This window comes from Zingiber officinale, chromosome 4A (genome assembly GCF_018446385.1).
Source record: "Zingiber officinale cultivar Zhangliang chromosome 4A, Zo_v1.1, whole genome shotgun sequence".
In the NCBI taxonomy this organism is placed as follows: Eukaryota; Viridiplantae; Streptophyta; class Magnoliopsida; order Zingiberales; family Zingiberaceae; genus Zingiber; species Zingiber officinale.
The window spans coordinates 122619946-122692034 of NC_055992.1; the positions used below are offsets into that span (position 1 = coordinate 122619946).

The 72089-nt window shown below is 40.5% G+C and overlaps 3 protein-coding genes, 1 long non-coding RNA gene and 1 pseudogene across 4 annotated transcripts; all 5 read left to right on the forward strand.

Moving 5' to 3' along the window:
• The first annotated feature begins 18961 nt into the window (after positions 1-18961).
• Positions 18962-19944, forward strand: LOC121973616 (NDR1/HIN1-like protein 13). Its single transcript, XM_042525010.1, has one exon. It carries the CDS (start codon positions 19089-19091, stop codon positions 19794-19796), a length of 708 nt encoding a protein of 235 aa, XP_042380944.1. The 5' UTR covers positions 18962-19088; the 3' UTR covers positions 19797-19944.
• Positions 19945-20071: 127 nt separating this feature from the next.
• LOC121970882 (protein RETICULATA-RELATED 3, chloroplastic-like) lies at positions 20072-21376 on the forward strand. The gene has a single exon (XM_042521884.1). The coding sequence runs from the start codon at positions 20117-20119 to the stop codon at positions 21200-21202; it is 1086 nt and encodes a 361-aa protein (XP_042377818.1). The 5' UTR covers positions 20072-20116; the 3' UTR covers positions 21203-21376.
• Positions 21377-25209: 3833 nt separating this feature from the next.
• Positions 25210-28104, forward strand: LOC121970883 (ethylene-responsive transcription factor WRI1-like). The gene is made up of 8 exons (XM_042521885.1): positions 25210-25778; positions 25870-26375; positions 26450-26532; positions 26688-26696; positions 26763-26851; positions 26936-27060; positions 27407-27483; positions 27563-28104. The coding sequence occupies exons 2-8, from the start codon at positions 26191-26193 to the stop codon at positions 27943-27945; spliced, it is 951 nt and encodes a 316-aa protein (XP_042377819.1). The 5' UTR covers positions 25210-25778; positions 25870-26190; the 3' UTR covers positions 27946-28104.
• Positions 28105-47017: 18913 nt separating this feature from the next.
• Positions 47018-48375, forward strand: LOC121973617. Its single transcript, XR_006109683.1, has 2 exons — positions 47018-47171; positions 48105-48375. It is a non-coding gene; the product is annotated as an uncharacterized LOC121973617 (long non-coding RNA).
• Positions 48376-54839: 6464 nt separating this feature from the next.
• LOC121972722 lies at positions 54840-55939 on the forward strand (annotated as a pseudogene).
• The last annotated feature ends 16150 nt before the right edge of the window (positions 55940-72089 follow it).

Genomic DNA, 72089 nt, shown 5'->3' on the forward strand with positions numbered 1-72089 from the left:
TGCGGCAGGTATAGGTGATCGACAAAGAAAATATAAAATTTTGAAGCAAAAAATGCTCATCCTGTCCGAAAGTCGATGAGATAGAATACTAGGGATGTGGCGCTTCTACTGACCGCCTTTAGACTGTGCTCAAACCTGTAACACAAATTATGTTAGTGTCGAGCCAGGGAAGGGGTCCCCGGTGTTAGCCCTCCGACGCTCAAGTCAGTCACTGATGATGAAGTATAAGGCGGTGCAACAAAAAGACTGTAGTGCAAATAATGAAAATTGCATACCTCCGCCGATGCTTGGACCACGCTTATATAGAGCTCCTGTAGCGCGCGCACACACTCCCCAAGATGAGAATGCGTCCCAAAGTTTTGTTTGAAAAGACTTATCAATAAAGTGCCCCTGACACAGTACCTTAATGGGCCGAGCATATCTCTGAAGTGACAGTGGAAGTCTCTGTCGTACGATCTTCCGGCTGTCCATGCTCGGTGTCGGTGGCACCAACTCCCAAAAGGATGTCGATGGATATCAGAGGAAGTGTACTACTAGGCCGAGCGGGTGGTCGTTCGACTAGAATTTCACCATTTTGGTGCCCCATCCGGTCGGCCAGAACCTCACTACTCCTGCGTGTGTGTGCGCATGACCGAAGTTCCACTTTGCCACTGCCGAGTCCTGCTGCCAAGCTGAGCGGGGTAGCCACTCGGCTGAAGTTAAACTCTGCCCATATCAAACTCTACTGTCTGGCCGAGCGGGGTAACAGTCCGAGCGACATCTCCTCGGTCGGTCGGTGCGGAAAGTTGTGATACTTCTGGTAAGACAAGCAGGTGGCCACCGTCCGAGCGACATCTTCTTAGAGGGTCGGCCAAAAATATCCGGCCAGGAGTATCTTTCGAGCTAATGTACAACCACCCAGATGGCTTCCGTAGGAGCCTTGATGCACTTCCCGTAGAATGTACTAGACATCTTTCGATCTGACGCACTTGAGCACGAGCCTGGAGAAGGCTCTCTTATAAAGCTGGTCCCCAGTCAAGGTGAACTATCTGACCTTCTTCTTTAACAAGCGAGATTCTTCCAGATCGGCAGGTGCGGCTCCCGACCGCAAGAACTCTATCAGGGTCACTCTCTAGTCGTTAGGGAAGGTTATTCCTTCCATTTGGTCGATATGCGCCACGAGCGAGACTTGTTCGATCGGTTGCCCTATGACGATTGATGATAATGAACTGGCTAATTTTTTCCAACTCGTCCACCGCCTGGTTCTTCGATCGGGGGATTTTTTGTATGATGACCTCTTGAAAGTTGGTCATCAGCTTCTCGAAGGCCTCCGCATAGAGCCTGAATCGGACATTGCTTATCTCAAACGCCCCGAATAGCTACTGGGCGGCCAATTGAGAGTCCGAGTGGATGAGAACTTTAGCGGCTCCAACATGCCAAGCTGCCTGAAGGCCAGCTATCAATGCTTCATATTCGGCTTTATTATTGGTGGGTCTGTAGTCCAACCGAACGAAAAGCCGCATCCGGTCTTCCCGTGGTGAGATGAGCAATATGTCGATTCCGCTGCCTTGCTGAGTGGACGACCCGTCAACATATATCTTTCAGGTTGCCTCCGGCTCAACATTCTAGACCTCTATGACGAAATCCGCCAAGGCCTGAGCCTTGATTGTCGTCCGGGGTTGATATTGAATGTCAAATTTACTTAGCTCGGTCGTTCATTTGATTAGCCTTCCTGATGCTTCGAGGTTGAGAGAGACTCGTCCCAGGGCGCTGTTAGTTAGCACAATGATTGTGTGCGCTAGGAAATATGGACAAAGCCTCCGAGCAGCGAGAATCAAAGCATAAGCTAGTTTTTCAAGACCAGTGTAGCGAGGTTTTACATCCTTCAATATATGGCTCAAAAAGTACACAGGCTGCTGCTCTTGACCGTTCTGCCTAACTAGAGCCGATCCAACGACATGTATGTTGGATGATAGATAAATCCAAAGTGGCTCACTAACAATTGGCTTGGCCAATACATGCAAGGAGTTCAGATATTCCTTGAGCTCCTCCAATGTCCGATCGCACTCGGCGTCCCATTAAAATTTTGTAACTCGGCGAAGTACCTTGAAGAACGACAGGCTCCGATCACATGACTTAGATATGAATCTGGACAGCGTCGTGATCCGACCGGTCAGCCATTGAGGTTCCTTCAAGTTTCGAGGTGGTGACATATCTTGCAAAGCTTTGACCTTGCTCGGATTAGCTTCAATGTCCCACTCGATGACAATGTAACCCAGGAAGCAGTCACTCTTCGCGCCGAACAGACACTTACTCAGGTTCAGCTTTATTCCATAGGTCCTCAGTGTTCAGCAGTCTCGTTGATATCTGTGCATAGGCCAGCAGCTCGGAGAAATTTAATTAATATGTTATCGACGTATACCTCCATATTACGACTAATTTGCTGTCGAAACACTATGTTCATCAGCTTCTAGTAAGTGGCACTGGCGTTCTTGAGTTCGAACGACATAACGTTGTAGCAGTACGTTCCGTCAGCTGTAATGAAGCTAACCTTCTCCTGGTCTTCGTGGGCGAGCGACACTTGGTGATACCCTTGGTATACGTCAGCATGTAGACCAGCTCACAGCCCGTTGTTGAGTCCACCATCTGGTCTATCTTGGGCAATGGATAGAAGTCCTTCGAGCATGCCTTGCTCAAATCACATAAGTCGATACAAACCCACCATTTATTGCCCGACTTGGAGACAAACACGGCATTGGCTAGCTAGCTCGGGAATTGAACCTCCCTAATATAGTCAGGCTTTAACAACTTCTCTATCTCCACCCGGATGATTTAATTATACTCCGCGTTGAAGCCCCTCTTTCTTTACTTCACTGGCCGAGCGTCCAGTAGGACATGAAGCTCATGCTGAGCCACGCTCAGGTTGATACCGGGAAGCTCGTGTGTCGACCAGGCGAACACATCGTGATTTTGTCTAAGGCAGGTGATTAACTCTGCCTTCTTCTCCACCTCCAGTAAGGTTGTTCCTTCCGCTCAACTGAGGTGGATTTGAACCTCCTTCTTTTCTTCGTACACCAGTGTAGGAGGCTTTTCAGTGATTGTGTTCACCTCCAAGCGCGGATTCTTCCGAGCGCTTCTCGCTTTGGACTTGACCATCTCGACGTAATATCACCGAGTGGCTAGTTGATCGCCTTTAACCTCGCCCACCCGATTGTCCACCGGGAACTTAATCTTTTGGCAGTAGGTATATACAACCACCCGGAACTCGTTGAGGGCCGGTCGGTCCAAAATGACGTTCTAGGTTGATGGTGCGACCACCACGATGAAGTTCGTGGTTCTTCTTCTCCTCAGTGGTGTTAGAGTGTATACTAAAAGCCTAGCTTTTGGTATAAACATTTATCTAGAAATAAGAATCACATTGGTCAAATGTCTACATTTGTGATAAATGTAGTTGTTCAATTAATTTATATTGTAGATAACATGGTGTGTGGTGTCACACACAGAGGATCATGTTATCAGTACCTTATAAATTATAAACAGTAGCTCACGACCAAAATGGAAAGGAACAAACCATTAGAAGGTCGTAGTGTAATTAGGTATCAGTTTATCTTGACTGTATAATTACACTAGTACACTTAGAGTGTATTGAGTAGGACCATTTGAGGTCGTTTCTTTTATACTGATTTTATAAAGAAACAAAGACCTCGGTTATTATGGAAGTGTGTGCTCTTAATCCTAATATAATAACAAGCACATATATTTGATATTTATTTCTTTAATTTATCAATGGGTGAGATTTAGTTCGATGAATCAATAAGCCCGATAAGTTGGGAAATGGTATCACTTATAGTGTGTGTTGTTGATTATAGAAGGAAACTGTGTCCTAGAGATACTAGGTTGATAATGTCCTCAAGAGGAGCTCATAAGGATTGTCATGTTAAACCCTGCAGGTGGACCTAGTCCGACATGATGATAAGGTTGAGTGGTACTACTCTTGGACTAAGATATTAACTAAGTGAGTTGTCAGTAACTTACTTAATTAGTGGACATTTGTTATCTTAAACACAGGGAGACTAACACACTCATAATAAGAAGGAGCCCAAAATGTAATTTGGGATTGGTGCGGTAGTTCAATAATAGTTCTCTAGTGGAATGAATTATTATTGATAAAATTAAGTTGTGTGTTCGGGGCGAACACGGGATGCTTAATTTTATCGGGAGACCAAAACCAATTCCTCCTCTCGGTCCCTATCGTAGCCTCTAGTATATAGAGATTTATACCCACCGCATACCCACCTTCTTACCCATCCAATGGGGCCGGCCAAGCTAGCTTGGAACCCAAGCTAAGGGCCGGCCAAGACCAAGTGGATGAGCCATGAAGGTGGCCGGCCAAAGCTTGGGTCCCAAGCTTAGGTGGCCGCCACTAGAATATTAAAAAGGATTTTATTAAAATTATTTCTTATGTGGATATCATGTTTTTAAAAGAGAGTTAAAAATTAAAAATTTCCTTTATAACTTTCTACAAAGATTAAGAGAAGAGATTAATCTCTTTCCTTATTTGTAGTTTAAAAGGATGGTTTTAATTTTGGTAAAACTTTCCTTATTTGTAAATCATCTACATGATTAAAGAGAGTTTAAAATTTGAAATCTTTCCTTATTTGTTGATTAAAGGAGGATTTTAAATTTTAAGAAAACTTTCCTTTTTAAACATGTTCATGATTTAAAAGAGAGTTTAAAAATTAAATATTCTCTTTTATAAGTTTCTACAAAAGATTAAGAAAAGATTTGATATCTTTCCTTATTTGTAGATTGAAAGAGATTTTAATTTTTAGAGATAACTTTCTTTTTATCCACATGTTTAAAAGAAAGATTTTAATTTATTAAATTTCCTTTTTATAAACCAATCATGAAGGGATAAAATTATTGGAGAAATTTTATAAATTTCCGGAAACAAATTAGGAAGTTTTAATTCTTGTTTAATTAAAACTCTCCTTGATTTGAGGAAATAAGTGGCCGACCATGTTTTAGTGAGAAGAAAAATTATTTTAATTAAAATAAAATTTTCCTTTTCATGGCAAAAGAATTAAGGAAGTTTTTATTAAAATTTCCTTATTTGCCAAGACCAAGGATTATAAAAGAGGAGGTAGAGGAGCCTTCAAGGGTGAACAACCTCTATTATTTTCTCCCTCTTTTCTTCCTTGGTGTGGCCGGCCTCCTTCCTTTCTCTTCTCTCCATCTTGTGGCCGGACCTCTCTTCCTCCTTGAAGATCAAGTGGTGGCCGGATTTTAGCTTGGAGAAGAAGGAGAGAAAGCTTACATCCCTTGGAGCTTGATTGATGGAAAAGATCTTCATCTCTTGGAAGCATAGTGCTTGGCCGAAACTTGAAGAAAGGAGAAGAAGGTGCTTTGGTGGTTTCTCATCTCGGAAGATCGTTGCCCACACAACGTCCGAGGTTAGAAGAGGAATACGGTAGAAGATCAAGAGGTTTTTCTATAAGGTATAACTAGTAATTTTTCTTTCCGCATCATACTAGTTATTTATGGAAATAATACCAAATACAAGAGGCTTACGATTCTAGTATTTCGAATATGTTTTTCGAAGTAGTGTTCTTTTATTTTTCTTTTCCTTGTGATTTGATTGTTCCTTTTGGTTGACCTAAAGTTATTTTAGGAAATTAAATATTAGCTTTCCATAAAAGGTTTTGTCTAGTCGGTGGTGGTTGTTCCCATATCCAAGAAGGCCATGTGCCTCGCCACGTCAGTACTGGGAACCAATTATGGAAATTAATATTTAATGGAATTAATAACTTAGGTGATTTGGATCAAACGTGTTAAGTTCCGCAGGAGATCCAAGTCTAAACCTTAAAGAACAAATAGATTAAGTTTTGGATCAAACGTGTTAAGTTCCGCAGGCGATCCAAAATTTAATTTAAAAGAACACATGGTAGCTAGGAAAAGGTTCAGACCTTTGTATAAAATTTTTGTACAGTAGAACCTATAGGTTTTCTGAGTAGCAACCAACAATTGGTATCAGAGCTAGGGTTTTGCCTCTGTGTATTTGGTATTAGTTTAATTATGCACATGTCATACATAATTTAGGCAGGATAATAGTAGGATGTGCTAACTTTGTGGATGCAGGATCCAACTATTATGGCTTATAGTTTTATGTGTGTGATTGGACCCTTGGACATGTCAAGGGCATTTATATGTGTGTGCATGATTGTATTATAAAATACAGCAGGAGCTGTATTTAGTTTTATTAGGATTTTATTTTTGATCTAGATACATGTACATTCCTTTTATGGAATATAGGATCAAAATTGTAAAATTCTATTTATGTCACGGATCGAATCTTGCAAAGCGTGGAACCTTCTAAGGACCAGAGGCGCAGAACAAGGAGCAAGATGCGACAGCTAGACCCGGTGGCGGTGGCCAAATATGGCAGCACTTGGGATGACAACACGGAGGACAACTAGAGATAAAAGCCATAATAGTTGAAAATTAGATTTTCTATTTATTGCTTTTATATTGTCTGTGCATGTTAGTTTACAAGTTTAGTAGGCTAGCATAGTTAAAATTCCTCATTAATAAATAACTAAGTGGGAGAGGATTTTAAGTAAATCCCATGGTCTCCATTACTGGTTTGTAAGTGATGCAAACAAGCTTGCGCGTTGGCTCTGAGTGCCTTCCTCCATAACGGATGAGCTTATTTGCGGATCACTAGAACAGACTTCCATTTTTGGATGACTATAGGAAGTTAATTAAGAGCGTGTGATCTTCCGCAACGGAAGGGGCATAATCTTATTAATGGACTTAGTGTCAAGTAATGGTATACACTTAGACACATCTAATAGTATCCTCCCCATCGGAGTCACTGCTATTATTTGTGTGACCAAATGAGACCAACTATTAATTTGTCATAAAACTAGGTTGACAAGATAATAAAATTAAAGGTTAAAACCCCTCTTACAAATGATTGATTTTGTATACGTCCACACTAACGTGGCATACAAAATTAACGGTGTTTGAGATAATTTTATTTGTCATAAAGTTACGTTGACAAGATAGTTAATGGGTAAAACCCTCCTCTTACAAATGTTAATTTTGTATATGTCCACACTAACATGGCATGCAAAATTCACGGTGTTTTGAGGTGTTGGTAAATTTAAATAGTATTGATAGAGGAATCAATATTATTTTAAATTTAGAGTCTTGACCAAATATTTGATTAAAGATAGATCAACTATTAATTTTATTCGTCATAAAGTAAGGATGACGAGATAATAAAATTAAATAATAAAATTTCCTCTTTGAATTTGTATACGTCCACACTAACGTGGCATACAAAATTCATGGGGATTTTTAAGAAGTTGGTCTTAACCAAATATTTTTGTGATTCTTAGGATGATGGTCAATCCCTAGCTGATATACTTTAGTATAGACTTAGTGGTCCCAATTATAATTAATTGGAAATAGGATTTGGACATTAAGGTAGACTGTCCTTTTAGAACTAAGAATAATAAAGGTGTATTTAATTCATTAGTTGATACATGTTTAGTGGAGTTATCTACCGGTACCTGGAGTGTAGATACAAGATGCCATTAATCATGTCTGCAATTCATTGCAGGGTTCCAGGAAACCCGACAACTAAATGAAAGGTAAATCACCGTCCACATGGGCACTACTGTAAAAGTGGTAGCTATTGCAGTGGGAGATGTTTATCCTTTGATAAGAATAAAATATGGATTGTCTTTACGTACCAAGTTTAGAAAGAACCTGATTTCAGTTTCTAAACTATTATAGATATTGTGTCTATTTTGATAACAAAGTTGTTATCAAGAAAAATAGGGAATTTATCTATTCTGGTATGATGGTTGACAATTTATAATCCAATAACTCCCACGATGCAACAAATGGAAATTAGTAACACATCTTCTAATTTTAAGAGAAAGCAACCTTCGGAAATGAACCAATTATATCTTTGGCATCTAAGGCTAGGTTATATTAACTTGAGTATGATTCATTGGTAGCTGATGAACTTTTGGGTTCATTAGTAGTGGAAATCTTTCCAACCTACGAGTCTTACTTGGAAGGAAAAATAACCAAGAAGCTTTCAAGTCTAAGGGGTATGGAGTCAAAGATATGTTGAAATTGGTTCATTCTGATTTGTGTGATCCTATGACTATCCAAGCAAGAGGTTGTTTCAAATATTTCGTCTATTTTATAGACAACTATTTGATATACAGAAACATTTACTTGATGTGCCACAAGTCTAAGTGCTTTGATTAGTTCAAAGAGTATGAAGCTGATATGGAGAAATGTCAAGGTAAAAGTATCAAGACACTACGGTGAGATCGTAGTGGCAAGTACCTCTTGGGAGAATTTAGGAGTCACTTATCAGAAGTAGGGATTCAATCCCAACTAACTACACCTAGGTATATCCCAACAGAATGGTGTAGAAAAAGGAAGGTATAGGACTCTTATGGAAATAAGTAGATTGATGATGAGTTATTTAGAAAATTACCAAATTCATTTTAAGGATATACTCTGGAAACGGAAGTGAACATAGTACCTTCCAAAGTCAGAACTCTCTACTCATATAGAATTGCTGAATAGGTGTAAGCCTATTTTGAAGCATATTCGGATTCGGGTAGTCCAGCATATATGCTGAAGAGAGACAATGATAAGTTGGACAGGAATTCACTTGTTTGTGGGTTATCCTAGAGAAATGAAAGTAGGTTTATAGTCTTAAAAATCAGAAGGTTATTGTTAGCATCAATGACCGATTTTTAGAAAAGGACTATATAATAAACCTCATGCCCATAAGTAAATTTGTTCTTAAGGAAATAATAAAGGACATGTCTAATCTAGTACCAACTATACAAGATGAAATATCACAAGAAACTGCAACACGTATCACAAATAATACACAATTGCAGAAAGTGCCTCATCGTAGTGGGAGGGTTGTTAGGCAACCTAAAAAGATTTATGTTTTGGGAGAGTTTTTGGACTCGATCCCTGGAGGACATGAACCTGATCTCCCGACATATGACGAAGCACTCCAAGATAAAGATGCAATATCTTGGCAAAGAGTAATGAATAACAGAATTAGAATATATGTATTCTAATAAAATCTGGAAGCTTATAGAACCACCAAATAGTATAAAAGCCTTTGGGTGTAAAAAGGTTTATATTAGGAAAAGAGGGATAGACAGGAAGGTAGAAACTTTCAAAGCAAGGAAATGAAACTTTTTCACTGGTAGCCATGCTTAAGTCTATCCGGATTCTTTTATCTATTTGGCAAGTGGATGTCAAGACAGCATTCCTTAATGGAAGTCTTGAAGAAAACATCCATATAAAGCAACCAGAAGGGTTCATTGCAAAGGGCTAAGAGCATCTTGTGTGTAAGCTCAATCAGTCTATGGACTGAGGCAAAACTTCAAGGTCTTGGAACATCCGGTTTATCAAAGTAATCCAGATCTATGGATTTAGTAACCGGATAAGTCTTGTGTATACAAAAGATGTGATGGAAACGTGGTGGTATTTCTTGTACTATACTTAGATAACATTTTTGGTAGTTGGAAACAATATCAAAATGTTGTCAGAAGTAAGGGTATGGTTGTCCAAACAATTCGATATAAAGGACTTGGGAGAATGTATATATTCTTGAGATCAAAGTAATAAGGGATCGCAAGAAAAGAATATTTTACTTATCCCAAGCTTCATACATCGGAAAAATCCTTGCTCGTTTTAAAGCATACAAAACTCCAAGAAAGGTTTCTTACCTTTTAGGATGGAGTAACTTTATCTAAAGATATGTCTCTGTAGACATCAAAGGAGATAAAGGAAATAAAGGCAGTTCTTTATGCTACTACTGTTGGAAGCCTAATGTATGCTATGCACGAGATTAGAAATTGCCAAGGGCATAGTTAGCAGATATCAAAGTAACCCTGGACAAGGACAGTGGACTGCAGTAAAGCATATATTGTAGTACCTTAGAGGCACTAGAGATTATATGCTAGCTTACAAGGCAGTTAATTTAGTCCTTGTGGGTTGCATGGATTTTGACTTCCAATCGGATAGGGACAATAATAAGTCAACCTCGGGGTTTTGTGTTTACTTTAGGAGGTAAAGTCATAACTATGGAAGAGTGATAAGCATAGGTGTTTTTCTGAACTCCACCATAGAAGCTTAGTATATGGCAAGCCTCTGAGGTAGCCATAAAAGCTGAATGACTCAATAACCTCAAGATAGACTTAGATATGATTTCTGGTTTGTCCAAAGATTATTACAATTTATTGTAATAATGTTGGTGCAGTAGTAAACTCAAAGAAACCATAAGTCTATAAGGCAAGTAAACACAATAGAGCGCAAGTACACCCAATACGAGGAATCGTATAAACGAGGAGAAGTTGTTGCCGCCTAGATTGCATCAGGTGATGACCTATAGATCCTTTCACTAAGGTCCTTAAGGCAAGAGCTTTTGATGGGCATGTTGAAGGGATGAGAATCAGATGTATGACAGCAGATATGACAGCTTAGTCTTTTAGTATAAGTGGGAGATTGTTAGAGTGTATACTAAAAGCCTAGCTTTTGGTATAAACATTTATCTAGAAATAAGAATCACATTGGTCAAATGTCTACATTTGTGATAAATGTAGTTGTTCAATTAATTTATATTGTAGATAACATGGTGTGTGGTGTCACACACAGAGGATCATGTTATCAGTACCTTATAAATTATAAACAGTAGCTCACGACCAAAATGGAAAGGAACAAACCATTAGAAGGTCGTAGTGTAATTAGGTATCAGTTTATCTTGACTGTATAATTACACTAGTACACTTAGAGTGTATTGAGTAGGACCATTAGAGGTCGTTTCTTTTATACTGACTTTATAAAGGAACAAAGACCTCGGTTATTATGGAAGTGTGTGCTCTTAATCCTAATATAATAACAAGCACATATATTTGATATTTATTTCTTTAATTTATCAATGGGTGAGATTTAGTTCGATGAATCAATAAGCCCGATAAGTTGGGAAATGGTATCATTTATAATGTGTGTTGTTGATTATAGAAGGAAACTGTGTCCTAGAGATACTAGGTTGATAATGTCCTCAAGAGGAGCTCATAAGGATTGTCATGTTAAACCCTGCAGGTGGACCTAGTCCGACATGATGATAAGGTTGAGTGGTACTACTCTTGGACTAAGATATTAACTAAGTGAGTTATCAGTAACTTACTTAATTAGTGGACATTTGTTATCTTAAACACAGGGAGACTAACACACTCATAATAAGAAGGAGCCCAAAATGTAATTTGGGATTGGTGCGGTAGTTCAATAATAGTTCTCTAGTGGAATGAATTATTATTGATAAAATTAAGTTGTGTGTTCGGGGCGAACACGGGATTAATTTTATCGGAGACAAAACCAATTCCTCCTCTCGGTCCCTATCGTAGCCTCTAGTATATAGAGATTTATACCCACCGCATACCACCTTCTTACCCATCCAATGGGGCCGGCCAAGCTAGCTTGGAACCCAAGCTAGGGCCGCCAAGACCAAGTGGATGAGCAGATGGTGGTCGGCCAAAGCTTGGGTCCCAAGCTTAGGTGGCGACCACTAGAATAAAGGATTTTATTAAAATTATTTCTATGTGGATATCATGTTTTTAAAAGAGAGTTTAAAAATTAAAATTTCCTTTTATAACTTTCTACAAAAGATTAAGAGAAGAGATTAATCTCTTTCCTTATTTGTAGTTTAAAAGGATGGTTTTAATTTTTGGTAAAAACTTTCCTTATTTGTAAATCATCTACATGATTAAAGAGAGTTTAAAATTTGAAATCTTTCCTTATTTGTTGATTAAAGGAGGATTTTAAATTTTAAGAAAACTTTCCTTTTAAACATGTTCATGATTTAAAGAGAGTTTAAAATTAAATATTCTCTTTTATAAGTTTCTACAAAAGATTAAGAAAAGATTTGATATCTTTCCTTATTTGTAGATTGAAAGAGATTTTAATTTTAGAGATAACTTTTTTTTTATCCACATGTTTAAAAGAAAGATTTTAATTTATTAAATTTCCTTTTATAAACCAATCATGAAGGGATAAAATTATTAGAGAAATTTTATAAATTTCCGGAAACAAATTAGGAAGTTTTAATTCTTGTTTAATTAAAACTCTCCTTGATTTGAGGAAATAAGTGGCCGGCCATGTTTTAGTGAGAAGAAAATTATTTTAATTAAAATAAAATTTTCCTTTTCATGGCAAAAGAATTAAGGAAGTTTTTATTAAAATTTCCTTATTTGCCAAACCTGGGGATTATAAAAGAGGAGGTAGAGGAGCCTTCAAGGTGAACAACCTCTATTATTTTCTCCCTCTTTTCTTCCTTGGTGTGGCCGGCCTTCCTTTTCTCTTCTCTCCATCTTGTGGCCGGACCTCTCTTCCTCCTTGAAGATCAAGTGGTGGCCGGATTTTAGCTTGGAGAAGAAGGAGAGAAAGCTTACATCCCTTGGAGCTTGATTGATGGAAAAAGATCTTCATCTCTTGGAAGCATAGTGCTTGGCCGAAACTTGAAGAAAGGAGAAGAAGGTGCTTTGGTGGTTTCTCATCTCGGAAGATCGTTGCCCACACAACGTCCGAGGTTAGAAGAGGAATACGGTAGAAGATCAAGAGGTTTTTCTATAAGGTATAACTAGTAATTTTTCTTTCCGCATCATACTAGTTATTTATGGAAATAATACCAAATACAAGAGGCTTACGATTCTAGTATTTCGAATATGTTTTTCGAAGTTGTGTTCTTTTATTTTTCTTTTCCTTGTGATTTGATTGTTCCTTTTGGTTGACCTAAAGTTATTTTAGGAAATTAAATATTAGCTTTCCATAAAAGGTTTTGTCTAGTCGGTGGTGGTTGTTCCCATATCCAAGAAGGCCATGTGCCTCGCCACGTCAGTACTGGGAACCAATTATGGAAATTAATATTTAATGGAATTAATAACTTAGGTGATTTGGATCAAACGTGTTAAGTTCCGCAGGAGATCCAAGTCTAAACCTTAAAGAACAAATAGATTAAGTTTTGGATCAAACGTGTTAAGTTCCGCAGGCGATCCAAAATTTAATTTAAAAGAACACATGGTAGCTAGGAAAAGGTTCAGACCTTTGTACAAAATTTTTGTACAGTGGAACCTCTAGGTTTTCCGAGTAGCAACCAACAAGTGGCTCTTCCCCAAGCGAGATGGCTAGTCAGGCATGTCCGAGCGACAACACTTCATTGCCCGTGAAGCCGTACAGCAGGGTCGAACAATTTCTTGAAGATGATGTTCATCGAACTCTCTGTATCAACAAAAGTTCGATGAATAGTATAATTAATGATTACCACCCAGATGATCAAAGCGTTGTCGTGAGAGATCTCCACTCCCTCCAAGTCGTTGGGGCTGAAGCTAATCTCGGGCCCTTCAACCTTCTCCTTGCTGCATCCCACCGCATGGATCTCCAACCGTCGAGCGTACGACTTCGTGGCTCTGTTGGAGTCGTCGCCGGTCGACCCCCCGACGATCATGCCTATTTCTCCTCGGGATGCGTTGCTTCTGTTTTCTTCTTCCCGAGCGGAGGGTCTATTTCACTCGGCCGAGACTCGGGAGGGATCATTGTTATCCCTTCGCTGGTGTTGATGGTGCCACTCGGGTGCCCTTCTTTCGTCCTCTCGCCGTCTAGTACATTGTCGCCGACTAGTGGAAGGAATAAAACATCGGCACCCATGCCTTTTGTCGCCTTCTACCGATTGGAAGCCACATGCTGCACAGCATGTGTCTTAATCTCATGGTGCGGCCACGCTCCTTCGGCCCTCGGCCCTTTGGGCAGCTTATTGATGCTTGATGGTTGGCGTTCAGCCAGCGCCGGGGGTTTGGTCGGCGCCTCTTTCTTCTGGCCATTTGGGCTTCTTCTACATTTATATACTCGTTGGCCTTCTTGAGCATGGGGTCGAAGTCCTTGGGCAGCTTTCTGATGAGCGATCGGAAGAAATCTCCCTCGACAAGCCCCTGAGTGAAGGCGTTCATCATCGTCTCGGATGAGACCGAGGGGATGCCCATGACTACTTGATTGAAACACTGTATATACGTTCGGAGCGCTTCCTTGGGCCCTTGCTTTAGGGAAAAGAGGCTGACGCTCGTCTTTTGATAGCGTCGGCTGCTGGTGAAATGATGCTGGAATGCGGCTTGGAAGTCTTTGAAGTTTCGTATTGAGCCATCCGACAATCTTCGGAACTAGCGTTGTGCCGATCCGGATAGGGTAGTGAGGAAGACTCGACACTTTACCCTATTTGTATATTGGTGCAGCGTGGCTTCGTTATCAAACCTATCCAGATGATCATCTGGATCGGTTGATCCGTTGTATTTCCCGATCGCCAGCGGGGTATAGTGTTTGGGTAAAGGGTCTTGTAAGATCTCCTCGGAGAACTATTGATTGATCTATTCGGGCGACATATTGCTTCGGGGTGCCTTGCCTTTTTGTGCATCCCGAACAGGAGCATCATCCGAAGATAATCCCCGCTCTTGATTCACCTGAGCTATTTCCGAGGGGGTTTGGAACAAGGCGCGATAAAAGGGGATCGACGCTGGCAGCGCTTCCCCCTGTGTGCTAGTCGGCCTTCTATTCTGCCCCCATATGGAGATTTTATATGCTCGGTCTTCCTGCTCCGCTCTTCTACCAGCCGTCGATATTGCAAGCTGCGCTGCTTGCCGATCGGCTAACACCTGTTGTTGCTGCTTCTCGATCATCTTTGCCGCTCAAGCTTGAACGAGCATGTTGAGCTCTTCCTGGGTGAGCATTACGGTGGTGAGTCATCCAGCGTCCTCCATCTTCTTGGCTCGGATGCAGGCTATGTTCTCACAAACGTCGCCAAATATGATCCTGTCCGAAAGTTGATGAGATGGAATGCTAGGGATGTGGCACTTCTGCTGACCGTCTGTAGACTCCGCTCGAACCTACAACACAAAGTACGTCAGTGTCGAGCTAGGGAAGGGGTCCCCGGTGTTGGCCCTCCGACGCTCAAGTCAGTCACCGATGATGACGTATAAGGCGGAGCAACAAGAAGATTGTAGCGCAAACAGTGAATATTGATGGTTGCTACTCGGAAAGCCTAATGGTTCCACTGTACAAAAATTTTGTACAAAGGTCTGAACCTTTTCCTAGCTACCATGTGTTCTTTTAAATTAAACTTGGATCGCCTGCGGAACTTAACACGTTTAATCCAAAGTTTAATTTATTTGTTCTTTTAGGTTTAGACTTGGATCTCCTGCGGAACTTTACACTTTCGATCCAAATCACCTAGGCTATTAATTTCATTAAATATTAATTTCCAAAATTGGCTTCCAGTACTGACGTGGCGAGGCACATGACCTTCTTGGATATGGGAGCAACCCTTACCGATTAGACAAAGCCTTTTAAGGAAAGCTAATATTTAATTTCCTTAAATAACTTTAGGTCAACCGAAAAGAACAATCAAATCACAAGGAAAAAGAAAAACAAAAGAACACAACATCGAAAATAAATTCGAAATACTAGAATCGCATGCCTCTTGTATTTGGTATTTTTACAAAGAAATAAAACTAGCATGATGCGGAAAAACATTACTAGTTATACCTTTCTTTTGAAGACAAAGACCTCTTGATCTTCTACCGTATTCCTCTTCTAACCTCGGACGTTGTGTGGGCTACGATCTTCCGAGATGAGAACCACCTTTCTACCTTCCTTCTTTCTTCTAGATTTCGGCCACAATAAATTTCTTCAAGGATGAAGAATTTCGGCCACCACCAATGCTCTAAGGGATGCTAGAGACGAGGCTTGCTTTCTCTTCTTCTTCTCCTTCCTTGATCCGGCCACAAACAAAAGCTCCACCAAGAAGATAGGTTTCAGCCAACAAGAGGAGAAGAGAGAAATAGGGCCGGCCACCAAAACCAAGGAAGAAAGGGAGGAAAAGAATAGAGGTTGTTCACCCATGAAGGCTCCTCCACCTCTTCTTTTATAATCCTTGGTCTTGGCAGATAAGGAAATTTTAATAAAAACTTCCTTAATTCTTTTGCCATGAAAAGGAAAAATTTATTTAATTAAAAATAAATTTTCTTCTCATTATTATAATGGTCGGCCACACCAAATCTCCAAGCAAATAAAAATTTTAAACATAAATTAAAACTTCCTTATTTGCTTCCGAAAATTTTATAAAAAATTTCTCCAATAATTTTATCCCTTCATGATTGGTTAATAAAAAAGAAATTTTATAAATTAAATCTTTCTTTAAACATGTGGATAATTTTCGGAAAATTATCTCTAAAAATTAAAATCTCCTTTCAATCTACAAATAAGGAAAGATATCAAATCTTTTCTTAATCTTTTGTAGACACTAATAAAAGAGAATTATTAATTTTAAACTTTCTTTTAAATCATGAACATGGTTAAAAGGAAAGTTTTTACCAAAATTAAAATCAACCTTTTAATCTACAAATAAGGAAAGAGATTTAGCTCTTCTCTTAATCTTTTGTAGAATCTTATAAAAGGAAAGATTTAAATTTTTAAACTCTCTTTTAAATTATGTTATCCACATAAGAAAATTTTTAAAAATAAAAATCCTTTTATTTTAATTTGGGCCGGCCACATCAAGCTTGAACCCAAGCTAGGGCCGACCACCTTGAAGCACCCATGAACCAAACTTTGGCCGGCCCTAGCTTGGTCTCCAAGCTAGCTTGGCCGGCCCCTATGGGATGGGTAAGAAGGTGGATATAGGTGAGTATAGTACTCTATAATTAAGCGGCTACGATAGGGACCGAGAGGAGGAATTGGTTTTGGTCTCCCGATAAAATTAAGCATCCCATGTTCGCCCCGAACACACAACTTAATTTTATCAATAATAATTCATTCCACTAGAGAACTATTATTGAACTATCGCGCCAATCCCAAATTACATTTTGGGCTCCTTCTTATTATGAGTGTGTTAGTCTCCCTGTGTTTAAGATGTCGAATGTCCACTAATTAAGTGAGTTACTGACAACTCATTTAATTAATTTCTTAGTCCAAGAGTAGTACCACTCAACCTTATCGTCATGTCGGACTAAGTCCACCTGCAGGGTTTAACATGACAATGCTTATGAGCTCCTCTTGGGGACATTATCAACCTAGATCACTAGGACACAGTTTCCTTCTATAATCAACAACACACACTATAAGTGATATCATTTCCCAACTTATCGGGCTTATTGATTTATCGAACTAAATCTCACCCATTGATAAATTAAAGAAATAAATATCAAACATATGTGCTTGTTATTATATCAGGATTAAGAGCACACACTTCCATAATAACTGAGGTCTTTGTCCCTTTATAAAGTCAGTATAAAAGAGACGACCTCTAATGGTCCTACTCAATACACTCTAAGTGTACTAGTGTAATTATATAGGTAAGATAAACTAATACCTAATTACACTACGACCTTCCAATGGTTTGTTCCTTTCCCTCTTGGTCGTGAGCTACTGTTTATAATTTATAAGATACTGATAACATGATCCTCTGTGTGTGACACCATACACCATGTTATCTACAATATAAATTAATTGAACAACTATATTTATCATAAACGTAGACATTTGACCAATGTGATTCTTATTTTTAGATAAATATTTATACCAAAAGCTAGGCTTTTAGTATACATCCTAACAAATATTGCATACCTCCGTCGATGCTTGGATTCCCCTTATATAGAGCTCCTGTAGCGTGCGTGTATGCTCTCCGATACGAGCACGCTTCCCAAAGTTTTCCCTGAAAAGACTTGTCAGTAAAGTGTCCTTGACACAGTACCTTAATGAGCTGAGCATATCTCTGAAGTGATAGTGGAAACTTCCGTCGTACGATCTTTTGGCTGTCCATGCCCGGTATCGGCTGCACCAACTCCCAAAAGGATGTCGATGGATATCAGAGGGAGTGTACTGCTAGGCCTAGTTGGTGGGTAGTCGATCGGAATTTCGCCGTTCTAGTGCCCCGTCTGGTCGGCCATAACTTCGCTACTCCTGCGCGTGTGTCTGCTCGACCGAAGTTCCAATTTGCCATTGCCGAGTCCTGCTGCTAGGCCGAGCGGGGTAGTCGTTCGGCCGAAGTTGAACTCTGCCCATATCAAACTCTGCTGTCTGGCCGAGCGGGGTAGCCGCTCGGACAAAGTTCTACACCTCGTCTTCTCCTCCATTCGGCGCACAATAATCCATTGAGTGTCGTTCGTTTGACTCCTCCCCGTATCGAAGGCGGCAGATCGGGCCTTCTCCTCCAGTCGGAGCATACTTCGTTCGATCGATCGATGCTATCTGCGTGTTGATCGCTTTAACTTTGACCTCCACCATGATAACTATCTGCAGGGTGGGACCCCTCCTCATCACTACATCAGTCACCATCATTTAGGTTAATTAAGCTTAAATTTAAATATCTGGATTAAAAAAATTGAGAAAAATTGATTCCCACCCTCTTCCATCTTTCTTTGAAAAAATGATGAATTAATTAACATTGAATCTTGATGATTGACCTAGTCTTACAAAAATATCTCATAAATAAAAAACGCTCGTAATAGACGGTAAGTCTAACATCAATCATGTCCCATTAAAAAAAAAAAAAAATCTTACACGAAAGGCAGACGCTGAGAGCTGATAATGTCCTAAAAAACCAATTAGCAAGGTGCGCAGAAAATCGTCTATCTGAAATTGTACAGACCAACTGACAGGAATTAAAAATTTAAGCCTTCTCCTGCAAACTAGAATGAATAGGAAAACAAGAGCAACTGCAAACCATCAAGATATTAGTCGAGGTTGTTGATTTCGTTGAAAACCATCAACTTTGAGTTGAATATTTAATTTGTATTTTTCTTATATATTATTTCAAGAAAGAACAAGTAGGGAAAAAAAGTTGTAAAAATGTCAATCGGATCAAACGTCTGCAATGGCGGCCAAGTTTAAGCAGATTGCGCTAACGGGAACCTGCTTCGGATTAAGGACCGCAATCAGATATATCTTTACGCCGTCGCAGTGAGATCGAGAACTTTCCGTTGTGCCTCTGTTTTACTCTGGAGCGGCGATCGATGGCCGAGAGAGTGCACCCGGCTCGGATGCCGGAGAAGGGCATACGTCTGGAGAGTCCTCGCCTCTCAACTTCCTCCGCAGAAGCCGTCCTCCCCGTCCTCAACCCCTCGCCGCCGGTGCCAGCAACCCAGGTTTGTAGCTCCCGCTGTCGCTGTTTGCTCTGCCTCGGCGCGTTCATCCTCTTCCTCGCAGCCACGGCAGGCATCCTGTTCCTCGCCGTACGCCCCCGCGTCCCACGCTACTCCATCGACGGCGTATCGATATCCTCCTTCGTCCTCACTGGTTTCACACTCTCCCCTGTTTTCTCCGTCACCGTCGTCGCCGACAACCGGCGCAACAAGAGGGTCGGCATCTACTACCGCGACGCCAGCGATATAACGGCGGTCTACGACGGCGTGTTGCTGTGCGAGGGGAGGTGGCCAGAGTTCTACCACCCGCCGCGGAACGAGACGAGGTTCACGACGGAGCTGACAGGGTCGGCGATCCGACTGACGGCGGCGATGCAGGAGGCTCTGACGGCTGCGCAGACGCGGAGGAAAGTGCCAATGGAGGTGAACGTGGGGGTGCCGGTGAGGATCAAGTTGGGCGCCGTCACGAGCTGGACGTTCAAGGTGAGAGTGAGGTGCGAGGTGACGGTGGACGGCCTGACGGAGAACACCGTCGTCGTCGACCGGCGTTGCCATGCCAAGGTCAAAATTTTTGGTTGACCTATGCTTCTGTCGCCACTACCGCTCTATTCTTCCTAATTTTCTTCTTTAATAAAAAAAATATTAGTTTAGGTATTAAAAAAAATGCAAGGTGTGTCCTTTGACAGATATGCCCTTGTAATAATAATAATAATAATAATCAAATCCCATTTTCTTTCTTCGCTCCACACTTTATAAGCTGTGTACTTTGACAGATTTGCCCTTAAAACAATAATATGTTTATTAATATTTTTTTTTCGTTCTTTCTCTTTCTTTCAGGCTTTATAAACCGCAACTCTCTCTTTGTTTCGCACACATCTACAGCAGGAATCCGATCTGCCATGGCGGCCCAGCTTCGGTGGTCCGCTCTCAATCACCGCGTCGACGACCACTCCGGCCTTCACCGTCCTCCTTCCATCCCCTCCCTTCCTCGTCGCATCTGTGCCACCACCTACCTTTCTCCTTCCTTATGCTCCCTCCGCTTCACTTCCTCAAGCCCTAACCTTCCCCGTGCTCTCTCCTCTTCCGATCTCCCCTCCTCTGGAGGAGGTTCTGGCGGAACCACCGGCGGAGGCGGTGGTGGCGGATCGGGCCCGGAAGGAACTCCCGGTGACCATTACGATGAGCAGCGCTCTGGCTCTTCTAGCTTGCTCGGCCTCTTCCTCGAAGGTTGGCGGGCTAGGGTTTCGGTGGATCCCCAGTTTCCCTTCAAGGTCCTTATGGAGGAGCTGGTCGGTGTGAGCGCATGCGTCCTCGGCGACATGTCTTCACGGCCCAACTTCGGCCTCAACGAGCTCGACTTCGTCTTCTCCACCCTTGTTGTGGGGTCCATCCTCAACTTCGTTCTGATGTACCTCCTCGCCCCTGCCTCCGCCTCTCCTGCTGCTTCATCTTCCCTCCCCGGAGTGTTTGCTTCCTGCCCCACTGGCCATATGTTCGAGCCGGGGTCTTACTCGCTGTTATCACGTCTCGGCACTTTGGTTTACAAAGGCGCGACCTTTGCGGCTGTAGGTTTTGCCGCTGGGCTCGTAGGAACAGCGATCTCAAACGGATTGATCGCTTTGCGCAAGAGGATGGATCCAAATTTTGAGGTTCCCAACAAACCCCCGCCTACGCTACTGAACGCTGGCACCTGGGCTTTACACATGGGTTTGAGCAGTAATTTCCGTTACCAAACTCTGAACGGTTTAGAGTCTGTAGTGGAAAAAGTATTGCCACCAGTAGGATTTAAGACATCGGTGCTGGTTTTGAGGTGCTTGAATAATGTGTTTGGGGGGATGTCGTTTGTATTGCTTGCGAGGCTGACAGGGTCACAGAAGGTAGAAGCAGAGAAGCAAGAAGACAAGCAAAGGCTGATTGATAACGGTGTCCCTGCAGTTTCTGAGGTTGAAGATACTGATTTGCAGAGGAGTGAGTCAAGTAAGTGATGGGTATAGTGGTTTTCTGTCAAAGAATGGGGAAATGCGCAATATCTTAGGAAGAAATAGAACAGAACTTCGGATGTATTAGTACTGAGCTTAGTAGTTTCACTTTGTTAATCCTCAGAGTAGGTGCTACTTCTTTTCTATATTGAATGAATAACTAGGATTATGGGTTTCTCACGTTCTTTCCCTCATAAACTCTTTTAGCTGTTGTTTGCTAATCTTTCAAAAAGAAGCATCTCATAGTCTCATGATATGTACAGAGATGCAAAATGGCTTCAAAAGTGTAAGATGTTATTGTGTTTTTTTTTCATTCGTTTTCTTCATTCTATTGTGTCATGTTAACCGTGTCATATTTAGGAAGTTGTGTTAATTGTGTTGATTAAGATCATGTAAATAAATATGAACTTACTATAAACCTACTTATATTTCAATAGATAATTCCAAATAATGTAAAATTGGTTAAATTTTTAGAAAGATAATTTCTATATGATAAAAATTTGATTCAATGTGATAAAAGATTAATTAATTTATCTATTCGATAAATGGTTGAAGTTATGTTGTGCTTTCATCATATCCATGTTTTGTTATGAAGCTTTCTTCTTTTGACTCTGAATTCCAGTTTCACTCCAAGTTATGTTCATAACATGTCCAACATGGAATAGTTGAATGGATTTGAAATTAGCATGGCATATTATCTAACAGAAGTTTTAGCCCCTGAAATGCAGCTAATATTGGGTGCAGTTAGATAGTTAGCAGTTATGCTATTGTTTGTAGTATCAATTATTAAGTTTGATATCTTATATTTAAGTTTCTAATTTTTCTTAAGCCTTTTGGGCTTGTTAAAATTTAGAACATTTTCTTGTGAAACTTCCTCCCTCATTCTCGCTCTCAATCATTGCGTTTAATAAATTTAATTGGTTTTTTGTTCCACCTTAACCTGTAATTAATCAGTTACATGGAGAATCGAGTATGTAGTTTCTCATTTGTCTCAGTTTAGCTAGCGTGTTATCTAAAATGCATCTATCATTAAGTGTTGTTATTTAGTAGGTAGAGAAGGAAAACTCCATCTAAAATTTTCTTCTAAGTATTTGCTCATAAGTCATAACTTAGTATATTTGGTTAATTTTTTTCTTTGCTGAATCAAATCGGTTGTACTTTTAATGGCATGCCACATTTATTCTATAATGATCATTAAATCAAGAGCAAACTGGGTTTTGGTATAATATACAATTATTCATTACCTTGTTTACAGATTTGCAAACATCACTTATGAACAGGTCTATAAATTCATCTTGGTTTCACCTCCTACTCAGGTTCAGCTTTTATTTACAACGATCATAAGAATCTCAAACCACTAAGGCTTATAAATTACTGAGTATAGTGGCATATTGCATCTTAAGATTGGAAAATAGCAGAATAAGAGGAAAGATTAAGCGGGGAGGAAAGCTTTTCCTGGAAAACAATAGATCTGTCCATTAGTTACTTGGACAGATGGACTTCCAGGAAGATATGATGCCTTCTTGGTAACTTGCAGGAACTGAACAAGGTTGTAGTCTCAAACCCAGAAAAACATGCATGAACCTTGCAGCAGGACCATTTGCGACATTTTTCTTTGGGTTACGGGTGAGTACATGACAATGGTTTAACAACGTTGGCATGAAAACACAAGGAGGATTATCAATCTTGGAGAAGGATTCGGGATCGATAATGAAATCATTTTCCAATGAGACATGTGTATCTCATTTGGGATCTGACGTTCAGAATTATCCATCGGATATCTTCTCTCTCTTGACAATATCTCCCATTTAAAGCCTGATGTTTTTGCCAAGACCCATAATCTTGTTCGAGTTCCATGGTCCAGATGCACCTCCACTCACATTTGAGGTTCAACCAAGGCTCTGCTGCACATGCAGTTCTTTACCTTTCCAAACACCTCAGAATTAGTAGGGCTATGTATGCTGATGCTAAAATGTTCAACTTCCCAAACGAGCAAACTTATCTTTAAGCTTTTTTTTTTTTTTTTTTTTTTTTTTGTGTTACCTCTGATATAGAACTTGTGATTTATGATATTTATTGTCTGGATGAGGGTTTTGATCCCATATGATGACTCACGCTGTCAAACAAACAATATCTTTTGGCCAATAAAGTCTGAGTGAAAGTGAATCTCTTCTGTTGTGAAACCAAGTATCAGGTTGGAATTTGACTAAATCTCGCTACAAGTTGTGTTACTAACGTGGCATTTTTTTTTTAACCTTTTCTCTCTATTGAAAAGCTTAGTATCATACATTGTTGGTTTGGTTTCTCTAAGCATGTTCCTGAGTAATTCTGTAGGACTTGCATCTTTTGCGGGGGTGCTATTCTGATTGGCTATACATTTTTAATATGCTAGCAACAGTATTCCAAGTAACATTGAATTTTATATTCTTCAAACTTGCACCGAACGGACAGAGGGATGTTTGAGCATCATTCCTGAATTCTCATGTAGGGTAATTATTTCTGTTTATTTTATTAACTTCTACCAGTCGCGTTTGAAAATAGAAGATCAATTACTTAGAGCTTGAATTTGATATTAGTTGAGATTATATCTTATTTGGTAGTGTTTTTCTTAGAATTGATGTTTATTAAACAACATTTTAAAGCTCATAGACTGTAGTTTAGGCAATTAGTGTCAGAAGATCATGCAAATTTGGCAAGTTGTGTTGAATAATTCATATCTGTTTCCAAAATGTAGCTTTATATATCACAAGAATGTATTTATTTATCATTTTGGATACAGAGGACTTTTGTGGTTAAGGTGCAGACTGCAGGATTTCTGTTTCTTCTACAAAAACTAAGCCTAGGGACTCCAACATTATCTCGTTTGGGCAGTAGCGGTCTGAAGGTCGTACCAATTGTGCAATTATTGAATAAGTTTGTATCTGTTTCCAAATTGTGGCTTCATGTGTCATATTATTGTCTGTACGAAAGCTACTACCTTTGTAACAAAATAAATGTTTATGGCATCCTGGATGTCTTGCAGCCGAGCAAAAATGCAAGCGAATGTAGAATGGTGGCAGGAATATATCTGCAGATGACATGCATTTTATGGTATCACTGAGTTTCATCCCAATGATTATCTGCTGCCTATCGTTGTTCTCATCGGTTGATTTATTCTTGCACTGGAACCAGTATATATTGAATTCAGTCACCATCACTTGGGCTTTCCAGATTAGCAGTGCCAGATTTTACATATTGGTCATTGTTAAATTTGTTGCTGGCCTATCTGAGAAATTTAATGGCTTAAATTCATAGATTGATTGATATTTTTATGGCTATATTTTGTTGATTGCAGATATTAGTTGCTACATTGATGGATTGCCGAAGTCACAGATTTAGGTGAATCTTTCATCTGACTGAATACGTCATGGGCAATTGCATTTTCTGCCAATTTGTGATAACTCTCCTAGAATTGTTCTGACTGCAGGAAAATATGAGAGCCCTTCATTTTGGTTAGAAGTTGAGCCATTCAGATTTGACTCTTGCATTACTGCACTTTTTTTTTTTTTTTTTGTCATATGATATCTTGCAAGGAAAAGAAACGGAAAATATGAGTGAGGTTAGATAGGAGGATATTGAAAGGCATGGTACACTCCTGGTCCTACAATTTGGCAACCTACTATCCAAGCAAACCAAGAAACAAGTTTGAGATGAGAGGAAAAAAAGGTAGATAGGAAAGGTAAGATGCTCCCGACTCGTTCAGTGAGTTCAAGCTGCGGTTTTCGGGTTGTTGAATTGGTTGGTTGGTCCGGTTCACAACAACTTTGGTATGCACAATTTTGGGAACAAAAGAATCAGTCTTTAAGCTTGTGACTTGCTAAACATGTTTTTGCGTTCTCTTTATTTATTTATTTTCCTTGAGTTATTGCGATGCGGTTTTGAAACAGTTCAAATTTGCCTTCCTGTTAATGACTTGCTCTTTGGATCTCCAAGCTGATTAACTTGTTTGCATCCACTGATCAACCTCGATTTTTTTTAACTTTCAAAATGATCTCAATTATAAAAATAGGATTTTTCTTTAATTTGTCTTTTCCTCATATGGAGTTAAATGAGTACAATGGCATGAGAAAGGTTCCGCCTCTTCAGAGCATCTAAACTGACACAAAGTGTGCACGGTGGAGTCCAAGTTGTATTGGGAGGCATGCCCACCCTTTGAGCCAAGTGTTCTCTCACCACCTCCATGAGCTCTAACTCAAGCCACTTGGCTCCATCTGACAGCAGCACTCTTTAACCATGGTTAAGAGTTGAACAAATCCATCCATTTATGAGTTGTCACTGTAAATCCATGGTCAAGCTGAAACCACCCCCCTTCCTCTCCTATATATGCACTCACAAACATCCTCCTTCAATTGTTCCAATCTCCGAATCCAGGAAAGGCTCTCCTCCCACCTCCTCCTCAAACGTGTTTCTAGTGACCAAAGCCGAGAAGCCAAGTCTCTCCAAGAAAGCTTCCAACTCAGAGAAGAGGAAGAAGAATTTGGACCTGTACTGTGTCTCCATGCTGGTTGGCAAGCCAGAACTGGGTCTCCAAGCTGATTAACTTGTATGCATCCACTGATCAACCTCGTTTTTACTTCCAAAATGATCTCATTTATAAAAGCAGGATTCTATTCATTTATTTGTCTTCTCCTCAGATGGAGTTAAATGAGAACAATGGCATGAGAAAGGTTCCACCTCTTCTTCAGAGTAGCTAAATTGACACCTAAATGTGCGCTGTGGAGACGAAGTTCTATTGGGAGGCATGCCAGCTCTCGTCTCTCACCACCTCCATGAACTCTAACTCAAGCCACTTGGTTTACCATGGTTAAGAGTTAAGCAAATCCATCCATTGAGTTTTCACTGTAAACCCATGGTCAAGCTTAAACCAACCCCTTCCTCTCCCTATATTTGCACTCCACACTTGCCTCGTTGATCACTGTAAGCAACCTCCTTCAGTTGTTCCAATCTCCAAACCCATGAAAAGCTCTCCTTCCACCTCCACCTCCTCCTCCTCCTCCTCCTCCTCCTCCTCCTCCAATGTGTTTCAAGTGACCAAAGTCAGGAAGCCAAGGCTCTCCAAGAAAGCTTCCAACTCAGAGAAGAAGAAGAATTTGGACAACGGCAATGGCAAGAGAAGCTCTTCTTTTAGAGGCGTCACTAGGTAACAATTAAACTTAAAACAACGAAAAATTTAGTTGTGCATGGTGTTTCGATTTGTGGCTTGTCGATCTATAGGCATAGATGGACTGGGAGGTATGAAGCTCACTTGTGGGACAAGCTTTTCTGGAACCCCCTTCAGAAGAAGAAAGGAAGACAAGGTTAGTAGAAAGGCTTGATTAATGAACATGATCGCTGTCAATTATTTATTTATTCTGCCCTTTGATTTTAATGGCATTTGTTTTCCTTTTTTCTCACTTGGATCTTGTCTCGTGAACTGCACGTGGGTTGGGGGTCTCATGCGGCATCGGTATAGTTTATTTAGGTGAGTCACTGCTTACAAGTGTAATAAAAAAGATCCCTCTTTGAATTGGTGGTGTTCACTGTGAAGGGGCTTATGATGATGAAGAAGCTGCAGCTAGGACGTATGATCTTGCTGCACTCAAATATTGGGGTCCTGAAACAGCTCTGAATTTTCCTGTATGTGCTGATATTTAAATCTGTTTTGTGATAAAATAATAGATAGATAGATAGATAAATAAACAATACATATATTGGATCCAGTTTGATACCTACAGAAAGGACTACGAAGAGATGCAAAGCATGTCGAAGGAGGAGTACTTGGCTTCTCTCAGGCGCAGGAGCAATGGGTTCTCAAGAGGCGTCTCCAAGTACCGTGGGGTGGCCAGGTTAATTAATAAATATGCTCTTTAAAAGGATCATTTTTTTAGCATTATCTTTTGTTAGTGCCTGGATTATTTGGTTTCAAACCTGAATCATTCATTCATTCTTCCCATTTTATATTCATTTTCTGTATCTGGAAGCACGTGTTGATGAGGAGTAATTGATCTTTAGACAAAAATGCTTTTCTTTTTAAAGTCCAAAATGTTGGAGAGTTGTAACTGCCGTTTAGCTAATTAATGGCTGAAATTTAATGTTTTGGCCGAGTCTGAATACGTTTTGTAGCATGCACACGTTTCCCATTTGAGGCCGGTGCTCTGAAAACAAACTGATGACATAGCTGGAATTTGGCAGGCACCACCACAATGGGAGGTGGGAGGCAAGGATTGGAAGAGTTTTTGGCAACAAGTATCTCTATCTGGGAACCTTCAGTGAGTCCTCATATTCCTTTCTTCTTCTTCTTCTTCTTCTTCTTCTTCTTCTTGTCAGTTTCCTAAAATCTCATTTCAGGCACACAGGAGGAGGCAGCCCAAGCTTACGACCTCGCAGCGATTGAGTACAGAGGCCCGAATGCAGTCACCAACTTCGACATCAGCAACTACATGAACTGCCAGAAGGTACCTGCCACATCCACAAGCACTCCGGAAGCTCCTCCTCCGGAGATGAACCAAGATTACTGCAACTCTGAGGAACATCAAGCTGAGGGCCAGAGTGTCGAAGAAGAAAACTTGATGCCTTGGAGTCCTTTCATGGATCAATTCTTCGATGGCAGCTTCTTCTCCAGCGGTGGGTTTGAAGACAATCTGGAAGTCCTCTTTGAGAAAGAAGGAAATGCCGTTGCACAAGATTGCGTCTTTGATGAGTCTGCGATGGTGGTCGGAGAAGTTGGGTGAGGGGGAGTGGCGACTTCAAACACCCACTTCCTGATACTTGTGCTGTTGCTATGACCATTGTGGTGGAAGTTTTTGTGTTTGTTACTGCAAGAACACTTGTGACCTTTTTTACTGTCTTTTGGATTTGAAACTTCCATAAAGCATAATTTGGTTGAGCAAGCAAATAGAATTTCTCTATTTTAGTTGAACGACTAGATTCATAAAACTAAATTTAACTTCTCCATTGTACATCAATTAAAAAAAAAAGAAAAAAGGTGATGAGTTGAATAGGATTCAACAAAAATTGAAATTATGGTATATGTATTCGGGTTTTTGAATGCCAATTATAGGGCCAGTTCGTTGACCTGGTTGAACCAGCTCTCTCTAGTCTAGTTGGACCGGATTTGATCCGGTTTATCTGCCATCTATAAATCGGTCTTCCTCTCATCCCTTTCTTCCAATTTTTCCGATTCTCTTTGCAGTCTCTTCAATTACACATAATTTATCTATTTCAGTTTTACGAGTTACTTAAAAGATGAGCACTTTAGTATTGTAATATCATCCTTGATAAAGAGAAAAAGTTCAGTCCAATTCTTACTTCGACTTTACTATTTATTGGAGGTAGTGTGTCGATATACTTGAGTCAATAGACATCGCTATATCTTATTGGACTGAGCCACCGATTATACAACACACATGCTTATTGTCGGACGAAAATTAGTTAGGTTGACATTGATAAATTCTAACATGTGTTCACCTAAAATGATGAGTTTAACCAGATGAACCAATCATTAGTCGGTTTAGGTTTAAAAACAATTTGTTGATAAACTGGAGGTGACGGTGCTAAGGTTAACCGACAATGTGTATACGTAGGAGGTGGAAGTGTAGTCCCACTTGCACTTACAAAAACACAAAATGATTAATAAAATCAGGTAATATTAAATTTGGGATGGTAGGTCCGATTTTATAAAAAGAAAATTATCTGCTGTCAAGGTAAATTGGGGAAGGCCAATAATTGAATCCTCTATTCATTAAAAAGAAAATTTTCTAATAATATATCATAGTTAAATTTCCAACTCTAGATCTGTTATTTATTATTGGAAAGTTTACCATGACACTGTCCCGGGCTCACCTGCACGTACAAGAGCAAATGTCAGATGACATCAGAAGTGATTTTCGAAAAGATTTCTTCGATGCTTACAAGTCACCAGGTGCAGTGGACAAGAGGAAGTAAAAAAAAAACATAGAGATACATTAGCCCCTCAATGGAACACATTTATAAGTGGAGGAATAGTTGCCGAGATTGTGCTCATTTTCTCTAGAAAATTAGGAATTATTCTTCCATTTCCTCCACTAATTTAGTTTAATAGTCATTTAATTATGGTGATCAGCAGTTTGGTCATTACTGGTCCAAAATAATGATATTGAAGGAACAATTACAAGGACCACTGGCCTCGTAGCGGAGTAACAATTGCAAAGTTGAGGCCGATAATTAGGGTTAGCCAAGCCGATTTAAACTTGGGAGTATTCAATCTTGTTTGATAAAGTAGTCGAGCCAAGTTGAGTCTAAAATCAACCATGCAAGCCATTAAAATGATTGTTCAAACTCAATTTGATTTACTCTTTATGAGCTTAAGTTTGGTTCAAACTTGGCTTGAACTTAGTTCGTTTAGATATTATCGAGCTCTCAATTCAAGCTTGTTTAAAACTTTTACTTATTTGATTGGTTATTGAGTTTGATAATTCATACTTGTATGTTAATTTTAATAATTTTTTATTTATTTAGTATATTGATAAAAGTTTTATTAATAGAACATGGTTCATATATTTCGTGAATAATGTTCATGAACAATGTTCATAAACATTAATGAACTGAACATATATGTATTTAATCTTATTTATTTAGTTTAACAAACTATTCAAATTTGTTCATTTAATTAATTTTATGTGTATTGAATAAATATAAATAAAATTTTACCAATTTAACACTAAACTTATTTATAAATATTCAGTTTATTTACAATCCTATCGATAACTGTGTGGGTTGTAGTGGTTTTAAAAGACCTATAACCTACTGAACTCAAAGAGAAAAGTTCGGAGAGTTCGAGCTAGAGAACTCGGATAGCTTAAAGTGGAGAGCGTGAGGAGCGGACTTGGGAAATGGAGAGTTCGAGGAACCGAGTTCAACATAGCTGATGGTGTTTAATTGTAGAACTCTATAAGTGTTAGCTACTGACTTAGCCTGAGAGATTGGCTTTTTAGCGTTTAAGATACCAATACCAATTTGAAGTGGGGTCATACAGGCATGACCTATTATTAACATACGGTCAGATCATTATCAAGGGTATGACACTTCAATTCTAAACTTTACCCAAATTTTGCCTCCGAGATCATGGTGCATCCACATGGTATCTTCTTAATTTCTCATGTATCTAAGAATTTAGTTCCAAGCTTTAGCGAATTAACGGAGTGCTTTCAATTTGCTCTGACGGCCAATAAAAACTTTTTGTAAGACTAAATCAGTCATCACAGAATTAGTCGGTAATTAAATATTCAAATTTCAACTCCTGGAACTTGGTATGATAGTAAATTGAAGATTGACTTTCCTAAACAACGAGAATTTGGTTCTCACATAATATAAATAAATACTTACGGTGCTCAAATTACTTATAGTGTTGGGCCGTTCCTTGTTTTATGGATTTATCCATTAATGGTTGATCCACAAATACTCAAATTTCGCCCTTAGGACTTCGTGCCATGGTAAGTCTAAAGGATGATTTTCCCAAACAATGAGGATTTGATTCTCATATAGTATAAATAAATACCTAAGGTATTCGAATTACTATGATGTTAAATCATTTGTCATGGTTCATTTAGGCTTTTCTGAATTTATTCAGTAGTTGATGGAAAAATTATGTAAAGTTAGATCAGCCATCTCTACGTGCATGGAAGATAAAAATATAATTCCCTCGGGGCGGTGCGATGGTTAAGACATGAGATATTGTCACATGAGGTCTTGGGGTCAAAACTCGGTGTGATCGAGCATAACCTCCCCTATGTCTTGGCCATTTGCACTAATGGCTAGTAGCCACCCGTGATTTACCTCCTCCGTGTTGGCCTAGGGACGGGTTGGCAGGGGCGCTGGGGGCGAGCGAATCGCTTTTTTGCCACATGGAAGATAAAAATATATTGTCCCCTCGGGACGGTGCGATGGTTAAGGTATGGGGTATTGTCACATGAGATCTTGGGGTCGAAACTCGGCGTGACCGAGCATAATCTCCCCTATGTCTTAGCCATTTGTACTAATGGCTAGTAGTCACCTGTGATTTACCTTTTCCGTGTTGGCCTAGGGACGGGTTGGCGGGGGTGCTGGAAGCGAGCGAATCGCCTTTTGCCACATGGAAGATAAAAATATAGAGACACCTTAAATTACCAAGTCGTACTCCAATTTTTCAAAATACCCTCACCTTGAAGCAAACAAAAGAAGAAGAAAAATAGCTTGCGACCATTAGTTATTGATCCTGTCTGAAGGCTATGAGATGGTATACTAGCTCCGATGGATGATTGGTTGAAGAATAATGAGCTTCTCGAGATTTGAAAGAACTCCTCAACGATCCTGAGCACAATCGAACGATCCAACAAAGCATTAGTGATCTAAGACTGGGGTGGGAATCCTTGGCTAGACCCTCCGATGCTCAAGTCAGTCTCCTTTCTTGAAAGTAGAAGAAGAACAATAGCAAAAGTGTAAGAAAGTAGGACTTCAGATGTAAATATTTGCGTACCTTGCTAGCGGAGAGGATTCTCCTTTTTATATCACCTCACATAACCTCTATGATCGTGAATTAATCCCCGATTTATTAGAGTTTGTTAGGTGATGGAAGAAAGTACAATCTGGGTGTTTCATGATAGTTCCGAGAAATCTTTTTTCTACCTATAAATGTACCTCTTTTGTTATTTATGCTCTACACCAATATTGAAGTTGTTGAAGGAGAACGCTGTTATAACTGACTCATTAATGGGAAACCAATTAGTTTTCAGAAGAGATTTCAAGAGAATACTCCTCGACAATTATAACAGACTGTTAAAATGTTGTCTGTTGTTTACCTGCTAAATGTATCTCAACCAATCATGGAGCCGACTAGATATTTAGAATATCTTCTACTGAAGGTATATTGGCCAATCATTAAGTCGGTTGTATGTAAGTTATATGATAGATAGCCTGTTACAAATATATTTAGAGCTCCATATGAAACTATCTTGTATTTACACCTGGACAACCTGAAATCTGATTAACATATGAAAGTTACCGACACATATGCATAGAGCCTTACATCCGATCGGGTTTCGCCCGGCCGATCGTATGTTAAGAGTTTTATAGGGTTAGTTGTTTTTAGGCTCGCCCGGCCTTTGTCCAGTCGAGCGCTCATAAAAAGTCTTATGTTCAATCGACTTTCACTCGACTAATCGTATGTTAAAAATTATATATAAGGCTAAGTGTCTTTATGCTCGCTCAGGCTTTGCTCGCTCGAGCGTACAAAGAGAGCCTTACACTCAATCAAACTTCGCCCGGTCGATCATATGTTAAGAGTTTTATAGGACTAATTGCTTTTAGGCCCGCCCGAGAGTTGAGCGCCAATAGAAAGCCTTAGCCCATCTCCAATCAGTACCTTTTTACATCATTTTGGTATAAAAGGGACATCAAATCTTCTCCCATGGATACCCCTAAATTTGCACCAAAATAATGCAGGTGAATAGTGCAGCACCATTGCATCAAAATAGTGCAAGTACCATTTGTTTTAAATATAATATATTATAATATTAAATTTATATTTAAAATATTCTTAAATATTATAAATTAATATTTATTTAATTTATAATGTAAATTTTATATATTATAAATTTATATTAATTATTAACTTAAATAAGTAATATTTAAAATATTTGTTATATTACTAACCAACACTAAAATAATATAAATTTCAAAATGGATAGTGTCATGGTTAAATAACTATAATAAAATAAACATTTAAATTATAGTGTTGGTTATATTTTATAATTATGCATTTAAACATTTAAATTTCAAAATGCATAATATAAAGATATTGTTGGTGCAACCTTAGGTCAAGGTTGACCTGGTTGACCAGACTAGAGTTGACTTGACTCGAGTTGTGTTTTGATGTTTGACGAGTTATGTTTGACAATGTTTGACGTGAACAGAAAAGTTGTATCTTGATGTTTTACAAGGATACAAGCTTGGGAGATTGTGGGTGCAACCCGTGGTCAAGGTTGACCTGATTGACCCGACCCGAGGTGAGTTGACCTGACTCGGAAAAGTCCAAGCAGGGAGCTTTGCACGGGAAAAGTCCAAGTATGGAGACTTGGCACGGAGAAGTCCAAGTATGGAAGCTTGGCACATGGGAAGTCGGAGAGGGCTCGGTAACTCGTTCTCCGGACTGTGGTCAGAGAGGGCTCGGGAGCTCGTTCTCTGGACCAGATGGAAGTCGGAGAGGGCTCGGTAGCTCGTTCTCCGAACTGTGGTCACAGAGGGCTCGGTAGCTCGTTCTCTGGACCGGATGTGAAAAGTCCTGGTGAGTGAAGCCAGGCAGTGGGAAAGTCCTGGTGAGTGAAGCCAGACAGTTGGAAAGTCCTGGTGAGTGAAGCCGGGCAGATTAGAAATCCTGGTGAGTGAAGCCAGGTGAAAACCCTAGTGAGTGAAGCTAGGTGAAAGTCCTGGTGAGTGAAGCCGGACAAGGAAAAATCCAGATTGATCAAGGATGATCGGACATCTGGTGTTGAGAAGGTCAAGTAGGTCAAGGGAGTGACCGGATACTTGGCACGAAGAGAAAAGTCCAAGTGGGTCAAAGGGATTGACCGGACACTTGGTGGGGAGTCTTAGCAGGTCAAGGGAGTGACCATATGCTAAGCATGATGTACCAACAGGTCAAGGTTGACCGGATGTTGGTGTGGGAGACTTGGGACTTGGTATTGGGAAAAACGAAGCTCTGGATCGATCTGGGGACCGATCCAGTGATAGGGCTGATCGGTCTGGTGACCGTTCAGTAACCAAACAGAATGGTTCTGTGGATTATCTGATCGGTCTGAAGACCGATCAGGAAGCAAACAGAAGAGAAGAAGGAGAAAGGCTGATCGGTCCAGGGACCGATCAGACTCCTCCTGGACCGATCAGCACATAGCCTGATCGGTCCCCAAGACCGATCAGGGACAGTGTGGACCGATTAGACTGGAGCCTGATCGGTCCAGGACTAGCCGTTGTGAGTGACAACGGCTAGATCTCGGTCTTCTGTGTCTTCTTCTGCCTTCACAGGTTTGCAGGTTCAGCTATATAAAGAGTCGAGCGACTCTACAGGTTGGTGTTCTTGCTTCTGCAAGTTCTTCCAGGTTTCTTCTGCGAGCTTTGCTGAGCTCATACTTCTTGAAGCTTCGCGTGAGCTTCCCTGCTGTTGGCATCCGTGAAGCTGTTGCTTCATCAACGGATCTCCAGATGAGAAGGCAAGCTTGTTTGTTTTACATTCATATTGTCTTGTGCTTCTTTGTATTTTGTGTACTTCGATCTTGCTGTTGCAAGAGTTATTGTGGTGAGGTTTCTCCACCCAGAAGGAGTTTATATTAGCCGGTTTTCCGGGGTCTCATCCACCGACGGATTGATATGCTTCGTCCACCTTACGGACACGCCGAGGAGTTGGAGTTCCATCTCCGAACCTCGTTACATCGTCGAGTTTGAGGTTGAGGTTTGATCTTTCCTTTTTGCGTTTCTATTTAGTTATTTCCGCTGCGCTAACCCTAATTGTAGGAAGAAACGAGCAATTTGGGGTCGGCTATTCACACCCCCCTCTCTAGCCGAGTACGACGATCCTAACAAGTGGTATCAGAGCAAGGTTGCTCTTCGACGGATTAACACCCAAGGGAGCACAAGCTAGAGAATGGATCAACTTGGAGAAGACGTCACGATTCCACCCTTCTACGATCGCGACGACTTCGCGTTTTGGAAGGTAAGGATGAAGTACTTTCTTATGACTAACCTAGTTCATTGGAGTTGTGTGCAAGTAGGGTTTACCCATCCGGTGGATAAAGACGGAAAACCCCTAGAGAAGAAAAAGTGGACGAAGGAGCAAATCCACCAATCCACAATCAACGATGAGGTAACGAAAACTCTTGAATTTTCATTACCTAATGACATTTTGTGTAAGGTAGGTGGATATAACAATGCCAAGGAGTTGTGGAACAACTTGACCAAGCTCCATGAGGGAAGCTCCATTTCAAGTCATGAAGAGGAGTCAAGTGAGCCAAGTAGCTCACATCATGGAGGATAGGAATTAGAAGTTGAGGGCTACTCAACATCTAAGGAAGAAGAGGAGGAGAGTTCTTCTTCAAGAATGGAGCAAGAGGAAGAAGCTTCTACCTCCAAAAGGGATGAAGAAGAAAGTCTTCATCCATCCTCAACCCTAGGTAACTCAAGCATTTCAATTTCAAATAAATTACACATAATGTGCTTTGAGTGTAGGGAGTATGGACATTACAAGAGTAAGTGTCCAAGGAGGATTAGGAAGACTCCACCGGCACCAAAAGTCAAGGAAGCCGGAGTCCCGATATGCAAGGGCAAGGAGCACGTGGTGTGCTTCCAATGCAAGCGAAGGGGACACTATAGGAGCCAATGTCCGAGGGGGAGGCAACCTCACAAGGACAAGAGATCGAGCACATGTATAGGGGGAGCTAGGGCAAACCCTAAGGTAATCTCTAAGGCACATTCTTGCAATTCTAGTAGGATGCATGCTAGTAGCCTTATTGCTATTGTCAAGAATGATAAGCATGTTAACTTTATGAACCAATACATGAGCATAGGAGCCAAACATGTTAACCTAGATAAGGATAATACTAGAAATGTCAACCCTAGAATTAACCCATCTAAGGCTAAGGAAAATCTAGGTAGAAATCCAAAATCATCTAGACATATGCCTAGGAATACCTCAAAGAAAAATGATAAATTAAAGCTTGAGGTATTAGAGAAAGAAAATCTAGTTTTGAGGTCAAGACTTGACTCTCTAGAAAAGGCTCTTAAGGATTTGACTCTAGGGTCTAGGGGTCAAAAACCCAAGTCCAAGGACAAGAAAGGTTTGGGTCACAAACCTATGTCCCAAGTAGTCAAGCCCAATTATCATAATGTTCCATTCGATTATGGAACAAAACCTAGAGCTAGGAAGAACAACACCAAAGTCACAAGGGGAGTCACCCCTAGAGTTGATCTTGATGAGTCCCAAATGACCAAGGCTTCAAAGCCTAGGAGGGTCATTAGGAGAGTTGCTAGGGAAGTCATCCCTAGTGAATATTTAGTGAACTCAATGAGCTCCAATAGGTATTGGGTTCCTAGGAGCGTGATTTCATCACGCTAGATTAGTTAGGGTGTGCCAACCTTACTTGAATAGGTAGTTAACCTAATCATGACAAAAGGTGGCACTTTAGGATTTTTCAAGGTATAATCAAGCCTTGAAAATGAAATTAAGAATTATTCCTAAGGTGATTAGAATGTGCCAATCAAATTTGAGGAGTTTTCTAGAGTCAATCTAATTGGCACATAATTAACCAAAAATCTTTGGTATATGATTTTAGGTCTATTACTCTTAGGAATATAGAACCTATGGCAAAATGATCAAAATTATCAAAAATGGCAACTAAGGCTAGAATTAGGTATTTTCTATACCTTTATGTGCTATTTGCCATATATTGTTTGCCATATGCCATGTCATGACATCATATTTATTTTATGATCATTTAAAATGTCATGATAATGCTTAGGTTAGTTAAATGTCATGCTTTATTTAAGTTTCATACTTTATGCCATGACATCATGACATTGGCACATGTTTCCATTTATGATACAATTATATGTCATGTCATCATCTTGTGCATTAATGATCAATGAAATTGATTTAAGGACTAAAACACAATTTGATATGGAGATCAAATTGTTATTTAGAAAAATGCATGAGAACTTAGATTAAGCTAACCTAAACTCATATCTCACATCAAAATTGACTTGGATGTGTTTGATACACCTTAGATGTGTATGAGATATTAGGATTGTGAGTTAGGATCAAGGTGCACAGTTCTTGTACCTAGATGAGCCTAATTCTAATTGGGGATTATAGGGAAAGCTTGTGTACAAGTCATGTGCATTTAGCCCTAAGATTATGGTCCTAAATTAAAGGGTTTAAAATCATTTCAAAATTGATTTGAAAAACCTTGATGAAGCTTTTCTAGTGATAGCATTCATCATTGAGCAAGTTGAAACAAAGTTGAGTTAAACTTGAACTATTTCAAAGTTTTTCGAACTTTGTATCAAATTTTGAAAATGGAAGTTATTTTCATCGAAAATTATTTTTTCGTGATAATATATGTTATGAGGAATGTATCCTCAAAATTTTACAATTTTTAGAATTTTCTGTGATTTTCTAGAGGTTTCTGAATTTCGGGAGAAGAAATCAGAAATCAGAGGTCGTGGACCGATCAGGAGGTTCCCTAATCGGTCCAGGTCTGTGTGGATCGGTCACTGGACCGATCCAGAGGGAGCTTGATCGGTCTGGTGACCGATCAGGGCGTGCCAAATTGCTGAAATTCGACTGGTTGTCTGAAATTTCAGCTCGGGAGTTGGTATTTTGAAGGTTTGAAACTCTCCAAGACATTGTTAGTGCAATGGTCAAGGGGGAGTTGACCTTTAGGGGGAATTTTACCTATTAGTCAAGGGGAGTTGACTTTTAGGGGGAGTTTTTACTCCTAAAGACTTGAGTGATATGAGATTATCACTAAGTTAAATTGTTGGACCTTAGTATCAAGGGGAAAATTAAGAGTTTCAATGAAAGGTATGAGATTTTCATTAGGAAGAAACTCTTGACCTTGATTCACTCTTTTTGATGTGTGTCAAAAAGGGGGAGAGTAGAAAGGAGAATGGAGAATGTCTAGAGAATGTTCAGGGAAGAACATTGGAAAGCCTAAGTTAGGTTATCGGGTTAACCTAACTTGATTATGGGTTTGATTATGGGTTTTGTCAAACATCAAAAAGGGGGAGATTGTTGGTGCAACCTTAGGTCCAGGTTGACCTGGTTGACCAGACTCGAGTTGACTTGACTCGAGTTATGTTTTGATGTTTGACGAGTTATGTTTGACAATGTTTGACGTGAACAGAAAAGTTGTATCTTGATGTTTTACAAGGATACAAGCTTAGGAGATTGTGGGTGCAACCCGTGGTCAAGGTTGACCTGGTTGACCCGACCCGAGGTGAGTTGACCTGACTCGGAAAAGTCCAAGCAGGGAGCTTTGCACGGGAAAAGTCCAAGCAGGGAGCTTGGCATGGGAAAAGTCAAAGCAGGGAGTTTGGCATAGTGAAAAGTCCAAGCAGGGAGCTTGGCACGGGAAAAGTCCAAGTATGGAGACTTGGCACGGAGAAGTCCAAGTATGGAAGCTTGGCACATGAGAAGTCGGAGAGGGCTCTGTAGCTCGTTCTCCGGACTGTGGTCAGAGAGGGCTCGGGAGCTCGTTCTCTGGACCGGATGGAAGTCGGAGAGGGCTCGGTAGCTCGTTCTCCGAACTATGGTCAGAGAGGACTCGGTAGCTCGTTCTCTGGACCGGATGTGGAAAGTCCTGGTGAGTGAAGTCAGGCAGTGGGAAAGTTTTGGTGAGTGAAGCCAGGCAATTGGAAAGTCCTGGTGAGTGAAGCCGGGCAGATTAGAAATCCTGGTGAGTGAAGCCAGGTGAAAACCCTAGTGAGTGAAGCTAGGTGAAAGTCCTGGTGAGTGAAGCCGGACAAGGAAAAATCCAGATTGATCAAGGATGATCGGACATCTGGTGTTGAGAAGGTCAAGTAGGTCAAGGGAGTGACCGGATACTTGGCACGAAGAGAAAATTCCAAGTAGGTCAAAGGGATTGACCGGACACTTGGTGGGGAGTCTTAGCAGGTCAAGGGAGTGACCAGATGCTAAGCATGATGTACCAATAGGTCAAGGTTGACCGGATGTTGGTGTGGGAGACTTGGGACTTGGTATTGGGAAAAACCAAGCTCTTGATCGATTTGGGGACCGATCCAGTGATAGGGCTGATCGGTCTGGTGACCGATCAGTAACCAAACAGAATGGTTCTGTGGATTATCTGATCAGTCTGAAGACCGATCAGGAAGCAAACAGAAGAGAAGAAGGAGAAAGGCTGATCGGTCCAGGGACCGATCAGACTCCTCCTGGACCGATCAGCACATAGCCTGATCGGTCCAAGCTTAGCCTGATCGGTCCCCAAGACCGATCAGGGATAGTGTGGACCGATCAGACTGGAGCCTGATCGGTCCAGGACTAGCCGTTGTGAGTGACAACGGCTAGATCTCGGTCTTCTGTGTCTTCTTCTGCCTTCACAGGTTTGCAGGTTCAGCTATATAAAGAGTCGAGCGACTCTACAGGCTGGTGTTCTTGCTTCTGCAAGTTCTTCCAGATTTCTTCTGTGAGCTTTGCTGAGCTCATACTTCTTGAAGCTTCGCGTGAGCTTCCCTGCTGCTGGCATCCGTGAAACTGCTGCTTCATCAACGGATCTCCAGACGAGAAGGCAAGCTTGTTTGTTTTACATTCATATTGTCTTGTGCTTCTTTGTATTTTGTGTACTTCTATCTTGCTGTTGCAAGAGTTATTGTGGTGAGGTTTCTCCACCCAGAAGGAGTTTATATTAGCCGGTTTTCCGGGGTCTCATCCACCGACGGATTGATAGGCTTCGTCCACCTTACGGACACGCCGAGGAGTAGGAGTTCCATCTCCGAACCTCGTTACATCGTCGAGTTTGAGGTTGAGGTTTGATCTTTCCTTTTTGCGTTTCTATTTAGTTATTTCCGCTACGCTAACCCTAATCGTAGGAAGAAACGAGCAATTTTGGGTCGGCTATTCACACCCCCTCTCTCTAGCCGAGTACGACGATCCTAACAGATACGACCAACACTAAAATCAACATACATTTAAATAACTATAATAATATTACAATACTAAATAAATCAATATTTAATATTTTATAAATCACTTCCTAATAAATCATCGAAATAATCATAATATTTACCCAAATCATTTAAAAGATCTTGAATCCTTGTCCTTCTTCTTATGACGATTGAATTTAGTACTAATTTTTATTTTCTTGTTACTAAAACATAATATCATAAAAATTAGTTATTATGTACCATAAAATTATTAATTTTAAAAGTAATTATTATTGTAATAAAAATATTTAATAAATTATTATGTATGTTAAATAATAAATTATTAGATAGAAAAATAAAATATTCTAAGGAATATTCTTTTAAAGTAGGAAATGGTGTGTATTGGTTGGAGTTAGAAAAAATTTTGGTGCTGAAACAACACCAAATTAGTGTTGAAAATGGACCAAAATAGGCTTTGTGGTTGGAGATGGTCTTACATTCGATCGGCTTTCGCTCGGTGGATCGTATGTTACAAGTTTTATAAGGTTAGTTGTCTTTAGGCCCGTCCGGACTTTGTCCAATCGAGCGCCCATAAAAAGTCTTACGTTCAATCGGCCTTCGCCCTACCAATCGTATGTTAAGAATTATATATAAGGTTGAGTGCTTCTATGCTCGTTGGGGCTTTGCCCGGTCGAGAGCACATTAAAAGTCTTACGTTCGATCGACCTTTACCATACCAATCGTATGTTAAGAATTATATATAAGGCTAAGTACCTTTATGCTCGCCCGGGCTTTACCCGATAGAGCCCACATAGATAGCCTTATGTTCGATCGGTCTTCACCCAGCCGATCGTATGTTAAAAGTCTTACATAAGGCTTAAATACATAGAGCCTAAACAACCTTTCGTCCGATCGAACTCTTCTAAGTCTGATCGACTATTAACTGACCAAACGTCCTATTTCTCATTTTCATCATAAAACCTTAGAGTTCTTATATTCTATCAAGTATGCAACCGGTCAACCTTATACGAGTGTTCTGCTTTGGAGCTATGCGGACGAAATTTAAGGATTCTGAGGCTAGACGATCAACAGAACCAAATAATGAATACCACTCTATCGCTACTTTGATCATCACCTTATCTTGACTCTGATATCTATGTTATATTCTGAATCCACTCATCATAATCCATATCCGTTACGATTCAGTAGCAAACACAACTAGGTAGTCGTTGGACCGCTTGACTAGGCATTTGTGACTAAATTTACTACAAAAACAGAGTGTTGACTTAGCTATTATTTGGTGGCTACGTCTTCCCGGACACCTGACCACAAAATGATAGTGGCATGGTTGAATGTCCAGCTTGATCATAAATTTGCAGTCATCTCAATTCTTTACGTGAGACACAGCTAGCGAGAAGGATGACACGGTAAGGGAGCCGACGGGCTCGGTGCATTCGAGGGACGAAGTGCTACAGAAAAGTACACTGATGGACGAGAAGAACATATGCAACGTTCAAGGGATGAGAAGCCGGAATGGAAGCCTGCTCGAAGAGAAGACCAGAAATTGGGTTCGGGTGAGCCCTATTTCGGTTGGTCGCAATCACCCAAGCGATCGGAACAGTGGAAGAGCGAAAGAAGCTGATGAAGATTGCTGGAGGCGCCCTCAACAAGGGTTAAAGGCGCCTCCGAGGTGGGCTCGCACCTTTGCCACCTTCAGGCGGAAGGCGTCCTCCATAAGCATGGAGGGCACCCTCCATAAGCATGGAAGGCGCATTCGGCTAGTCAAAGTAGTCGTTCGTAGTGGATAAAGCTTTATCCACTACGCCTCGTTGGAGGCGCCCTCAAGTTACGGATAAGATTTTCCAGGGACTATAAAAAGACCCCTGGACCTAAGAAATATGTATCAACTCTAGTTCTCATTTCCTAGCACATTCTTGAGCTTTTGAAAAGTGTAATAGGCTTCTCCGCCTACACGAAAGAGATCTTTTAGCGCTTTCCTTTGCCTTGGATTAACAACCACCTGGGTTGTAACCAAGTAATTCCTTTGTGTCTTTCTTTATTTATTAGTTGTTTAACGTCATTTATATAAGTGTGCTACTAATCTGAGTTAAAGATCGAGGAAGGGTTTTATTTTTCTATTTCAATCAATTCACCCCCTCTTGCCGGCCCCACTGCGCCAACAAGTGGTATAAGAGCCCAACCGCCTCAGAAGGACTAACCATCGACTGAAGTATCAAGATCAAAGATGATGGCCAGACCAACAATCTATCCACCAAAATTTGAGGGAGAGAATTTGCGTCCTAGAAGAAACGAATGAAGGTATTCTTCAAAACCGACATTGAAATATTTCTAATAATTAAATACGATTTTGTACCTCTAAAATCCCTCCAAGAAGAAGAAAAAGAAGAATATCAGTAGACTAAGAAGGAGCAAGCAGATTTCGTAGCAAACGGACGAGCCGAGTTCTACCTACTTAGCGTAGTTCCACCCGAGGAAGTAAATCGAATCGGAGATTACAACTCAGTAAAGGAACTTTGGAAGAAGTTCCTGGAACTGCACGAAGGAACTTCCGAAACAAAACTTGTGAGACGGGATGTGCTCCAGAATCAACTGACGAACCTCTGGAAGGAAGGAGAGCCAGTAGCACAACTACATGGAAGACTCAAGGAGCTAATCATCGGATTATCAAACCTTGGACAAACGGTAACGAACCAGGACGCACAAAGATATACATTAAATGTGTTCCCAAGAATACCTGAATGGACATCTATAGTAGACTTCTATTATATATCCAAGGATCTCGAGGTAAGTACTTTAGAAAGTTTTTTCTTTAATTTCGAATTATACGAATCTCGGTGTGCAGGACAAAGAAAAGGGCCGAGCCAGAACGTTACCTTGAAGGCAAGAATAAACGATTCAGACTCCGAAGAATCAATTGATGAAAGCGAAGCAACCCTAATGGTAAGGAAGTTCAATAGATTTATTCGATCTAATAAATTTAAATCACAGACAAGGAGGGATTACCGAAACAAAAGGAAGGTCCGATGCTACAACTGCAACGAAGAAGGACACATCAAGGATGACTGCCCAAAATTGAAGAAGAGGGACAAGGAGAAGATAAGTCTAAAAGACCAACATCTTCTAAACACAAGAATCTGAAGGTCACATAGGATGAATCATCATCCTCCGATTTCGAAGTCAAAGCTTTCTCCAGACTAGCTTTACTGGCCAACCACCAAGTAGAAGATGAAACCGGTTGAGAGATGAGCATTGATGAAGGGGGAGAATCAGAAAAAGAAAGCTACGATAAAGGTGGAGCATCAGAACATGAGGTAAGTGAGGTACGTGTTCTATATCCCAAGTAGTTTTTTCAATTTATTAAGGTTCTTTCTAAAGATTTAGTCAAATTTAAAAAAAAATGCTAAGTTAAAATTAAACTTAGCAAAGACATGTCCCTTAGACTTATTTAACAATTTAAAATTAGAAAATGATAAATTGAAAAGTCAAATTGAAAAATTAAAAGAACATGCATGTTTGAAATTAACCAACTTTCAAAAATCAAAATTTAAAAATTATAGTAAAATCAATTGGTACATAAGGAAACACCAGTGACAAATTAGGAAAATTCTAAAAAATCATGTACTCCCCAAATTTTTTATTAATCAGGAACCTGTATTGAGTTCCAAAATCATATTTGAATTAAATTTTTCTTTGGGCTTTCAGAAAAGGAAATTAAATGTTTAATTCCTTAAGAGGTTTTGTCTAGAAAGTGGTTGATGATCCAATAACCAAGAAGACTTAGTGTCTCGCCATAGCCTGAAAGTTAATTACTGAATTGAATATTTAATTGACAAACTGATAAGTATGTCAAATTTATGCTTTCAATATTTGTCAATCATTTCAATTAATTTATCAAAATTATAAATTTTTAACTTATTTTCTTAAACTCAAACTTATTGTTAACCTTACTAAAATTCTTTAAGTATCCCAGTTTTTTTATGTGATCAAAGGGGGAGGAAAAGGTAAAAGTTCAAGGGTGGTCAAGGGGTTAAGATTTTTTTTTTCAAATTTGAATTCTGCTAACTCTATCAATTTTAATTTGAATTATAATTTTACAATTTCTTTGATTGCAAACTTATGCTTAAAATGTTTGTTTTGCAATTTCTTTTATTGCAACTTGTTCGTTTTTAATCTTAATTTGAACTTGAGTTGATGCACGTTAAAAAGGGAGAGATTGTTGGTCCCCGTGGTTGTTTTGGTGTGATCAACCAACTTAAAGTTAGGTTCTGTTTTGTTTTGATCCCTGTGTCTAAGTGTGCAGGAGTTTAGGAGCACAGGAAGTCGAGCGAAAAATACAGCTAACGAGTAGGATGACACGGGACAGGAACCGACGAGCTTGGTGCATTCGAGAGACGAAGTGCTACGGAAGAGTACACCAATGGATTAGAAGAACGTACACGACGTTCGAGGGACGAGAAGCCGGAGCGAAAGCCTGCTCGAGGAGAAGGTCGAAAATTGGGTTCAGGTGAGTCTTATTTCGATTGGCCGCAATCACCAAGGCGATCAGAGCAACGGAAGAGCGAAAGAAGCTGATGAAGATTGTCGGAGGCGCCCTCAACAAGGGTTGAAGGCGCCTCCGAGGCATGCCCGCGCCTCCTCCACCTTCAGGCGGAAGGCACCCTCCATAAGCATATAGGGCGCCCTCCATGAGCATGGAAGGCGCCTTCGGCCAGTCAAAGTAGTCGTTCGCAGTGGATAAAGCTTTATCCACTACGTCTCGTTGGAGGCACCCTCAAGCTATGAATAGGATTTTTTAGAGGCTATAAAAAGACCCTTGGATCTAGGAAATAGGTATTAACTCTAGTTCTCATTTCCTAGCACATTCCTGAGCATTTGAAAAGTATAATAGGCTTCTCCACCTACACGAAGGAGATTTAACACTTTCCTTTGCCTTAGATTAACAACCACCTACGTTGTAACCAAGTAATTCCTTTATGTCTTTCTTTATTTATTAGTTGCTTAACGTCATTTATATAAGTGTGCTACTATTCTGAGTTGCAGATCGAGGAAGGGTTTTATTTTTCTATTTCAGGCAATTCACCCTCCTCTTGCCAGCCCCGTTGCGCCAACAAATTCAATGTGTAAATCCAAAACCCGGTTCATTAACATTGATGGGTTGTTAATGATGGATGAACTTTAAAGTGGATAGTCCCTATAGGATGGGCTTGGTTTAAAAAGGATGTGACTCATGAATTAGGGCATGTTCTAGAGTCTCTTCACCCTCTTCTCTTCCTCATCAAGAGAAAACTAAGGATTGTCGCCGCCCACTCCTGTAGAAGACTTTTCCGCAACAGCAGAAACTCCGACGACAAATAAGAAGCATTTACCTTTGCGATGGATTCAAGCCAGCCATTCATGTGCTATTGTTTCGATTTGTATTGAGCTTTAGAGATTGATAGAAACTAAATCTTACGATAAATATATCCTTTAGTTCATATATGATGTATTACAAATCTAACACTGAAAAGATTCAAATTATCTAGAATACGTCATTAATTACAATTGATTCAATAAATTAATTAATTCAATAAATGTTTTTAAAATATAAAATAAAAGTATTAAAAAATATGTATCTTCAATTTTGACAAATCAAACTTATTAATTATTATATCATTAATAATTTTTTCAATCCACTCTCATTATAAAATTTGTTAAAAAAATCTTATTAAGAGCTGTTTTAATAAAATTAAAAAAATACTTTTAAAAATATAGAATAAAAGTATTTAAAAAAATATGCATCTTCAATTCTTCCCATAACTAAACTTATTAATTATTATATCATTAATAATTTTTTCAACCCACTTTAATATATATAGATAACCATATAATCTATTAAAAATTCTTCTCAAGAGCTATTTTAATATAATAAAAAAATACTTTTGAAAATATAAAATAAAAATATTTAAAAAAATATGTATCTTCATTGTTTCTCAGAATCAAACTCATTAATTATTATATCATCAATAATTTTTTAAATAACTTTAGTTCAATATAGATTACTATAAAATCTGTTAAAAAATTTTCTTAAGAGCTCTTGAAATAAGGTTTATAGTTAAAAATGCCCATTCCATTGTTATTATAGAAATGATTAAAATTTTTAAAAAAAATGAATGAATTTGTTAATTAAATAAATATATTAGATTCAATATACAAGTTAAACGATATATGTTTCAATTAATCTTTGTCTTAATTCAAAAATAGTTAATAAATTCTGAAATTTATCATGGCCAGCACATCAAGCTTATAGTCATCCAATTACATTCTCAAATAGTGTAAATCTTGTACATCAAAATTAAGAGGATGTAATTTCCCAATAAGTCGATAAATATGATCAATATTACGAAACTTAAGGTAGGCTTTATTCAAAATTATTGTTGATAATCTTGATTATCTATTAAGGTTATTAATAAAAACCTTATTTGATTTAGGTAATAAGCGATTTTTGAATCATGATACATACCTTGCTATGTCAGTAAATGAGACACGCACCCCATAATGGAAAAACTAGGGGTGACAATTCGAATCGGGTTTGGGTTGGCGGATTCAGATTGGCAAATTGACAAGTCGGAACATCAAAATCTGAATCCTACCTGATTAATATTTCGAATCAAATTGTTCGACCCGAACTTGACCTATTTATCTGTATTTGATTCGAACCCGACCCAAAATGACCTATTTATAAAAACATGTCCATCTTAACCCAAACTCAACTCGAACCCAATCAGAAAAGGTTGATTTTATAAAAATATACTTATTTTAACCCGAACTCAATCAAAATCTAACACGAACCAGACTCGAAAATCTTTATAAACGGATTTGCGAGTTGTAATCGGATCATTTCAAATGGACCCAAACCTGATCCTTTTATTAATCGTGTTAATCATGTCAACACGAACCCAATAAAATTTGATCCTAATTTGATTTTTTTCATATTCAATTTGGATTGTGTTTTCATATTGGGCCTTGGGAAAGTGAAGTTTTTTTTTTAATTATCCTCCTACATTTGTCATTTAGGACAAAAATGCCCCTGACAATTTATTAAATGACCACCCACTCATTCTTATACCCAACCTTGCCGACTCACGATCGCATAACCCAACTCAGCAAGGCGTTCGAAGTCGTCCCCACTCCGCAAAGGACCCTAGCAATAGTCCACTCGGGAAGGCATCCCACTCGCGAAGGCGCGGCTTTCCCGACTCGCGATCGGGAAGAACCCTAGCGGCATCCTTCACAGGTATTTATTGGATTAACAGCAAGATTGCTTAGATTTTAGGAGAGTGCGTAACTCTGTTTTTGTTATCTCTTGTTTTCCTTTACGGAAACGACAGATTCGTTTCTGTCTGGTTGGTCGTCGTGGAACCTAGACCTTGAACTGTTGTTTTTTTTTACTGGGCTTGTTTGTTTTAGCATTGTCATGTTGCCCTTTTGCCCTTTTGTACTTACAGCAAAGCTATTGAGTATGCCTATGATTGCATTTTATGTAATTTCCTTGACTTGGTGATCATGCAGTTTTGATTTAGTTAAGTTCTGTTTAGTTCTTGCTAGTTTGCTTCATACTCTGAAATAATGATGTATCCATTGATGTCCATGTAACCATGTTATTACTTTGATATTTTCCTACCAAGTATCTCTTGGTTCAGGGATAATGCTAAATCTTGCAACTTGTAAGTTGAACCTAAAAGACTTAAGGAATCATTTTTAAAATGCCACTCAGCTGGATGAAAGATTCACAGCAGTATGACAATTTGAAAGATGGCATTTTCTTTGCTCGTGCTTCATTTGTCTAATATGCATTTTGAGCCTTTTTATTCTTCTCTATCTTTATGATCAGGCTCAACTAACAATACTCAAAGATTAGTGATGCAATTTTTTTTTATCCTTTGTATCAATAGTTTCTCAGATTCTCCATTCTTTTCTTTGTGATAGCTACCTTGATATGCTTCTTTCTGTTTACTTATGCAACTATAATTATGCATTTTATTAACACAGCATTAGCTTAACATTCATCTGGGAGATTTCTATTTTGATGCTCAGTTCACAAATACTATTTAATGAAGTATAGCATAGCCTTTTAAGATCAACCTCTGAACTAACATTTGTTTCTTTTCATTAAAAGAGGTAATCTTCTATTCTCTCAACTAACATTTGTTTCTTTAAACATTAACAGGAGCCTGTGGAGCTGTACTAGATCAACAACAACCATGAAGATGGCATCCAACGAGTTCTAAAGGAAAAGTTTGGCGAAGTAGTCAAGGATATCCAGCAAGTTGAGGAGGCCAATATTGAAACAAATGTCGAGGTAGGTAGTAACTTTTGAGAAAGGGAAAGAAAATGATAAGTGAACAAATAATTGGCAGCTGCTGATTTTTTATTATTCATGTCTCACATCAGGCTGTAAATAACCATCTGGCAATATTATTGAGGCCTGCTATCAGAAACTAGGGAGGTAGCATAGAAGTGGGACCATACAGCGATCAAATAGGATCATTTTCTTTTCGAAACCTTTTATTTTTTCCATGACGTGCGAGTTAGAATTAATTTATATTTATTTACTTTTATCCATGTGTGGGAGGAAAGAACCGTCTCTACTCGACGACAAAGTTTATTTTGTACACGGCGAGGGACTCCATTTTTCTTTTAATAGGGGTTTAGGGTATGGATTTATATGATTCTAATGAACCTATATTAGATTTTGGAAAATTAACTAATCAATCATATCATGTAGTATTAAAAATAATATTATATTTTAGATTTCTTATTGCTTATGCCATCAAATTGCCGTTTGTGTAGAGGGTCGGAATTGCAGCGTAAGGTGGGTCATGTGGCAAAAGTCGATTCGCTCGAGCTCAGTGTTCCTGTCAACCTATCCCTAGATAAATATAAAGGAGATAAATCACGGATAACTACTAACCATTAGTGCATGTGACCGTATGGAGAGACATGTTGGAACTCATTGAGTTTCGATCCGAAGATCTCATGTAGTAATATTTCATGTCTTAACCATCGCATCGTCCTAAGAGACATCTTCCAAAAATAAAACCATCATGATAGCTAACCATGAGACCAGCAAAAGTGTGAGGGGGGCTTAAACAGAGAAATACAGATATCATCAATGTGGTATTTGTTAACTGAATATAAATTGAACTGAAATCTCTGAAAGTGGCAAATGCAAACAACAGTTATTTTTGTTGCTTCTGATATGTGAAACTGGAATAAAAACGTGTATCTATGACAATTTTGAAAGTTCTGATTCTTGTGAAGGCCAAAGTTCTGATTCTTGCGAGTTCCTTAGCCATCACACAATCATGTTCAGTTACCTTATTTTTGTCTCAAAGTTTATCAATTTAGGGAAATTCGTTAGCACATATTTTGTTAACAATTTTTTGAATATTGTTATCTAGTTATCTAGGTGTATATTGTTTGTATATAATATTTTCATTAAAAGGAGGATAAAATTTTGAAAAATTACACATTTGTCTTTTTTATAAGACCCGATTTTAAAGGGTCTTGGCATCTTAAATTTTCATAGGTATAGCAGCAGATCGAGTTTATGGCAAACGAGAAAGTCAAATTTCATCTTCTGAGCATATTATCATCTCAAAAAGTCAATCATATCAACGTCTGCAATTCCATCAAATAACTTTGGGAGAATGTCTTGAAACTTCATGAACGAAGCTCGGAGACCAAGCTGGATAGACGAGATGTGCTTTGTGTTGGCCCCTTGTAGCCGATAAGAGAGGGGTGAATTGCCCTATACAACAAAACAAGCCAAAAAAATACATTTCTCAAACAACCGGACTTTAGCACAATTACACACTTTAAAAAATAAAGAATGAAATGAAATAAGTACAAGACAAATGTATTTTTACTTGGTTGACAATCAGAGGATTACTACTTCAATGAAAGTCGGCTTAGTAGACAAATCTCCTTCTCAAACAAAATGTCGGAGGTGGAAAAGCCTTGTGCACGGAAATTAAGCTCGTAAACTAAAAACAGAACTAGAAGTGAAGCACAGAGTGTGTTGTTTTGAAGGAGAAGACCAGGGTTCTATTTATAGTCCACTGGTTGAGTGGTCCAGGAGCCTAAAAGGGCTCCGGGCGCCTGGGTGTGAATAAAACTTTATCCACATTACTACGGCTACGCAACAGGCGAAGATATATTTTATCTGATTCGGGCGCCTGGAATAGCTCCGGACACCCTGACCGCCTTGGCACAGGGGTGCCACGCCAAGGCGCCCTCAGCTAACCAAACTAGTATGGGCGCCCGGAATTGCTTAGAGCGATCGGACTCCAGTCAACTTCATGTTGACTTTCTGTCCGGGTCTTCTACTTCGGCTCCACTCGCTTGAGTGATTTCGGTCATTCAGAATAGGATTCACCTGAACTCATCTTCCGGCTTTCTCGAGCAACCTTCCTCGTCGGCTTCTCGTCCTTCAGAAATGTCTTGCGCTTCCTTTTTGTCCACCAGCATACTCTTCCACAGCGTTTCATCCCTCGAACGCACCGAGCCTGTCAACTCTATTCCGTACCGTCCTTCTCGCTAGTTGCGTCTTTCGCTCGACTTTCTGTATTCTTAAGTTCCTGCACACTTAGACACAAGGTATCAACGGACAATAGGACCTAACTTGATTTGGTTGATCACATCAAAACTACTACGGAATACTTACAATCTCTCCCTTTTTGATGTGAACAACCCAAGTTAAGTTACGATAAACTACAAATAAATAATAGTAAGGTAATTAGTATAAATTTTGTAATTAAAAAAATATGCAAAAATCAAAATGAACCCTCCCCTAGACTTAACCCCTAATTCCCCATAAAAATAGGGGTATAACTTGAAATAAATTTATAACAGAGTATAAGGGATAAAAATACAGTGACTATCCTCTAGAAAATAATGAACTTTAAATTTTAAAAATCTAAATTTTTATAATTTATAAATCATTTTTAAAAAATAATTTGAAAAAATATTTTTATTCAAAAATTCTGAAAATTTTTATAACAGTTAAACAAACATCTTAAATTATGTACCTATTTTAAGATGTGATTGTATAGCTGATGTGAGACACAGAGAAATAAGTGTGATATGCAAATGTAAAAAAGATGATTTTTCATCTGCATTGGTATTTCTTATGCGTGGTATCAAGATAAGATCTCCCCGACATGCCAAGGCAATTTTTAAGCAAAATTCATAGCGGCAATTAAAGATTAGCAACATCCTATCAAAAACAAAAGAAACCAGCTACACTAGAAAGAAACTATCAAAATCAGTAACTTAATCAAACCAACAAAAGAAAGAATTATTAAGGGAAAAAAAAATATGAGGCCTACCTTGAAATCATCATCAGTTGGCTTCAGAATTTGATCAATAAAAGTGTTAATCATGCTATTAGAGGGTAACGATGGTGGATCAGGGTCCACAGTCCATAATTAGTTCATGGCAAATACATGTTGTTCAAGATTTCCATGGCTTGAAAAGTGCATTTACACAAGAACTGAAGGTAGTGCAGATCATAAATTGTGAGATGAAGCACAGTTAATTTTGAGCAGAGATTTCCTTTTTGCTGCAGAGAGGGAAGGAGAGGAGACGGTGCTGCTCTGCGATCTTTGTGAGCACCGCCATCAAGCCGTTAGCAAGGTCCCCCTATTCTTGGCCGGAGAAAAGAGCCATTAGCGCTGCCGCTGCCACTGCCCCTGCTTCCAAAATCTTAACTTGGTTGCTTGAACAGAGTGAGAGATCGAAGATTGGAACGACGGCGTACGGCGTACGGCGTTCTTATTTCGACGGTAAGATCCTTCCCTCATTAACTCCACTAGAAGGGAATCGACTCAGGCAAATCCCCGATTTTGGTGCAGTATTCCTCTATCGACAAGAGGTAGAATAGGATGGCCGGCAGTGTTCTAGTGTGCCTCCTAAGCTAGTCTATGAAGTCCATCGACCTTGTTGTACTCATGTATAAGTAAAAGTTTGGTTAAATCTAATAATTTGATCAAATTGATCGAATTTAAAAATTTGATTTGGTTTATTCAGAAATTTAATTTTTTAAAAAAATTGGTTAATTCGATTTGAGTTCGGTTTTGAAATTTCTTATTTGGTTAAACGGAAGAGATTGAATAGACGGAATTTTTTATCTAAATCAAATTTTTAGACTGAATCAAATTTTTATTAAGCCAAATTCAATTTTTAGAAAAAAATCGATTTGTTTGATTTTATTGAAAATTTGATTCGGTTTATTGGATTTTTTATTGAAAATCAATTCGATTTGGTTTGTTAAAAAAAAATCAGTTCAGTTTAATTAATTCGATTCGATTTTAATCGAATAGTCACCCCTAATTTTACTACGTGAATTTTAAAAATAATAATAAATCGAACTGATAAAATAACGAAATTATCCGAATTAATTAAATTTTTAAATAATTTTTTAAAATAAAATAAAGTTTTGGTATTAAAATAGAAGGGATAAAATTTTAGTTTGATCCAAAAAATTAGTTAATTCGATCTATTCAGTTTGATCGAATATAAATTTTAAAAATCAAAATTGAATCGAATTAACTAATGTTTTTAGACAAGAAAATCGATTTTTTCTGAATAAACCGAATAGGTTTGTCCGGTTTAATCGATTTTTTTTCTCACCCTTAGCCGGTCTCCACCAAACAAGCCCGGTTGAACACATTGGATTTTGAGAGCCTCCTAATATCAAATGCGGCCTTACGTTGTTCCAGCTCGTCAGGGATGCGAACTTGCGGAAGAGGAAAGCTGAGCCATCTTCATCGCTGCAGCTAGGGCTGTAAACGAACCGAGCTGAATCGAGCTTTGGGATGATCGAGCTTGTTTGAAAAAGTAATCGAGCCGAGCTTAATATGAACCAAGTTTTTGAAATGATTGTTCAAGTTTGGCTTGACTTATTTTTTATGAGGTTAAACTTGTTTGAAGCTTGGCTTGAGTTTGGTTCATTTAGATGTTATCGAGCTCTCAATTCAAGCTTAGTTCGTTTAGGATGTTATCAAGCTCTCAATTCAAACTTGTTTGATTGTTTGAAATTTTTACTTGTTTAATTGGTTATTGAGCTTGATAATTTAAACTTATTTGTTTATTTTATTTTATTATTTATTTAACATATTAAAAAAAATTTATTAATGAAAATGGTTCGTGAATATTATTTATGAATGTTGTTCACGAGCATTGTTCATGAACATTGTTCACGAACATTAACGAGCTGAACACATATGTATTCAAGCTTGTTTGTCTAGTTTAACGAGCTGTTCAAACTTATTTGTTTAATTAATCTTATGTATATTAATCGAATATAAGCAAACTAATACCAAATCGAACATCAAACGTATTCACAAATGTTTGATTTATTTACCGCCCTAACCTTAGCCATAGCCGCAATAGAGCTTGACGGCACCACCATTTTGCTGCAAGGAAGTTTAGGCAGTATTTGGTTGGGTTATTTTCTATTTATATTTTATAAAAAAGAGAGAGGAAATATTATTTGATTGGTAATTTTCATATTTATTTTTTAATGGAAAAATAAAGAATATTTAAAAAATTATTTTCTGACAAAAGGAAAAATCACATTACTTTAAAAAAATGAAACCAATTGAATTAATCAATTTTAATAAAATATTTATAACTATATTTTTTTTAATAAATGTCATAAAAAAATATTATAATTGGCTTATAGTCGGCTCCCTTGACTTTCAAGTTACAAAACTAGAAAACCTTCTACTCGGATTAGTGCGTTAGGAGAAATAAAAAGAGGAAGCATACCACAGTCAACTGGGAGGAGTTCCTTCGATTTCTTGGAGTGGCTCTGTGCCTTCGATTTTTTTTTTGTTTATTATAATGATTTTTTTTTAGTTTTTGTTAAAAAAAAAAACAGAGACTCCATCCAGCTAAAAAAACACAAAACAAAAGACTGCAGAATCGGCTTTTCTTTTAAAAAAAAAACTAAGTATATATTATGAAAAAAAAATAAGTATATATAATGAAAAGGACTAAGAAGTAAGAAGAAAAATAAGTATATATAATGAAAAGGACTAAGAAGTAAGAAAGAGTTGCGAGTGCTGGGAGCGAGCTGACGCGTTAGAAGAGCACTAACCCAAGCCACTTGGCTCCATCGGACGGCACCTCTCTTTAATCCTGGTTAAGAATTGAGCAAATCTATCCATTGAGTTCTCATGGTAAACCCATGGTCAAGGTTAAACCAATCTCCCGTCCTCTCGATATATACTCTGCCGTCGCACGTCTTCGTCGATCACAGAACACAACCTCCAATTGTTCCAATCTCCAAATCCATGGAAAGCCCTCCTTCCACCCCCTCCTCCTCCCTCTCCAATGTGTTTCAAGTGACCAAAGCCAGGAAGCCAAGGCTCTCCGAGAAAGCTTCCGACTCGGAGAAGGAGAAGGAGAAGAATTTGGACAACGGAAAACGCAAGAGAAGCTCTTTTTTCAGAGGCATCACCAGGTAACAATTAAACTTAAAACAAAGAAAAATCTAGTTGTGTGTAGTATTTTGATTTGTCATTTGTGACTGATCGATCTATATATAGGCATAGATGGACTGGGAGGTATGAAGCTCACCTATGGGATAAGAACCCCCTACAGAACAAGAAAGGAAGACAAGGTTAGTAGAAAGGCAACTCAAGGGATTTACTTAATGAAAATGATCGCGGTCGATTAGTTATTTATTCTGCCCTTTAATTTTAATGGCATTTGTTTTCCTTTTTCTCACTTGGATTTTGTCTCGCGAACTGCACGTGTGTTGGGCCGGGGGTCTCATGCGGCATTGGTATAGTTTATTTAGGTAAATCGCTGCTTACAAGAGTCATAACTGCTTTTATTTCCATCGTCGATCATTTATGACCAAAAAAAAGAATTAAAAAAAATCCATCTTTGAATTGGTGGTGCTCACTGTGAAGGGGCTTATGATGATGAAGATGCAGCGGCTAGGGCGTATGATCTTGCTGCACTCAAATATTGCGGTCCTGAAACAGCTCTGAATTTTCCTGTATGTGCTGATATTTAGATATGTTTTGTGATAAAATAATCGATCATGGATAGATAGATAGATAGATAGATAAATAATACATATATTGGCTCTAGTTTGATACCTACATAAAGGACTACGAAGAGATGCAAAGGATGTCGAAGGAGGAGTACGTGGCTTCTCTCAGGCGCAGGAGCAATGGGTTTTCAAGAGGCGTCTCCAAGTACCGTGGGGTGGCCAGGTTAATTATCTAATATGTTCCTTAAAAGGATCATATCTTTAGTATTATCTTTTGGTTTCAAATCTGAATCATTCATTCATTCTTCCCATTTTATATTCATTTTCTGTTTGTATCTGGAAGAACGTGTCAATAAGGAGTAATTGATCTTTAGAACAAAAAGGCTTCTTTTTTTGTTTTTCTTTTCAGAATTAAGTTCAAAATGTTGGAGAGTTGTAGCTGCCATTTAGCTAATTAATGGCTGAAATCTAATGTTTTGGCCGAGTCTGAATACGTTTTGTAGCATGCACACATTTCCCATTTGAGGCCGGTGCTCTGATGAAATGGATGGAATTTGGCAGGCACCACCAAAAAAGGGAGGTGGGAGGCAAGAATTGGAGTTTTTGGCAACAAGAATCGCTATCTGGGAACCTTCAGTGAGTCCTCATACGTCTTTTTTCTTCTGCTTCTTCTTCTTCTTCTTCTTCCTCCTCTTGTCAGTCAATCGTTCTGAAACACCATCTCAAGCTCCTAAAATCTCATTTCAGGCTCACAGGAGGATGCAGCCCGAGCTTACGACCGCGCGGCGATCCAGTTCAGAGGCCCCAACGCAGTCACCAACTTCGACATCAGCAACTACATGAACTGCCAGAAGGTACCAGCCACAGCCACGAACACTCCGGAAGCTCCTCCTCCGGAGGTGAACCAAGATTACTACGACTCTGAGGAAGCAAACGCCGCTGCAATTTTGATGAGTCTGCGAACTGCGATGGCGGTCGAAAAAATTGGGTGAGGGGAAGAGTGGCGACTTCAAACACCCACTTCCTGATACTTGTGCTTTTTGTGTTTGGTACTGCAAGAACACTTGTCACCTTATTGCTTTGTCTTTTGGATTTGAAACCTTCATAAAGCCTAATTTGGTTGGGCAAGCAAATGCTCTTATTGAGCCTCTTTCATTCAAACAGAATCTCTATTCTAGTATCAGTCCTAAAATTCATTGGAATACTCGAAGATCGCCGGAGGAAGTTCCGGCGACGGAGCCTCAAAGTTGAGCACACTGATAGCTTGTCCCATGGACGGCAGTGCTTCTGGATCAGGGATGAGCGTACCATAACCCCACGACCATCGAGCATTCCATTTCTCTCCGATCACCCCACAACCATCAAGCATTCCATTTGTCTCCGAGCAAATTCACCCTGTAGCCTCGCACCCACTGCCTCAAGAATCATCTTCCTACTGAAAAAGCTAAAGCTTGTATCATTTCTAGAATTCATTTGAGCATCCAAACACAGCCTCGACCACCGGGCACCCTTTAGCCTCACATCTGCCGCCTCGAGAATCATCTTCCTCCTGTAAGACTAAGCCTAGTACCATTTATAGAATTTACTTGAGCATCCGATGTGAAACTATAAGTAGGCATCGATAATGTGGGACTATAAGTAGGCACCGGCATCGTCGGAGGAAGCTCCGGCAACGGAACCTCAAAGTTGAGCGCACTGATAGCTTGTTTCATGGACGGCCGCGACTTTGGATCAGGATGAGCGCACCATAACCCCACAACCATCAAGCATTCCATTTCTCTGATCAAATTCACCCTTTTTGCCACAATTTTCCACCCGTAAAGCTCCCAAACCGATTGAACCAGTTCGGCCGTGCCATTCTCCTCTACCATTAATTGCTTTTTACCGGATGTCATCTCTAGCGCCACGACCCCGAAGCTATAGACGTCCGATTTTTTACTTGCCGGTGAAAAAACCTTCATAAAATTGCTCCAACTTGCCGGTCGTCTTTCCCATAAAATTGCTCCAACTTGCCGTCACCGTCGAGTTCACTGAGTTGATGTCGATTCCGATGTGGCTTCCAGCCGGGTCATTAACGATCTCGCCATTTGAGAATGTATCGAACTCCACCGCCACCGTTGTGTTCTCCGGGGGTGTGGGAAGATGAGGTGACCAAGTAAAGAGGCCCAGGCTGCCGCCTAAGGAATTGTTGGGGACATGGAGCATCGGCACCGACAAGAAGAAAGCGAGGCCGTCGCCGGTAAAATTAGTCTGTGCCTGAGGCCTGATGTCGAAGACAAAACGAGTAGTGAAATCTGACAGCTGCATGGTTTGCGCGTCCCAGAGGAGGAAGATATCCTTCTGGTAGCTCGCTCTGCCCCCACTCTCGGCGACCGTTCCGATTAAGGTGTCTTTGGTGAGCTCGATGCCACCATTGCCGTTATCCGCATCGCCTTGGAGAAGGATATCGGACACGAAGACATCGTTTGGGAAGCTAGCGAAGTTGAACGAGAGAGAGCTCGAGGAAGGAAAGCCGGCTAAGAAACAAATCACGAACGTAGAGATCAAAATCCTTGATCTACACATCTTGCAGACTGAAGGATTTGCAGAGGAGGAGAAGTGATGAAGGTTGCAATTTAATTACATCTGTGTCAAATGATGCCTTGGCTAAGAACAAAGACTGAGTCAATATTGTCTACTCGATTATGTCACCTAACTGTATATTTCTATGAATTGTCATAAATAAATCTGAACTTGCTTGACGTCAATGAGAAGAATAGGAATGAGTTTTTTTTTTTCTAAAAAAAATGATATAATTTTTAATTTGAATTTCCTCGATTTTGATAGAGAAGAAATGTTGGGCTCCAAATTGGGCCAACAGGCGGCAGCAGTTCTGCCGCCAAAAGGCCCAAACTTTGCCGCAAAAGGAGAAGAATTAGAGAGAGGGGGAAGAAATGTCGGGCACGGCTACGATGGTGGGAGCCCTATTGGGTTTGGGCGTTTAGATATACCGTGATTAATCCTAATCCTCGTCCTCCAGTGATTGGGGATTGATCTGCTAAGTTGATTCGCTTCTGAATTCTGATGGCGATCCGTGGAAGCACGCTTTGGGGATGGCATCGGCGTCGTATTCGCCGACCAGATGGTGGTGAAGTGGGAGAAGAAGCTGAAGGAGGACCTCGACAAGATTGTCGAGAAGGCCTTAGACATCCATAGAACGCAAACACTAAAATAATTTTATTTTATTTATTAATTGATCTTGACTAAGTACTTCTTCAAGTACCATAAAAGAATAATAAATTTTATTATTACATTTAAGATACGATTAGTTTAAGTTATCATATAACCTCAGTCATATGAATAATTACTAAGTAATCATATAATTAAAATTATGAAAAATAAAATATAATTAAATGTTATTTGGTCCAACTTATATAGTGTAATAAAAATTTATTTGTTTGAAAATTTTAATAAATAACTTAGTTTAATATTATCCTTAGTTACAAAATAAATCTTACATAAAAATAATAATAATATTATATATATATATATATATATATAAAACAAATCTTACATAAAAATAATAATAATAATATTATATATATATATATAAAACAAATCTTAATAAAAATAATAATATTATATATATATATCGTTTTTCTTTTTTTATATTTTTTTTACGTTTTCTATTTTTCATTTTTTATGTTTTTTTATTTTTCCTTTTTAAATTTTATTTTATTTTTTTTACATTTTAAAATTTTTTAAAGCTTTTTTTTTTCATTTTTTTTATTTTTTACGTTTTTTATTATTTTTAAAATTTTCTATTTTTTATTTTTTATGTCTTTTTTTTAAAGTTTTTTATTTTAATTTTTATGTTTTTTTCTTTATGTTTTTCTTTTATTTCACATTTTTCTCTAATCGAAGGGTATTTTTGATAAAAAAAATCGTTAACTCCGGAATAAAAAAAACCTTAATTTTATGAGGTTTTCTGATTTCTGGTTGCATGCTCCTTTTGCTAACGTGTTGAACATGAAACATTACTCGAGAATTATCAATTACCTAAACCAAACAAAGTTTTCATTAATAACCTTGGATGGATAACTAAGGTTATCAAGGATAACCCCCAACCAAACACAATCTTATATTGTTTCTTACTTTCTGCATATTCTCCTTTTTATATGTTATTAGAGTATCTCTTTTTATCTTCCCTCAACTTCTTGAGACGGAGATCCAATAAACGACAAATCCTTTTTCATTTTTTCTCTCAATCCACTTCCGTCTCTAATACCCAATCAATCCATCCTCTACTATCGAGACAATAAAGGACACTCTTTCAAATTAACCCCTTATTCTCTCTTCTGCTTGTTTTAATTCTCTCATTCTTCTCTGTTTTAGAGAATGAACGAAAATTACCCTTTTCTTTCTTCTGTCGCCAACACCAAGAAAGGGGAACGAAGCTCCTTTTTCGTTAAAACCTCCAACCTTTGCCTGCGCCACCAGCTGCCGGCAGCCCCTGCCAACAAAGTCGGACTGTAAGAGGAGGAGATCTCTGATATGGATATGTGGCAAAGAGGTTATTATGTGGAGATAGGAGGGCATTTTGGTCTTTTGGCAGGCTAGCTTTAAGGGGACACTGTAGCATGCACGGAAAAAGGGGGCGGGGGTTTTCGTTCGGGGGGGGGGGGGGGGGGGATTTGCGCCGCCGCCATCTGCTTCTCCCTCTCGGGCTCCTCGCCGGTGACGACGCCGACCGCTCTCTTCTCTTCCCCTCCTTCCTCCATCCCCTCCTCTTCTCTCATCTCCCTCTTGCCCGGAAGTGTGACGCGACGACAGAACCGCCTCCGCCTTCCTCCCTCTCTCGAACCTCGCCGAAGCCGGAGCCATCGCCGGCCACAACCCATACTCCTCTCTGTCTCCTCCTCACGATGCTCGCCACTGCCATCACCGGACCAGCCTCCGAGCGCCCCTCGCCTCTAGTCGGAGCCACTTCAGAGTCGTCCCCCTTCCTCTCTCTCGTCGCCACCATCTCTCCCTCGTCCACCTCGCGACACTACCGTCGGACTCCTCCTCCTCGTGATGCTGTCGCCGGATAGACCGACCTCTGCCTCTGCTCCTTTCCTCCTCGCTATGCCATCGTCGGACGCCTCTCTTCCTCCTCGCAACACCGCCGCCGGACCCACTGCTCCTCCTCTCCCACTCCTTGCTACGCCGTCGTCGGACCCTCTGCCCCTCTTCTTCTCCTGCCGCCGGAATCACTGCCCCTCTCCTCCTCATGCTCCGTTCTTCGCTGATGCTTGCCACAGCCCCTTCTCTTCCTCCTACTCTCGTCGAAGCCAGCCAAGGAGGCACTACCTCCCTCTACGTGGTCAGCCGGAACCTCCTCTCCGGCCGCTGTCCCGAGCACAGGTTCGTCTACCATGGGCGTAGGCCATGTGGTGGCTGATCTGGTGGCGTTCCTTTTTTTTATTGTGCCTTGGCCTTCGAGCCAATTCATGTGTATGTGCTATGTCCCGATCTTGGTATTGATCTGATTGGTGCGTCGTGTCTCGACCTATATGGCGATAGTGTATTATCTCGGCCTACGTGCCGAACCCGTGTGTCGGTCTGTGTACTCATCTCGTGTCCCGGCCTGCGTGCCGATATTAGTTCCCGGTCTACGTACCGGTGTCTTATCCCGGTCTGCGTAATGGTTGCTTATCCAGGTCTACGTGCCGATCTCGTGTCCCGGCCTACGTGCTGGTTTCTTGTCCCGGCCTGCGTGCCGATTTCAGGTCTCGACTTATGTGCCGATCTAGTACCCCCGGCCTGCGTGCCGGTATTATATCCAGACCTACAGCTCGTCCTCCGGGTCCGTGCTTCGTTCAGCTTCTCGCCGTCAGATCCAGCTCTCCAGCCTGATCGGAGTCATCTACTCTTCCGGGTCGCGACAACTCGAGCCGCGTCCCATCCGAGGGCGCCCCCCTGGGCCAGGGTACGTTCTCCGTTCATAGTTTTTATATGCATTTCATTATTTTATGGCTTAGTCTTGTACTCATATATTCGTTGGATCTGCCTTGAGCATCGGGGTACCGGGGGCCGGGTCAACCCGGTCGCTGGCTGCAGGTAGCGTTGACCAGAGGACTTTTGGAGACTTGGTCAACACGGGAGCCATCTCAGCACACCCCCTCCGGGACGTCGCGACTCAGTCAACATTCTTGTCACCTCACCCGACGGTCCGTCTGACTCAGCTTCCGGACCGGATCAAATTTGGCGCCGTCTGTGGGAACACAACAGCCTGTTCTGGAACGTGAAGATGGATGACGTCGGGAGGTTCTCTGCTATTATCATAATCCAGAAGGATCTCGATGCACATATTATTTTCTATCCTCACTCCACCGGTATTCGGGAGTCGAGGGATCGAGTGGAGCTTCAGCTGGCTGACAAGTTAGTTTTTCCGTTATGTTTTTTCCCTGACTCTACGGGTATTCGGGAGTTAAGGGACCGAGACAAACCCTTAGCCGGTTGACATGGCTTCCCGATCAGGTACGATTACAAGCTTTGCTCTCTTTTTACGATTATAGGAACTGCTATATTTCCCTGATAAAAGAGTAAGAGCCTAGTTCCTTGATCAAAGACTAGAGCCTTCAATTTCTGATCGGACACTAGGGGCCCAGCTCCCCACTCATACACTTGGGACACAACTCCCCGATCATAGACTTGCAGTACCACTTCCCGATCAGGGTCTAGGGGCCTCGCTCTTTGATTACAGGCTAGGGACCTTACTCTTCGATTAGGGACCCGGGGCTCAGCTCCCCGATCAGGTGTATTATAGGCTATGTACCCTTCACCATGAGGCTCTGTACCCTTCACCATGAGGCTCTGCATCCTCTTACTGCTACAGGCTCTGCACCCTTCACCATGGGGCTCTGCATCCTCTTACTGTTATAGGCGTTTCACCTTATTGCTATTATATGCTCTGTATTCTCCACCTGTTTTGCATCTTCTTATGTATACAGGCTCGGCTTCCTTCACCCACGGTGCTATGCTTGCCTTTACTTTTATGAACCCTGCTCCCCTATATTGCCATGGGTTTCATTCTCTTTGGCGGTCAGGGCTCATATTATCATCTTCTCCCCTCGCTCCACGGGTATTCGGGAGTTGAGGGATCGAGACAAATCCGCAGTCAGTTGGCACCACACCGCTAACAGGTATGACATAAGCTTTATTTCCTCATGCTGCTACATGCTTCGCTTTTACTAGCTTCAAGGTTTATCTCCCCCGTTCAAGGGTGAGCGGTTTTCACTAGTCTCAGACTAGCTTATCGGATTTCATATCTCCCCCGTTCGTGGGTGAGCGGTTTTCATTGGTCTCAGACCAACTTATCGGATTTCATATCTCCCCCGTTCGGGTTGAGCGGTTTTCACTGGACTCAGACCAGCTTATTGGATTTCTTATCTCCCCCGTTCGGGGTCGAGTTCTCGCCCCCGTTCTCGGACCGTAGTACATCATCATTTACCTCCCCCATTCAGGGTCGAGACATCGCCACCGGTCTCGGACCGGAGTATTATTACTGGTCTCGGACCAGCGCCATCGCCACCGGTCTCGGACCGGAGTATCATTACTGGTCTCGGACCAGCGCCATCGCCACCGGTCTCGGACCGGAGTATCATTACTGGTCTCGGACCAGCGCCATCGCCACCGGTCTCGGACCGGAGTATCCCAGACTCTCGCCTCAGTGCGAGTTATAAGTGAGCTCTGCTTTCACGCCCAACGACCTTTTAGGTCGGTAGTCCCAGACTCTCGCCTCAGTGCGAGTTATAAGTGAGCTCTGCTCTCACGCCCAACGACCTTTCAGGTCGGCTCCCATGCGAGAATTATAAGTGAGCCTTGTGCTCACGCCCAACGACCTTTTAGGTCGGTAGTCCCAAACTCTCGCCTCAGTGCGAGTTATAAGTGAGCTCTGCTCTCACGCCCAACGACCTTTCAGGTCGGCTCCCATGCGAGGATTATAAGTGAGCCTTGTGCTCACGCCCAATGACCTTTTTAGGTCGGTAGTCCCAGACTATCGCCTCAGAGCGAGTTATAAGTGAGCTCTGCTCTCACGCCCAACGACCTTTCAGGTCGGCTCCCATGCGAGAATTAAAAGTGAGCTCCGTTCTCACGCCCAACGACCTTTCAGGTCGGTAGCCCCAGACTCTCACCTCAGAGCGAGTTATAAGTGAGCTCTGCTCTCACGCCCAACGACCTTTCAGGTCGGCTCCCATGCGAGGATTATAAGTGAGCCTTGTGCTTACGCCCAACGACCTTTTTAGGTCGGTAGTCCCAGACTCTCGCCTCAGAGCGAGTTATAAGTGAGCTCTGCTCTCACGCCCAACGACCTTTCAGGTCGGCTCCCATGCGAGAATTAAAAGTGAGCTCCGTTCTCATGCCCAACGACCTTTCAGGTCGGTAGCCCCAGACTCTCGCCTCAGTGCGAGTTATAAGTGAGCTCTGCCCTCACGCCCAACGACATTTCAGGTCGGCTCCCATGCGAGAATTAAAAGTGAGCTCTGTTCTCACGCCCAACGACCTTTTAGGTCGGTAGTCTCAGACTTATGACGGTTAGGCCTCAGATTATTCTCTTCTCCCCTTGCTCCACGGGTATTCGGGAGTTGAGGGATCGAGGCGGATCCTCAGTCGGTTGGCAGCACTTTGTGATAAGGTATGATAAAGGTTCTATCCCTTTATATTGCTACAGGTTTCGCTGTTATGGGCTTCCGGGCTTATCCTCCCTCGTTCGGGGTTGAGCTATTACCACCAGTCTCGGACCAGAGTATTACCCCCGGTCTTGGATCAGAGTATCACTAACGATCTCTCGGTCAGGCAATCATACTAATTCCCATTGTCTTCCAGACCAATCCCTGGTCGGGCTTTCAGACAAATTCCCTGTCGGGCTTATAGACCAAGTCCTGGTCAGACCTTCAGATCAATTCCTGGTCAGGCCTCCAAACTGCTTCTTTGTCAGGCTCTCAGATTGTTTCTAGGTCAGACCTTCATATCAAGGCTGGGTCAGACCTCCAAATTGCTTCTTTGTCAGGCCCTCAGATTGTTTCTAGGTCAGACCTTCAGATCAAGGCTGGGTCAGACCTCCATATTGCTTCTTTGTCAGGCCTTCAGACTGTTTCTGGGTTAGACCTTCAGATCAAGGCTGGGTCAGACCTCCAGGTTGCTTCTTTGTCAGGCCTGCGGATTGCTTCTGGGTCACAAGTCTCCAGATCGAGTACTGGTTAGGCCTCCAGAGCACCTCCTGGTCAGGGTCCCAGACTCTCGCCCCAGTGCGAGTTATAAGTGAGCTCTGCTCTCGCGCCCAACGACCTCTCGGTCAGCACTCATCACTCACTCGCTGCTCGGTCCTTCACTCATCACACCCATTGCTCACTTGCCACTCCGCCCGGCACTCATCACTCACTCGTTGCTCTACCCGTCACTTATCACTCCACTCACTTACCGCTTTGCCCGGCCCCATCCCACTTGCTCCACTGGCCGCTTTGCCCGGCACCCATCCCACTTGCTTTACTCGCCGCCCTGTTCGGCACTCATCGTGCACGCTTCGCCGCTCTGCTCAGCACTCGCTCGGTCGACACTCGCTCGGTCGACACTCGCTCGGTTGGCGCTCGCTCGGTCAACCCTCACTCGATCGGCATGTTCCTAGTCGCACTTACGGCTTTTACTCATCCTGGTCACGATTTATTTGGACGACATTTTCTTGGTCGTGCATTCAACATCGCTCGTCCATCACTCAATTTTCCATGGCATTCGGTCGATCGCTTACTTGCGCTTCTTAAACATTCGCTCGGTCGCCTACTCGGCTTTCCCGCCCTTGTGTAGCTCGGCATCGCCACGCCACAGTTACTCGTTCTACGTCACATGACAGACTCACGATGACTCCGTGTTCGGTAGCGGTTATGTGTTTCATTCGGAGGGGTCTAGTCAGTCGGACTTGCGCCTCCTTCGACTAGACTTGAGGGGGAGGCTTGTGATATGGATATGTGGCAAAGGGGTAATTATGTGGAGATAGGAGGGCATTTTGGTCTTTTGGCAGGCTAGGGCTTTAAGGGGACACTGTAGCATGCACGGAAAAAGGGGGCGAGGGTTTTCGTTCGGGGGGGGGGGTGGATTTGCGCCGCCGCCATCTCGTGTCCCGGCCTGCGTGCCGATATTAGTTCCCGGTCTACGTACCGGTGTCTTATCCCGGTCTGCGTAATGGTTGCTTATCCAGGTCTGCGTGCCGATCTCGTGTCCCGGCCTACGTGCTGGTTTCTTGTCCCGGCCTGCGTGCCGATTTCAGGTCTCGACTTATGTGCCGATCTAGTACCCCCGGCCTGCGTGCCGGTATTATATCCAGACCTGCAGCTCGTCCTCCGGGTCCGTGCTTCGTTCAGCTTCTCGCCGTCAGATCCAGCTCTCCAGCCTGATCGGAGTCATCTACTCTTCCGGGTCGCGACAACTCGAGCCGCGTCCCATCCGAGGGCGCCCCCCTGGGCCAGGGTACGTTCTCCGTTCATAGTTTTTATATGCATTTCATTATTTTATGGCTTAGTCTTGTACTCATATATTCGTTGGATCTGCCTCGAGCATCGGGGTACCGGGGGCCGGGTCAACCCGGTCGCTGGCTGCAGGTAGCGTTGACCAGAGGACTTTTGGAGACTTGGTCAACACGGGAGCCATCTCAGCACACCCCCTCCGGGACGTCGCGACTCAGTCAACATTCTTGCCACCTCACCCGACGGTCCGTCTGACTCAGCTTCCGGACCGGATCAATCTCCTTGCTCACCATCGCCGCCGCCACAACCTACTCTCCCGACAAAGTCGTTGCCAAGCTGTAGCTGACGGCTATTGTAGGCTTACACGCCGCCGCATCTCAGTCGGCGTCACCTTAGCGACAACCCTTGTGAAGGTTTATCCAGCCTTCGCTAGTCTTCTTCCAGTAGTCTGATGAAGGAGCGCAGTGGCATCGTGTGCCCTTGGCGGGCAAATAGGAGCAGCACTTCTGCAGTCCGACGACTGGAACAGCACATACTGTTCCCTCCTCTAGTGTTGCTTATGTCGGCAAACTTCTTGTTCCATTTTCTTCAACAACACCTTCCCATACCTTTGCAATGTCAAATAATCAACATCATGACAAAAAGAGAAAGTTCAGAAAAATATCAAATTTATCATATCATTAGACATACTAAAAATCAATATTCTAACAGAGATGATTGGTCATATACTCAAAAGAAATATCAAATTTATCTCAGAAATAAATATTTTAGTATTCAATATCCTAAATGATTTGACTCAAATTTCATTGGAGGTCGTGCAATTTCAAGACAACAACCTGCTTCACAAGTCTATCCTAAAGTCCTCTCGTATATGACTTCTCATGGTAAAACCCCAGGTTTTCATCTACTGATTGGTATATTGACACTGGAGCAACTCATCATGTCACATCAGATTATAATATCCTTACAAATGTAATGTCGTATTATGGCTCAGATACGGTTCAAATAAGCGATGGTTCAATATTGCAAATTGTTAATCTTAGAAACACATATGTTCATTTATTCAATCATATTACTAAAAATTTACTCTCTATATGTCAATTTTGTCTTAATAACAATGTCATTTTTGAGTTTCATTATAATCATTATCTTATAAAAAATAGAGGAACTAATACTATTGTGTTTTTTGAGAGAATCAAAAATGACATCTACTATCTTCAGAGTTCTTCAATTAAAGCTTTTGTTAGTGAACACACAAATAAACTAGCTTAGCATGCTTGCCTTGGTCATCCTTCTCTTCGCATTGTTCAGTCAATCATTAATAGTTATGGTTTACCTACTTCCTTTTACCTCCTCTTCATCTTATTCATGTAGGTCTTGCATGGAATCTAAAAATCATAAGTTTCCTTTCTCTTCATCCGATCATGTTTTTAATTTTTCACTTCAAATAATTCATTCAGATATTTGGAACCCTGCACCTATTTTGTCTAACTAAGGTTTCTAATATTATGTTACTTTTATTGGTCATTTTAGTAAATATACTTAGCTCTATCCTATGAGAAGGGAATATGATTTATTAAATATATTATGTAATTTTCAAAATCAAGTTGAATGATATTTTAATCATAAAATACTTTCTTTTCATTCTGATTTTTTTTTTTTGGGGGGGGGGGGGCAAATATTAAGCTCTCTATCGTCATCTTATCTCTTGTGGAATTGTTCATTGAGTCTCTTGTCCTTACACTCTAGAACAAAATGGCTCTGCTGAGAAAAAGTATAGACATATAGTTGAAACTGCCTTAGCTCTTCTTCATCATGGCTCAGTTCCGCGTAAATTTTGGGATGAAGCTATTAGCACTGCCATATATATCATAAATCGACTTCCTACTCCATTACTCAATCATAAATGTTCTTTTGAAAAACTTTATAATCAAACTTCTGATTACAATTTCCTTCGAATTTTTGGTTGCGCATGTTATCCATGGTTATACCCCTACTCTAAACACAAACTTGACTCTAGTTCACTACAATGTGTTTTCCTTGGTTATAGTAATTTGTGTTGAAACTCCAAGGTTGTTTTGATGTGATCAAACAAATTAAGTTAGGTCTTGTGGTGTTTGACCCTATGTCTCAGTGTGCAGGAACTTAGAAGAACAGGAAGTCGAGTGGAAGACGCAGCTAACGAGAAGGACGACATGAGAGAGAGCCGACGGGCTCGGTGCATCTAAGGGACGAAGCGCTGTGAAAGAGTACACAGGCGGACGAGAAGGGAGCGTGCGGTGTTTCTGAGGGATGAGAAACTAGAGCGGAAGATTGCTTGAGGAGCAAGAGACGCAGTTAGCGAGAAGGTCGGCACGGGAGAGAGCCGATGGGCTCGGTGCGTCCAAGGACTGAAGAGCTGTGGATGAGTACGCTAGCGGACGAGAAGGAAGCACGCGATGATTTCAAGGGACGGGAAGCCGGAGCGAAATTCTGCTCAAGAATGCCAGAAGTTGGGTTCAGGTGCACCCTATTCCGGATGGCCTACATCATCCAAGTAAACGGAACCGGAGCGAAAGATTCAGACCGAGGCGAACGGAACCGGAGCAGAAGACCCGGGCGAAAAAAGTCAACATTGTTGACTTTTCCCACCCAGGGTGCCTCGACCATTCCGGGGTGCCCGGACTGGGGGCGCTCGGAACATTCCTGGCGCCCGGACTCCTGGTGCCCCGAACCCTATTTTTATTCACAATGATGTAGATTTTGACCGTTACATCGGGGATAAGTTTTTATCCCACTCAAGGGGCTTGGAACCCTTCCAGGCGCCCCAACCAAGGCTATAAATACAACCTTAGTCCAGAAGCTTAACAACAACAAGCAATTTGATATTCAACACTTGTACGCTTCTCTTGTTGAGTTTAGTTTCTCATGTTCTGTACATCATTGCTGTAAGATGCTTCTCCGCCTGAAGGAGATTATTTGCGCTTCAACTTTCTTGGATTAACATCCTTCCCGCTTGTAACCAAGTAAATCCTGTGAGCCTCGTCTTTCTATTTAATTAATTATTTATGAAAGTGTTTATTTAAGTTATATGTTGAGAAGGGCATTTTGTTTTATTTGTGCAGGGGCTATTCACTCCCCTCTAACCGGCCACCCGGGGCTAACAAATGGTATCAGAGGTAGGATGCTTTAGGAGGACTAACCGCCGAACGAAGCACTGAATCAATGGCTGGACCGAGCATAGACCCACCAAAGTTCGAGGGAGAGTTCGCTAGCTGGAAAAAGCGAATGCAGGTATTTTTTAAAACTGATTTCGATCTACTTTTAATAATGGAGTTCGATTTTATAGCATCGGAAGGCAAAGACAAATACCAGTGGACGAAAAAGAAGCAGGTCGACTACATGGCAAATGGCAAAGTAGAGTTCCTTTCGCCACAAGAAGTCAACCGGATCGACAACTACGACTCAGCAAAGGAGCTTTGGGAGAAGTTTCTTGAGCTACACGAAGAGGCGTCTGAAGCTAAGCTCGCGAAACGGGACTTACTTCGCAACCAGTTGACCAACATGCGATTTGAAGAAGATGAAACGATTGCGCATCTTCACTCGAGAATTAAGGAGCTCATCATCGGACTTTCAAATCTTAGTGAAAATGTAAGTAACCGACATTCGCTAAGGTACACACTCAATGCATTCCTTAGGAATACGAAATGGGCATCACTAGTAGATGTCTTTTATATCTCTAAGGACTTAGAATCAATTACCTTGGAAGAATTATTTTCGACGTTTGAAGTGCATGAATCGAGATGTGCAAGTACGAAGGAGTCGAAGCACAACATCACCCTCAAGGTAACAAGAGACGAACATGAGTCGGAATCTTCTCTCGACGACGAGGAAATGGTAATGATGGTAAGGCATTTTAAAAAGTTATTTAAATCAAGTAAAACTAACCATCCGTAGGGTAGAAAGAAAAGGACGATCAGATGCTACCACTGCAATGAAGAAAGGCGCACGTCAAAGACAACTGCCCCAAGTTAAGAAACAAGGACAAGGACATTGTGGACAAAGCTGGACTACCAGGTCTGCTTAAAGGATTTGATATTTAGTTGTGTTGAGTGTTATGTAGCGTGGATAGTCTAAAATTTTTTATTTTTGAAGTATCGGATACAGATACTATATGGATATGGATATAATACGTAAATACGCATATCAGATACGGTCAAAAATGTGTCATGAACTTTTTTGAAGATTCACGATGTGGATATGTCTTGGACACGGAAAGGATACGACTAGGATACGTTTTTCCAAATGTGTTTGGGGAAAATTGCAAGTATTTAAAATTTATAGGGGTTAGTTGAAAAAACTTGAAATTTTCTATGACTAATTAAAAAATATTAGTAAAAATGAATTGGGTTGTGGGCTTTTAAACCTTAAACCTTAATCTTTTCTCGCTCGCATCTCATCCTACTTACCTCTCATCGCTTCTTTGGCATCGTGGTTGGTGCAATTCTCCCTAGTTCAAATTTGGCTAGTTTAACTCAAACTTGAGTTTTGATATTTGATTAATATATGGAGATTGTAGGTATTGTTCATTTGATAGATTGTTGGAACAATTCTCCACTGGTTAAAGGTTAATTAGTTTGATACGGGAGAGCAGTTAAATAGGTCAAGGCTAACTAAATACTTGACTTGGAAACTTTTAACTAAAGGTTAAGGAAGGTAAAGATCAAAACCAACTAGATGGTTGGCAAAAGAAGAAAAACTAAGTGGGTCATAGAGGAGCGAACACTTGGTGTGGAAAGTCCTAGTCAGTGAAATCAGGCAGATGGAAAGTCCTGGTAAGTGAAATAAGGTAAATAGAAAGTTCTGGTGAGTAAAACCAGACGATCGGAAAATCCTAGTGAGCGGAGCTAGGTAGAAGGAAATCCTGGTGAGTGAAGTCAGGCAGTTAGAAAATTCTAGTGAGCGAAGCTAGACAAAAGGAAACCTTGGTGAGTAAAGCTAGGTGGAAAAAGTTCAAGTGGGTCATGAAGAACCAGACATTTGGCATGAGGAGGAAAATCTAGGTGGCTCAAAGGTTGATTGGACACTTGGTGTCTCGAACTCTAAATGTCTGATTTTGCATCTGTGGAAAGTACTAATAAACTTTGAAAGTATTTTTGGTGTGAAAATAAAAATAATATTAACGTAATTTAATTTTAAGCTAAAGCAAAGTCATTAGTATAAAGTAGGGGGCTCACCAGAGCAACGAAAAAGGAAAAAAAGCACCGTCAAGGGCTTCTCGTTCTTCAGCTCTATCGTCATCAGATCGTCGCCCAAAAATGAAAAAAAAAAAAAAGAGATATGTGATGACTGTGGATCAAACACACGACCTTCAGATCTTCAGTCTGACGCTCTCCCAACTGAGCTATCCCCGCTGATGACTTTATAGTAGGAATTCTATTTTAAATACTTTTATAATAGTTTACAATAAATGACTTTTCTTTTAGAAGATTGTATGTATAATTATGAAATATATTCACATATAAATGGGTTTGGAATGCTTTGTGGACAAAGCTAGACTACTAGTTATGCTTAAAGGATTTGATATTAAGTTATGTTGAGAGCTATGTAGCGTGGATAGTCTTTTTTTTTTTTTTAAATTTTGGAAGTATCGGATACGGATATTATACGGATATGGATATAATACGTAAATACGCATATTAGATATGGCCAAAAATGTGTCATGGACTTTTTTGAGGTTTGACCATGCAGATATATTTTGGGCACGACAAGGATACATTTTTTCGAATGCATTTGGGGAAAATTGCAAGTATTTAAAATTTATAGGGGTTAATTGAAAAAACTTGAAAATTTCTAGGATTAATTAAAAAATAATAATAAAAATGAATTGGGTTATGGGCTTTTAAACCTTAATCTTTTTCTACTCGCATCTCATCCTACTCGTCTCTCATCGCTTCTTTGGCATCGTAGTTGATGCAATTGTCCCTAGTTCAAAGTTGGCCAGTTTGACTCATATTTGAATTTTGATATTTGACAATATATGGAGATTGTAGGTATAATTGTCCATTTGGGAGATTGTTGGAATAATTCTCCACTGGTCAAAGGTTAACCAGTTTGATCCGGGAGAGTAATTAAATAGGTCAAGATTGACTAGATCCTTGACTGACAAAGTTTTAACTAAATGTTAGGCAAGGGCAAGACTAAAACCAACGGGATGGTTGACAGAAGAAGAAAAACCAAGTGGGTCATAGAAAAACGAACACTTGGTGTGAAAAGTCCTAGTGAGTGAAGCCGGACGGATGGAAAGTCTTGGTGAGTGAAGTTAGGTAAATGAAAAATTCTGGTGAGTGAATCTAAACAGTTGAAAATTCTAAGTGAGTGAAGCTAGGTAAAGGAAATCCGTTAGACAACTAGAAAGTCCTAGTGAGTGAAGCTAGGCAGAAAGAAACCTTGGTGATTGAAGCTAGGTGGAAAAAGTTCAAGTGGATAATTGAGGACCGGACATTTGACATGAGGAGGAAAATCTAGGTGGGTCAAAGGTTGATCGGACACCTGGTGTCTCGAACTCTAAATCTCTGATTGTGCATATGTAAAAATTACTAATAAACCTTGAAAGTATTTTCGGTGTGAAAATAAAAAAAATATTAACATAATTTAATTTTAGGCTAAAGAAAAGTCATTA

What these genes read in the sequence shown, in the direction of transcription:
- LOC121973616 (XM_042525010.1), top strand. Translation starts at nt 19,089, where the DNA reads ATGGCCGAGAGAGTGCACCCGGCTCGGATGCCGGAGAAGGGCATACGT.
- LOC121970882 (XM_042521884.1), top strand. Translation starts at nt 20,117, where the DNA reads ATGGCGGCCCAGCTTCGGTGGTCCGCTCTCAATCACCGCGTCGACGAC.
- LOC121970883 (XM_042521885.1), top strand. Translation starts at nt 26,191, where the DNA reads ATGAAAAGCTCTCCTTCCACCTCCACCTCCTCCTCCTCCTCCTCCTCC. An exon ending in AAGTACCGTGGGGTGGCCAG is followed by an intron (nt 27,061 to 27,406) that starts GTTAATTAATAA and finishes GGAATTTGGCAG; the next exon opens with GCACCACCACAATGGGAGGT. An exon ending in TCTCTATCTGGGAACCTTCA is followed by an intron (nt 27,484 to 27,562) that starts GTGAGTCCTCAT and finishes ATCTCATTTCAG; the next exon opens with GCACACAGGAGGAGGCAGCC.